This window comes from Leuresthes tenuis, unplaced genomic scaffold, assembly GCF_036924035.1.
Source record: "Leuresthes tenuis unplaced genomic scaffold, fLeuTen1.0.hap1 SCAF_2, whole genome shotgun sequence".
Classification (NCBI taxonomy): domain Eukaryota; kingdom Metazoa; phylum Chordata; class Actinopteri; order Atheriniformes; family Atherinopsidae; genus Leuresthes; species Leuresthes tenuis.
The window spans coordinates 41,900,281-41,961,228 of record NW_027325356.1 but is presented as its reverse complement, the minus strand read 5'-3'; the positions used below and the strand labels follow the sequence as shown (position 1 = coordinate 41,961,228).

Below are 60,948 nucleotides of genomic sequence, written 5' to 3'. Positions count from 1 at the left end.
TTTTAACAAAATGCTGTTATCGTATTACAAATAACTATTCACTGTTTCTGTGGCTTTTGATCATGATTTTAATGGCATTGTGTGAATGACAACTAAGAAAACAATGTCACTGGTGTTACACTGCTTAAAGGAATTTAAGTTTGAGACAATGTTCCCTCAGTGTTGGAAGTTCAGTTTAAAGATTTGTTGATGGAGATTTATCAGTACATGTAAGCTTAAGAACCAGAACAGGTTTTACAAAGTCAAAGGTTTCATAACACTGTCATTTTGAGCGGAAAAAACCCACAAAAAATATCCAAGCAAATAGAACATGAGCTTAAAACCTCCTCCCATTGTACATGTGAGTTCATAGTGGAAATAGAACACTAAGGCTTGTTAGGTTCAGTTCATGCTGCAATATGTGATGTGATAACAGATATTGGCTTTAATATTACTGTCACATATTTTCAGCTCCTCTGACTTTACTGGGCTGGACTCATTACATAGTCTTTGACCAGCACACGTTATCTGGTGGAGACAATCCAAAGTAGCCATTCTTGTCATCATTCTCATCAATTGCCAGTCCACTGACAGGCTCGTGTTGTTGGACACCTTCATCCTCTGTAGGGCTGCTCTCTTGACCATCTTCCTCGTTATTGTCACTTCTCTCATCTTGAGTCAGCTTTGACATGGTAAAGAAAGAGAAAAAAGAGATGAAATGCAAGGAAAGAGAGTTGGGTGCTCTGCAAATTCAACAAGCAGCTGATGCCAGTAGCCAAAGGCAAAGAGAACAAAATTGTCCGCCTGAAAACACATTTGGGACCTGATCCTTCAGGTCCAGCAAAGAGCTGGAGTTTGGGGTTGTTGTCAGTGTAAGATAATAAAGGCCGCTTTTTTTATTCTTTCATAGCAACCGTGATTCTTTGCTACTGATATGTATTGATATATTTTCATTTAATGATTTTGTTTCAATAAATGAGCATGTGTGTTGTAGTAATGGTGTTAATAGTTAAAGCTTGTAACAGACACAACTACTGTGCTCAGTCGGTTTCAACCTGAATTATAGTTCATCACACAAATGTTTGAACCGTTTCACACCTCATGGTCTTTGTCACAGTGCTGTGATTAGTTTCAAAAGCCTTACATGTGAAAACCAGGCATGCACCTATAAAACAAGTGTGCATAGTATTATATACAAGGAGAAAAATATCCTGGACTGAAATATGCTGGACTGCTGTTTATTTGTTCCTTACCAAAGTGCAGGGATTTTTTTAGCCTTTCCAGTTCATTTTACCAAGGTGCCTACTTTTTATAATTGAATAACACTAAAGGACCAGATGTGTTCTGTTTTGGTTAACCAATATGCCCAGTTTGCTTTACATTATCTTATATCAACATTTTAAAACTTTTCTGTTACTGGAATGTTAAGACATTTATGGCCTGTTATCTGAGGGGACGTTTGGTTTGTTTTTTAAGTGAGCTAACAAGCAATATTACTGGTTAGTGTCATGTTTTGCATTTATTATCATGTTTTATATTCCTATCTAGTCTTTACTTGTGCCACTTTATGCCACTTTACGTCTCTCCTGCCGTGCCATTAGCTTCCCTCCCTTCACTTGTGTTCATTCTCATCAGCTGCCCTCACTCACTAATCACCCTCTTCTTATTTAGTCTCCCAGTTGGTTCATGTTCTTTGTTAGATCGTTGCCGTCATTCATGTTGTCTCAGGTTTGTCCTTGTTAATGTCAGTGTTTTCTCATAGTCATAGTCAGGTTTTTGTTTGTTTCTAAACTTTTGTTTTGTTAAAGTGGGAGTTTGGGGTGGGTAAATGTTCACTTTCATGTGTTTTTCTTTTTTCTACATATATAGGGCAATTCATTCTGTCACAGTCCATATAACCCAATTTTCATATCTTTATGACACCTAGAGGTAAGGAAGAGGGTATCAACTTAGTCAGCTGGAATGTTCGCGGCCACTCAGTTAAAAGTGAAAAGGCTTTTGGACACCTCAAACTCTTGGGCTGCTGACATGTGATTCCTTCAAGAGACTCGTATTAGACCATCTGAACAGATTCGGGCTGATAAAATATATCAAGCCACATTTTTAAGCAGAGCTTGCGGTGTTGCTATCATTATCCGGAGAAACATACCTTTTAAACACATTTCAACATTATGTGATTCGAATGGGGCTGCTGGGATAGGCTCCAACCTCCCCGCAGACAGATTGAGCAGGTATAGAAGATGGATGGATGGGTGGTCCGAATAGTTGAAACATCATTGTAACGGGCCATTTATATTCTATTCATGTAACGCTGTTAAACATCTACGGGCCAAACAATGATGACCCAGCATTTTTCAGAAAAACCTTTAAGAAGTTGCCTGACCTTGCATACAGAAATGTAATAGTCGCAGAGAAACCCCAACGTAATACTTGATGTTCGTCTTGACAGGTCAGCCAGTAAAATATGTGACCCCTCTAATGCATCCACAGTCCAAAATAAACTTATCACTTCTAATTTAGTCGACATATGGCGGATCCAACATCCAACACATAGAGAATATCTTTTTTTTTTTTTTTTAATAAACTCATATCAAAATCATATTACCGTATTGATTATTATTTTTTTTATTAGATGCTAAATTTAAACCAAACGTTACAAAAACCAAATGACTCAACTTTAATAAACCCAGACAGTACTCCTCGTGGCGTTTCCGCCCATCTCTGTTGGCACATGAAAACTTTTGTAAACTTATATCTGTGAAAATCACAGAATATCTGGAGAATAATGACACATCTGATGTCTCAGGTTCAACCTTATGGGAAACGTTCAAAGCTGTTATGAGAGGCCATGTTATTGATTATGAGGCAGCCTTGAAAAAGTCAAATAAGACTTGTTTAGATGAAATTGACTTGGAGATCTCACAATTAGAATCATCATATAGAAGCAACTCTCAAAAGTTGCAAAACATCAGCCTTAAATATGAACATAATACGCTCTTATCAAGACAGGTTTGCGACCAGCTCCTATGACTTAGGAAACAATATTTTGAATTTGGGACAAATCTCAAACACTCTTGGCTCGCCAGCTAAGGGGGCAACAGGCCAGAATAAAATCTCACACTTGAGTTATCCTAACAGACCCTGAGCTGATAAACTCTCGTTTCAAAGAATATACCCACTAAAATACTGGCAAAAAGGTTAAATGAGTGTACAGAGTCCATTTTTCATACTGATCAGATGGGTTTCATCCCAAATCGATTGTCCTTTTTAAATGTTGGACGGGTTATGGACATTATGTATCATTCTTTCGATAGAACCTCTGAACAAGCTATCCTGTGTCTAGATGCAGAGAAGGCTTTCGATCAGGTGGAATATCTTTTGGGGGTTCTGGAGAAGTTTGGTCTGGGCTCGTCCTTTATTTCCTGGGTATGCATATTGTATGCCCAACCTACGGCATCTGTTCTCACTAACTTGGATAGGTCACCCTCCTGTTCTTTGAATAGGGGGGGACGCAGCAGGGATTTGGACAGAAACATTGGACAAACTCAAGGAGAACATATAAAAACGGAGAACACTGCCTTTATCCTTGATCAGACGAGTAAATGCTGTCAAGATGGTCTCGCTGCCGAGATTTTTGTATTTATTTCAGAACGTTCCTGTTTTAATTACTAAATCTTTCTTTAAGCTTCTCAATTCCATAATCATGCCATGTTTGGAGGTACAAAACACACAAAAAAGAGAGGATAAAACATATACTGTCCCCACCTCCACATTTTCAAAATCACAATGTAAGCAGGCTTGTGCTGATTATTTGTGTGAACTCGAGCTTATGTTAAAGGCTCACAAGTGTGCATGGAGGAGAAGTGAAGATACAGTCCTTTGAACTTCCATCAAGTGTGAGCATCTGATTTAAAATGTGTAGCTAAATGTCTTTTTTATTTTATTCAAGTTTTAATTAACCAGGAAAATGTAACACTTGAAATTGAAAAATGCTCTATGAGCACTCATTACCCAACAGTAATTGACATACAACATACATACAAAAGCATCTGTAGAGGGCAAACACTCATGTTGTGCATTAAAACATATCTTGTAAAATGTAATGACCAAAATGTAAAATAGTCCTGAAAACGTAACACCAATGGTCAGGACGGGACTCAAACTTGGATTCAAACCATGTAACTAATATTGTGTATGTCTCTCTGGTGTCACCAAAACAACTCTGACTCACTGAGATGTGGCCTGCACAAGGCCTCTGGAAGCTTGTTGTGATAACAGGCTTCAGTCATGATGACACATGGTTGTTAATGAGTAGACTTACTGTGCCAAACATAAATTTCCTGATCATGCGGAGAATAAGGTAGGCCCAGAATATGTGGAGACCTAGAAGAACCACCAGCATCACATTGAAGAAGTAAAAGCCAAAGAAGGCTGGGTAGTAGAGAACAGGATAAACCCAGGTACAGTGGATAAGCCTGAAATAAAGAAAAAAAACATGTTCAGGAGTCCAACCAGAGTCTGTTACATCACAGAGAAAAGCACAAATGTTGACACAAAACCAGGTTCAGAATGTAAGACCAACTTAATTTACATATCTAACTTTCAACATATTGCTAAGAACAAATGGCATCTCCTCTCAGTTAAAGACTCATTGATTCAGTCTATCTTCTGCCTGTTATCCTTTGATAAGGTTGCACCGTATTATGGTTGCACTGTGTAATAATAAGAGATAGTTACCATAACACGGTAGCAAAAACGTATCCACATAAGAACCTGCAGAGGGAGCAGCTTCTGTGGTTTCGGATAGTGACTCCAACCACTGTGCCGCTGAGGTATGCAGCATTAACAGCAGCACTTGTCACTGCTGTTGAAGCTAACAATGCTTGAACTTGCTTCAGCAGCTCACAGTTTAAGTTCCAAAGAAACTTGACTGACAGAGGAAAATTATTAAGGGGCAATTTGCTGAATAACTGTACAGACCTCTTCAGCAACATCCGTGGAGCATCAAAACTACATAATTAATATAGTGTTGTTTTGGTTCTGACTTACTGAGGTGTGGCCTGCACAAGACTTCTGAAAGTCTGTTGTGATAACCTGGACTGTGATGTATAAAAGGAAAATTTCCTAAAATGTGCATGAATGTCATTTTGAAAATCTGACCATTTTATCTATCTATCTATCTATCTATCTATCTATCTATCTATCTATCTATCTATCTATCTATCTATCTATCTATCTATCTATCTATCTATCTATCTATCTATCTATCTATCTATCTATCTATCTATCTATCTATCTATCTATCTACTGACTGACAGTTTCAGGGTTATAGGACATATATATATATGTAAATATATATACATATATATATATATAACAACAACTTAACAAGCATGTGGCACGACACAGAGGAGCCAGCTTGTCTGGCCAAGACTCAGCACTTCATCTACATGTCAAGGATAAGCAACACTCTTTTGTGGACAGTAATGTTTATATTTTGGAAAGGAAAGACAGATGGTTTGAGAGAGCAATGAAAGTAGCAATCTACAATAAATAGGAAAAACCAATATGAAAAAGAGGAAATGGCATCAGATATCAATCTAAGGGCTCTTAAAGATCAAATTGACATGAACCAGTAGCAACAAGGGTTCCCCTGGTGGCGTTCCTAATGTCCCCAGCATCTGAACATACAAAATAACACTTCAAACACACATCAAAGATAAACTTCCAACTACTGGCCAGGACACACAGTCAATACCTCCACAACAAGACATAATTCACCAGAACAGACGAGTGTGGAAGAGTAAATCAAACAGAGCTGATCAACAACTTTGTGGATTGGTGTGGGAACAAAACAAGATTATTGTGGAGTTTTGGAGGGTTAAGACTAGGCCAAACACTGTCTCCATCCTGGGAGAAGAAGTGGAGGTGGTGGAGGACTGCAGATACCTGTGGGTTTACCAGACTTAACTTGCAGTGCAACACTGAGGCTGTCTACAAAAATGGATAGAACAGACTGTACTTGAGGAAGCTTAGGTCCTTTGGTGCCTGCACCTTGATGTAGCATATCTTTTATAGGTCTGTGGTAGAGAGCAATATGCTTTGTAGCCATTTGTTGGGCAGCAGCATCAGAGCCAGTGACTCAAAGAAACTGAACAAACTGATAAAGAGGGCTGGCTCTGTGCTGAGGACTGCTCTGGAGCCCCTGGAACGCATTGTAAAAGAAGAATGCTGCACAAGAAAATTAACCTAAAGAACAGCACTGACCACCTTCTACTTAACAAGCAACAGAATGACTTCAGTCAGAGGCTTCCTCAGTTCCACTGCAACACAGAAAGTTTACAGGAGCAACACAATTTCTTTTTTTTGGGATAAACAAAGTCATCAACTCAATAAAATCAATTGAAACGCAAAACAGCAATAATACATTGTGTTCCAAGCAAGTGCCAGTGACTAACTAAAATATGTGTTAAAAAATATGTTTGTGCATTTACTGTTTTTCTAGTTTGGATAGACAGATAGACAGTCAAACCCAGAAGGACTTCAAATTGATTTTCTTGTTTAGGTAGACAACATAGCTATATGTTTACTGTGTGAATGAAGAAGACAAAAAAAGGGGGCAATAGATACATTTCTTTTAAACAATTCAAAACAATTTAAAGGAAAGAAAATTAAATATTATACATGTCCCTCATTATGATCACTTATGCATACCTAAAATACATGTTTTGGCTCAAACACATCTTCATTTATTAGCTTACCAAAATGGAAAGATGATCAGCCGTGTTACCATAAACACAATGGCGAACAAAACAAAAAGAGTCTTGCTGGTTTTTTCCCATCTGGCATAGTTGAATAATTTGGCAGACTAAAACAAAAAGAAATTTCAGTGTTAATAGACAGCACTCAAAGCTAGAGCAAGTTTAACATGATGATGGTCATTTTTTTTACCTTGTCCCACACCAAAATGCACAGCCTCAGATTATGTCACAGACCTACATGGGAACATCTAATTTGTTGTATTGAAGTCATAAGGACAACATTCCAAAAAACGAAAATCAGAATTTTAATGAATGCATATTTATTCCCACTTTTAGCTGTGGATGTTGCAAATACTTCCACAATACATCATTCGTTAAACAAGTCAACCTGTGTTCAGTCTAACAATATTTAAATTGGTTCTTTTTTGGGTCCAGCAGAATTTTAGTCATCAAAACCAGTTTTACCATCTTTGCCAGCTCTGCTGAAAGAGAACTTTGTCATGGAACTCTAACAATGGCACTGTCATTCAATGAGTCAAAGAAAGCATCAAGCCGCAAGTGTCTTTCTTTGTCTTTTAATCTTTGCAAAGTCAAACACACAGTCCTCGAATGCTTTCTTTGCAAAAATTAAAAGCACACTGAAACTGAGACTGTTGAAGAATACCTCTAACCACTGCTTTTAAAAAACACGGTCATGGGAAATGTCCCTTGTTGATGGGAGACTCATCTGACAGATCACTTTATGAAAGGTCTGCTTCCTGACATCCAGATAAGTGTCAGGTGCATCTGTGTGGGATCAGGACGAAGTGCGGCTTTATGCAGTTCATGCACAGAACACTCGAAAGGAACAGAACACTGCAGCCAGCAAGAAACGGGACAAAGACTTACACTTCCATGACTATGCTGCAACTTGCATCTCAGAAAGGGCAAGGACATGGAGGGGGACAGGGACCAAGGCATACTGGTGACACCTGTTACAAGTGTGGAAAACCCAGACATTGGTCCAGAAACTGTAACTCAACAGCAAGGAACAGTCCCTACCGTCACCAGCCAGATCACACACGAGCTGAATGTCCTCACTCAACCAGCCCCTTTTCAAACTTGCGGTGTCCCAATCAGCAGCTACAACATAAAGAAGGTGACACACACATACACACACGCAATGAAGACACGCTTAACTCTGCCTCTCTGCAATGAAAAAAGCTTGTTGTCTAATCTTGTTCCGACTTATGGCCAATACCTGAAGACTGACTAGCTTTTTTCACCTAGCTTTTCCCAACTTCACCCTCACTATTCAGGGAAAGCAGGTTTCTTGTTGATAGTGGAGCGACTAGTTCTCTTTTAAAACGCAGTGCTCGTAAGACTCCGCAAAGGCTCAGTGAAAAGTATGTATATGGTGTGGGTTCCTCAGGCCAGGCGGTTCAAGAATGTTTGGCACAACCATTACAATGTTCTGCCTGCCCCTACTCTTTCCCTCACGTTTACCTTTTCTGAACTTTGCCTGATAAATTTGTTTGGCAGAGATCTGATGATTGAGTGAGGCTTCTCACTCATTTCTTCTCTTGAGGGGATTAACATTTACATCTCACACTGCCTACACCTCTGATTTACATTGCGCTGCATGTGTCTGAGGAACTAGATCCTATGAACAACTCACTCCCATGCATGTGTACTGGTCGGATAATATTTGTTCTCTTTCTGCTGCGATGGCCTCGAATAGGGTCTTTCTTTTCTGCTCTTCCTCAGAAAAAAAACTTCCTCCAACTGAACTGTGACAAATCTGAAATAAAACTCATCGGCTCAAAATCGCTCACCACATCAACTCAGAACTTCTCTCTCACCATAGATAACACTACCCTGTCACCCTCCCCATCCATCCGTAACCTTGGTATTATCCTGGACAATAACCTCTCATTCGAACAGCACTTCAGTCCCCTCACCCAAACCGCCATCTTGAAAACATTTCCTGCCTCCGTCCTTTACTCTCCTTCTCTGCCACTGAGACCCTCATCCACGCTTTCATCACCTCAAGACTGGACTCCTGCAACAGCATCCTCTACGGCTCATCATCAAAAGTCCTCAATAAACTTCAGTACATCCAAAACTCTGCTGCCCACCTTCTCACCCACTCCTGCTTGAACATATACCCCTGTACTACAAAAGTTCCATTGGCTCCCTGTCCAGCACCGAATCAACTTCAAGCTCCTCCTCCTCACCCACAAAGCGTCATATGGCTGGTTTTCCGATGTGCTCTGTACTCAAGATGGAATTTGAACTGTCTGGATAAATATGTGTATGTGATTAAGACTGTATTAAAGGACCGATCTTAGCATCAGTGGGACCCTTGAAACCCCTGTGGTTGAAAGAGACTGTACCCTATTCAGCCGAATAGTGAAACTTGGTCTCTCTGAATCTAAAGTAAGAACAACAACCTACCAATTATGACTTTATTCTCGCCATATTTAATGACTTTAATCTTGTAATGAATTCAAAATTTTATTTTTTATTAAATGTGGCCCTAATACTCCGTCTGATGACTACATAATACCATGGAGCAAAATGGTGCTATGTTGGGCAAGAAACCAAAGAACTGCAGTGACTCACCCACTGGAGACTCCAAGGCAGTTTCAGGCCTGGGAATGTGCTGGAAAAAGGTTAGTGTACTTCTAAATGAGTCAAAAGCACATGGTTTTAAGGTTAACAAACTTAACAAATAAACTACATGTCATTGTGAAAGAAAGGATCTGTGCCTAGGATATTGACCTGTGTTATTCTAGTTGAATTGTTTATATTACCCCGCACCACTGCGGCTGTCAGTGATATCATCAACTCAGACTTTGCAAAGTTACAAACAGAACATTCCCATGCATTCATAGTAATCTTTGGAGATTTCAACCACGTCTCCCTCTCTGCTACACATCCAACTTTCAAACATGTCAACTGCTCCACCGAAGGCAATAAAATGCTAAAATGAAAGGACAGAAGAGGTGGTATGTCTTAAAGAAGCTTAGGTCCTTCACCGTCTAAACCAAGATGTTGCATATCTTCTACAAGGCAGCAACATCAGAGCCAGTGACTCAAAGAAACTGAATAAACTGACAAAGAAGGCTGGCTCTGTGTTGGGGACTGCTCTGGAGCCCCTGAAGCCAAAGATGGGGAGTCGAGTCGACTCGAGTCGCACTTAAGTCGCACAAAGAAAGACTCAAGACTTGACTTAAGACTTGCCCTCAAAAGACTTGACTTGGACTCAAGGTTTGGGACTCGTAAACAATCTTCATTTTATGAAATTATTTTTTCTGATCTTTAATTTATTCCGATGTATGACAAGGCTGATGGCAGGCTGAGTGCAACACAGCCTCACGCACACGTGCAGCCACTGATATCAAAGCTACTGTAACCATGGCAGCGTCAACCTCATCTGGAACTGTGCCATATGTTGTCACATTTGGTTGTAAAGCGTTCACACAGACAGCAAACAAGCGAACAGCCACTTGCAAAGTGTGTGGTATGAGGATAAATCGTAGCTCAGCTACGTCTAACTTCATCAGGCACCTGAAAACGCACAAGGAGAGCTCAGTCTCTCTGTAATGTGAAAGGGAAACTTAGCACGTATCGACAGCTAGTAAACAGTGCTGTAAACTATATGCAGGTTATAGATTCATTGTTCATTACAGCGCTGCTGATTTATCTGCAGCAGCCTGTGAAATTTGGGAAGGACTTTGGTTAAGTAACTGAGTTTTTAGTTGTTATCTCATGATATACCATGAGCTATAATTGCACTCTTTTGCTATACTTTAAATTCTTTGCCATATATGAATCATATGTTGTATTAGTTCCAATCATTTGATATGAAATGTGTGCGTATAGACAAAGGGAGATGCCTCAGGACAGAGTGTTCCAGAGGTCAACAGAGTTTAACTGAGTTCAACTACAACGCCTGATTCAAACCAGTTTACAGATGTATCTCTTTATATGATTTTCTACAAGGTCTCACACTCTGAATCTGCAGATGTGTCTCCATATCTAAACAGTGGACAGAGTCACACGCTCTGAACTTTCTATGCAACCTTTTGTTTTGTAAAGCTCTTCCACTTTTCTTATCTCTGAATAAAACCAGGCTGCTGCAGGGAGGGAGTCGGAGATTGCTGGAGGTTTCTTAGACACTTACAAACCTGTGGCTGAAGCAGCGACGGCTCTCCCCTTTTGCAAAAGCTGAACTTAATATTGGTCTCTTGTGTGGTTCTTTCTGTTTAAGGTGGGACTTTGTTAATAAGGAACAAAACCCTGTGCATCAGTAAGCTAGGTTAACAGTTACCAAATTAATTGCTGTCAGGAACCTCGAGGACTTAGGACACAGATGCAGGGTCTTTGGATTCCAAAAGGGTTTTATTTTATCAACACACACACAGGGCAATGCAGGGCGATCTCCCGGCAGCGCAAAAGAAATGACTATAAAACTCCTAAGCTCTCTCCTCGGTAACTATGGCAGAGGAGGAGTGCAGCTATGGAAGTTACAAAACATAAAACTCTCCACGCTGGGAGGAAAACAGAAAAGCTATGAATAGTTAACTAAACAAAGACACGCTCTTCCAAAACAGAGGCTCTATGAAAACTTAAAGCTCTCCTTTAACAGATGCGACTATGACAGGTTAGAACAAAAATCTCTCCTTGAAAATGGAGGAACACACAAGGCTACACAAGCTTTACACAATAAATAAACTATGGCTATGGACAATTTACAAATAAGACATCACTGCAGGAGAAACACTCGCTGCAGGCTCGTGGTTTCTTTGGCACATAGAAGACACAAAGGGCTGGTAATGATGCTCAAAAGGAGGCAACATACTGGCCACGAGACAAGGGAAACGCAGACTATTTGAACACATGAGGGATCAAGGGGAACAGGTGGAAACACTTGGGAATCAGGGAAGACAATGAGACACATGACACGGGAGGAAGGGCAAGAAACCTGAAACAAGAGGACAAGATCAGTGACTTTTCAAAATAAAACAGGAAATGACGAGACAAGACATGAAACGGAACGTAAATTGTGACAATTGCTAAACCAAGTGGATGTATCTTAATGATAATCTAATTGCTGTTTTAAAATAGCCTACTTTTACAATTTCAGGGACACCTGATAAAATTCCAGGTTGACTAGTTCTCATCCACATTTAGCTGCCCAAATGTATATTTAAAACGTGATATAGGTTACAGTTTCTTTTAGGGAACATCCATCACAAAAAGTAACTGCACTGCAGTATTACTGCTAGATGATATTAGCCTACTGTAATATTACTGCATGTAATATTTCGGGCATAGCTGACAAACTGTATGCAAAATGTTATATGGTCTAAAGAATATATTGTATTTTTGTAAAGGCACTCCCACATAAGTTTTGCTATTGAAAATGTCAGCTTTATCATCCATAAATCATAGTTAACCAATAAAATAATTTAAATGTGCATCTACAGGTCTGCAGAATACAGCAAAGCAAAGAAAGTGGAAAGAAAAGAAAGTTATGAAAAAGAAGGACAGAGCAGAATTGAGTCTTTCTTGGTTCAAGTGAGAGGCGTGCAAGTACACCACCAGGGCTATCCTCGACTGAAGATCATCACTGACTCAAAGGTCAGTGACCTTGTCATTGCATGCAATTTGCATTTGTCTTTGACTGAGAACTCCAACTTCAGGAACTTTTTGTTTGTGGTAGAGGAAAGATATAGTCCAATAAGTAGAAGCACAATTACAAGATGCCTGAGTGATCTAGCAGCCAAGAAACAGGCCTGTATCAAATCAAAACTAGAAAAACCAGACACTGTATCTGTGACAGTGGACATTTGGACTGACAGGACCATGCGTGGCTTTTTAGGGGAAACAGCCCACTTCATGGAGCTGGACAGAACAGGCCCAAGACTCTGGTCAGTTCTGTTAAGTTGTGAAAGATTCACAGCATCACACACTGACCAGAGAATTAGTGAAGAATTTGAAGAAATAGGTGACGACTTTAACATCAAGCACACATTAGATTATATCGTCTGTGACAATGCATCAAACATGAAGAAAGCCTCCACAGTTTGTCTCCCTCTGCTACAAGCAGTGAAGATGATGACGACGAAGTCCTGGAAAACTGCAATCTTTGGGAGGACCAAAGTGAAGAGTACCAGGATGACATGGAATCCATCCAGAGCAGTTGTAGACAACAATGATTGCAGTGCTTTGCTCATTCACCTCAGCTTGTTGTGCGAGATGGATTGAAAGAGACAAAAGTTCTGAACGGTGCCATGGCAAAGGTGACAAAATTCTGCAGTTTGCTATATTCCAATTGTGGAACAAAAGAAGTTTTGAGACAGAGTATGGAGCCAACCGTAGCATCCCCTGGGCTGTATCAACGTGATGGAACAGCACTCTTCGCCTTGTGGAGGCAGTCACTGACTTGGATCTCCAAAATCTAAATGCACTCCTGGAGGCCCATGGTCATAAAGGCCTGTGCCTGTCAGCCAGAGAATGGGGTCAGCTGAAAGAGCTTGAGGAAGTTTTGGCTCCATTTCATGGAGAAGGTGGTGACCCTCCGTGCAGCTCTCCCTTCTGTACTCTCACTGAAAAGCCTCCTCCTCCTCAGGATGCTGAATACAACACGTCACCTGTTGGGTTTATTGAAAGCACTGCAGAAGTCCCTCCAGAGCCGGTTTTAGAATCGGATGATTCCAGTGAACTGGCAGTGGATCTTTCATTTGGAGATATGATGACGTCTGCATTGCTAGATCCATCATTCTGCCTCTTTTGGCTGGAGCAAGACGTCCAGGGCCAGATGAAGTCAAGACTGAGGTGAAGGAGATGATTATAGGTATGTACATGACCAGAACACAATGCAAAACATTTGTTTATTAATTTTACCATCATCTCAGTTTATATTATTGTCATGATTAGAACTAAATGTGTCTTTATTTAACTTTTTCAGAACTAGTCTTGGCTGAGGCACACAAAGTCACTGTACCAGACAGCAGTAGTGGCGACGATGATCAGGAACAATCACCACCCGCTAAAACTCCACATCTCTTCTCTGGATACAGTAAAAAAGGCAATAAGAGCATTGACCATGGCTCATCTGTGAAGGCGGAGGTGATCCGTTATATTCAGGTGACAGGTGATGATGAGGAGGAGGAAGGATGTCTGGACTTCTGGGAAAGGCATCAAAAAGTCTTCCTGAGGCTCTATTGGGTGACTATGAGGGTGCTGGCTGTGCCTGCCACCAGCGCACCTGTGGTGAGGGTGTTTAGCCATGGAGGCATCATCATGCGTCCTCACCCAGCCAGGCTTGCTGCAAAGGCACTTTCAACATTAATGTTTTTGAAATGCAACTATTCTGTTGGCTAAACCTTTTTCCAGAATGATGTTTAAAGGTTTGGTGCCATAAATGGTTTGGTGTGGATGTGTTGGTCACCTTGTAGCAGGCTTTTAAGTTGTAATTATTCATTTATTTTATTTTGTAAAACGACAATAAGAAAATGGTCAGTTCACCGTTTTTGCATCATGATAGATGTTCAGTACAAATGTTATGCATGAGAAGTTCAGGCTTCTACAGGACGTCAGTGAAGGGTTTGTTTCAGTATCTTTGTAAGATGGCTAAAGACACGCTGTCATACTGACTGTGGAGAGTTATAGTGTGTTATTGCACGTTATCTGTCATCAAAACCGGGCTATCCATTGTGTAATATAATGTAGTAGATGCAACATAATGAGGACATTCCTCAAATCATACCAAAAGCACTCCAGCTCTATATATAGCTATAGATAGTTACACTATTGATCTGAGAGGGAAATGGTTTAGCAGTGTAGCTGGAAGTTACCAGCAGATGCTTGAAAACAAGTCACGAATGATGAAGAAGAAGAGAGGTAAGAACCCAAAATGCAGACTCGGATGAGGCAGGAAGTTGAAAGAAAACTGAACTTAATTTATTTAAAGACTGTAACAAAAAGTGTGAACAAGCTGGAACACCAAAACCCTAAACTGGTAAAACAAAAATCTAATTACTGACAAACAAACCTGACAGAGAATAAGAACATTAACATGAACTCGAATGGCTAACAAAACATGAGCAGATATGGCGAGGATCTGGCAAAGACTGAGAGAAACCAAGGAGAATACATCCTGAGGGAAAGTAATGAGGAATGGACTGCAGCTGTGACTAATAGACAAGGAACAGGTACGGAAATAGAGCTGAGAATCAGAACAGGAGGAAAAATATATTAACCTCATTAAACAGTTGTACCTGGAGACCTCCATCTTTATCAGAAACATGCCCATAATGTAACGTTAGCACAGCGAGAGTGAGGAGAGGACCGGTGTTGTGTTGGAAACACACCTTAAACACAGCTGCAGGTTGTCTGAGTTACAGAACGGAACCGTTCAGCTAGAAAGCTTCAGCTAACAAAGTAATGTGGGAACAATAATGTTCATCTTTCAGAAAGGAACAGCAGTAACTCCTTAGAAGTTGGTGTACGTCATCTTCATTAGCTAAGCTGTTAGCGTTAGCTGCTGCTAAAGGAAGAAAATAAACCCAAATTATTTACATTTTACCTCATCTGAAGTTCCAGGCTCAAACTCCTAAAGGTTTGATCCCAAATTTGTTTTTGGTAAAAGGGAAACACAATGGTAGACAAGGAAGACATCAAGCATAAGGACAGAATACTCAAAGCAATATGCATTATGAAATGGGAACTGGAAAGTCGCATGGTGGTGTGGAGCCTCACATAAGAGGGCTCCTGGTTAAAATCCTAGCAGGGGCCTTTCAGTATGGAATTTGCATGTTCCCCTCATCTATGCGTGGCTTCTTTCCGGTTACTACAGCCTCATGTACATTAGGTTATTTGGTGACTCCAATTTGACAGTAGGAGTGAATGTGAGTGGTTGATTGTCTCCGTGTGGCCCTGTCCAGGTGTACCCTATCTCTCACCCAGTGACTGCTGAGTTAGGCTTCAGCACCCCCACCCCCCACCTGTCTTTCTAAGTTGGACTAGAAAGACACATATTCATTATTATTTATCAGTAATTATTTATCAGTAATAATAACATGATTTAATTATTTTATTAAATAAAAAACTGAAGACAAATCCTCCAATAGTGGTGATTCCATTATTTTTCTATAATTCAATGACAGAGTGGGAAGATAGATATTTTCAAAATTCTGATTTAGAACATAATCAGGGATTCAGAGAGTCATCTATTCTAAACGTGTGAGTAAAGCATTTTAAACCAGCGTGCAGCTCTGACTGACCTCCAGTAAAACATCAGAAGCATCATGGATGAGCATAACCAGAGTTCCTATCCGGATAAAGTTGGCACACCAGGAAAATGATAAGAGGACCAGTGTTGCCAAGTGATGGATGATTTGCTCCTTAAAGTCCTGAGGGAGGGAAAAAATAAGTCCATATAATACAGTAATCATGGAAAACACTTATAGTGTGGCTTACATGTCTTCTCACAATGTTCACAGTTTAGATTTGTTCTTTTTCTTTATCTCGCAAAAATAAATCTGACAAATATAATTACAATATCAGAGAGAATAGGAGAGAATGCCAGAGACAGAAAATTGAGAACAAAAATATGCAGTACAGTCAGAGTAGGACACAACAACAACTTTAACCTTTTCGCTATATCACATTTGCATAATGCATTAATGCGCTCATAGCTACAGTTTCATTTCATTAGTTCAGGTCCTCTACTGTGGAGACTGTTCCTCATCAGTTAGAAATCCTATATATCGTACTAGTCCCTCCTTTAGGAGTTATGTTTTAGCGTAAGGAACCTCTGGTAGTATAAAATAGGAGGTTCTTTACAATAGAATCCTAGTGGAGAAAAACTATACTGATAGCATTTTAGCAGTATATTACAGCATTTTACAATGAGATTAAGGGAGAGCTATGGGAGGACAGCCTCTGATGGATTTATTTATATAAAATGGCTTTAAATTATAATTATAATTAAATTATATAGGCTTTATATGTCAAATAATTTAACTCTATAAGACGAGATACAGAGTTTAAGTTTTAGCCTCTTACAAGGACCCACCTTTCTCTTGACATCAAATGTGACACTGAAGAGAAGACAGCCATAGAAGCTCATCTCCAAGATATAATACCAGTACTGAGACTTCAGCATGGACTGAGGACAGAAATAAACACAAACAGAGGGAGTCGTTAAGAGATAAAGAAAATGAAACAAGAAGCTATTATCACCCCTGAATTGGATTAAGCATGAATAGAAAATGGATCGCTGGATGTGTGTGTGTAACAACCACTTTTCATCAGATTGTGTTTCCAACTTGGGCCAGTCGATGTTGGACTCATGAAGAAACTGTGCCTCATATAGGAATCATTTTCAACTCTGTGGCCCATCCTCAGAACTTCTGACAAGGGAAACTTGAGCATTTGAGAATTATTTGGCCTTTTTCTTTTTTGCTGTTCAGCACTAGCTAACGCTAAGCTTAGGTAACGATGCCGATATAAAAACTTCGTTGGCCTAGATTCTTTTTGGTTCTTGATTCTTCTTGTTACGCCATTACTTTGTTTATTGAATGCTTTATAGTTAAATAAGGTTCTGTGATGCTGACAACCTGTAGCTGTTTGGATGAGATTTACTGTACCATATTCTCAAACATGGTGACGATTATGGACAAACCGTGCACATCAAAAAGTAAAATGAGGGGCGGAGCCTTCAGTTATCAGGTCCCTCACTTGTGGAACAAACTATCAGTAGATGTCCGGGAAGCAGGGTTAGGGTTAGCTTAACTTTAAGATTACGCGTAAAACTTTCCTTTTTACTAAGGCTTACAGTTAGGGATGGTTCAAGTGATCCCCTTTTTTCCCTCATATGACATTATGTACATTTGGCATTATTGTTGTCATTAACTTGTGTTTCTCTGCCTCAGCAGGTATCCTTTGAATGGTGTTATGGCGTTTGTTGTTCCCTCTTTTCGTCCTCTCAAACCCCAGCTGGTCCAGGTAGATGGCCACCCTTCCTCTGTCTGGTTCTGCCAGAGGTTTCTTCTTACTATAAGGGAGCATTTTCTCTACACAGTTGCCTCATACATGTTTAGGATGGAAGATTGGACTGAAGAGATGTTTCGGTGCAATATGTTGGTTTCCTTTGCTAAGAAATTGTTTTTGAATTGGACTAATTTTGAATTTAATTAATTGTATTTGGTTGAATTATGATTACAATGAATTGGACTCTAATTGATTTAAATTGGACAGTATCATTGAAGTGCCTCGAGATTCAATTCAGTTAATTTCAGTTTATCTATATAGTGCCAAATCACAACAAATGTCATCTCAAGGCACTCTCAAAGAGATGACATTTGTTGTAATTTGGTGCTATATAAATAAACTGTATCAAATTGAATAAGTCCCAAAACAAAACACCACACAAGTTCAGATCAAGCAAATCATTCATCCAAATCGAGCCCTTCTAGTATCCAGCCGTCAGGAGTCAACATGAGCAGGACAACAGAGTCCCCAGTTGGTGTACCTTCCAACACTACTCAGAAACTCCAAGAATGTTAAGTACTCTGAACTATGCATAATTGAGCATAAAAGAGACTGATTATCCTAATGATGCAGGTAAACCACCCTCTCAAGTACGCCAAAAACAAAAACTGCTCAGTGTTTTAATGCCAATGTTTTAAGGCTTGAGAAGGGGAACAAGTAAACCCACTGCCACTCCACACCTCTTACATAGATTGACGGCCCAACCATCAGGTATATGCAGATAAGCCCCCCCAGCCCTGTTTCCAGATGAGGCCCCAATATCTCCTCTCTTTAAAGAAATGGAACATGATCTCCAATGCTAGACAAACCTCTCTCTTCCAGTCAATGGTCAAATAGCTACAGTCAAAATGATAATATTACCACATACCAACTATGTATTCTCTTAGCTCCAAATCACTCCCACAGAAAACTGGTTTAACTCTCTAATATCAGAATTTTACTGCAAAAAAACCCCCAAAACAACAAAAAATATATCCTAGGAAACAGTCACTTGGAGGCCAAGAAGCACCCAATTTTCAACACTACTTAACAATTAAATTACAATACTTTGTGAAATTGATTCAAAATGACAAATATACCTCAGTCTCAGACTTGCCCATCCTACCAAAGTCAATCACGAAAATGAGTTACTTTAAAACTATCACAATCAGTTCATCTCTGACAGCCTGGTGGAAAGTGATTCAAATGACAAACTCTTCATTAGCACCATGTAAATACACCCCAATCTGGTACAACCCTGATTTCAAACTGCACAGCATTCCCGTCTACCTTCCTACGTGGCACCTCAAGGGAATTGTTCAACTTTATCACTTGTTTCAAAATAACAAGTTTATATAATCCAGTACACTAATTTAACGTCTTTTTCTTGTTTTTACTGATCTTTTTATGCTATTTTTTCAACTAATCACATGTATGGTAGTCGAATCAACGTGCAATCTTATTTTTCTATTTTTTCATTATTTATGGACTGTTAAACCAGGTACTTGGAGATTTGTCAAGCTACGGCTTCATTGTTTACTCTCGTGATCAGCTTTTAGCGCTTAGCAATCAGCCAATACACTTCAACGAAAGACCAGCGATCCCCAAGGAATTACGATGGAGGAGACAGTGATGCAGAGCTGCACTGAAGTATCATGAGTGGAAGAGATGGTACAAACCTGCATACCGTCGATTATTATGGGGAATGTTAGATCTCTCCCAAATAAGGTTGATGAGCTTACGGCACTGACTAAAGTTTAGGTTAGTATGATGATGGGGGGGCTGGATCAGTGGTCATCAGGTGAGAAGCAGGGTACACCCTCACTCCTAAGGACGATTTTAGAGACAAAACATGCATGTTTTTGGACATTGGGAGGAATCTGGAATACATGGGGAGAACATGCAAACACAGAAAGGCCTCAGCTGGGAGTTGAACCTGGAACCCGCTTGCTGTGAGGCAACAGTGCTAACTTTTAGAAACTCTGGGAACCATAAGTTAACCTGAAGTCTGAGAGCACAGTGCTCTGTTGGGAAAATATCTAAGAACAAAAAAAGATTTATGATCAGGCTTGTTGTCAACCCTGCTATGAGCGAACATGTTGTAAGTACCCGATGATTCCAAGTAAAGTTACATCAGGGCTCTGGAAAAAATGGCTCTTCTCTTTAACATTCTGATGCTGTGACCATTAACACTGCTGGGCTTTCATCCTGTTTAAGGATATTTTCGACAAGAAATCCCAACAGAACTATATTTCAAAAGCTGTGCATTTGTTGGTGTAAAGATAAGTTGTGGTAAAAACATAAACAAACCTGGTTTGGATAACCTGTCCATACTTCTCTTGTGTCATAAAGCCATTCTTTCTGCAAAAACATTGATGAAATTGCATGTTTGTACAACTTACTTTAAACGTAATGCTGAATGAATAGTAAAACTACAGGCACAAGGTCATTGATTCGAAAGTGTATCATGTTATCTACTCACATCGTGAAGTGCTGTGATTCCTCCAATGAACGCAGACAGGTAGAAGACAAACCTCCAACTGTTACCATCATGAAGGACAAAAAAATTAGTTATAAATCTGTTGATTACAAGATTTTAACAGTATCATCACAAACATATACAAACGACTTGGGTTCCCCGGGAGGGGGGCGTCATGATCTATGGGTTTTGTTTTGGTTGGGTTTTTTTCTGTCTTTTGGTTTCTTAGTTTTCCGAGCCAGCATCCACGCCAGAGCCTCAACAGGCAACAACGCCAAAGACACCGTTGTGGCCATCGTCTGCACCCACGACCTCCACTGCCACCTCAGTCAATGCCTGCGTACAGGTTCACATCAGTCTGCAGGCGTCGCCTCGCCAGAACTTGAACTGGAACCCAGCACTACCCATCCTGTCTCCGGCGAGGCCCAGATGGACACTCCTCACCCCCCTTTCACAGGAGGTCTAGAGAGACCTGCTTCATCAGCTAAAATATATCTAATTCTCAATCTGATGTGATTTTTATCTGGTTTTTCATCAATTCTGTGCCAAGTAACAAAAACTTTTAGGACCACCAAGCTGCACAACTTTGTTACCTTGTTATCCACAGCATAGCTGAACTATGACTGAGGCCATCAATGACCAGCCCAGTGTGCTTGGTCACAACATGCAAAAAATCATGCACATCAGGCACAGGCAGTCTGCTTTGCCAGGTGGTGAGTAGTTGTGCTGATCATATATATAAAAAACAGAAAAATCTAAACATAGCTTAGCCTACTCTGAACACCCAGGCCTGTGTGGTCTTTTCTGTTTCCGATATGATGGCACTGTAGTATGTCTCTACTCTTCTGAAATACTTCCACATCCTGGATTTATGATGCTGGGTTACCCGAGGAGTGTATATCCAGTATCTCCTGTACCTTGGCCTTCTTTCTCTCTGTCTCGGTATGAGGGTCACGGATCAAATCCTCGGTATTTATGAATATTTTACCTCCCTGAGCATGGTTCTGTTTAATGCCTGATCTATGACTAATAAAACTGAGTTTTTTTTTAGGTACTAGAACAATTGTACAATTGTTCTTGAACAATTGTATACTCTCCTAGAATTTGGATTTCTTCTTTCTTTCTGAAACCTGCTAGGATACCTCTGACTAGTCACCCTTAATCAAACTTAGCCTGGGTGGTCATCAGCCAGCCTCAGAGGAGGAGGTCAGTGGTGTTTGGAAACTGGTTCTGATAGAGTTCAGTGAATGTTGGTCATTTTTTATCATTTGAACTACAGCTGATTGAAGTCGGGTATAAGAATTATTTTCATTGTGCTGTGGTATTATTCACCTGGCCCAAACAGTTCCTTCTTGAAATAGTTCAGTGACTTTTGTCCTCCACCATGAAGCTGTCCAAACTGGTTGTAGTTGAACATTCTACCATATACACTGACTCTTTGGCAGAAGTATATTATTGTCATGGATTCTTTTCATTTTACCAAGAATGTGCCTGGCCCCACACATACCAAAGGTCACACACTGTACCTAGTTTTTACTTTGGGTTTAAATAGTAATAGTAAGTATTTGTTCTGAGGACATTTCTGATCATTAATGTATTCTTTTTAACTTGTCTTTTTTCTCGTGCCTCTCTCCTGTTCACGGTGTGGTTTGCTCTTGCATCTTAAATCCCTTTACCGCAGATAAGTTTTTAACTTATTTTTATCCACATATAATTATGTTGCTCTTTCAACAAATCTTTTTAATAATTATCATCCTTACATTTTTAGATCAAATTTATGTTAAAACAAGACAAGCTTCTGTTTCAAAGTCTTCCATTTGGATAAATGACAATATTTGCTGTTTAAAGGGTTACCTATTTTTCAAACCTGGTTTCGAAGAGCAGAGGTAACCCTAAGATGTTATTTGACACCATTGGTGATATTGTTACTCCTACTCCACCTCCTGTCCCATTTTTTTTCAATCAAAGATTGTGAAAAATGTCTTTCTTTGTTTAAAAAGTCAGTAATGTGAGAAACCTTCAGCATCTTCATTGTCTGTTCCTACTCCAGCTCTGTCTGTTATTCTAGAAGTGCTAGAACTCACTGTTAAAAAAACAATGCTTGATCCTTCTCTTTCTTATCAGCTAGAAACCAATTGTCATTTATTACTAAGATTTTTGAAAAAGTTGTGGCTAAGCAGCTTATGGCTATTCTTAACCATTTTCAGTTTGGCTTTTGCAGAGCCCATTCTACAGAAAAAGCTCTTCTTAGAGTTTCCAGTGACATCTTGATGCAAAATCATGCAGGAAAATGTTCTGTCTCACTGATGTTGGACTAGACCTCTGCCTTTGATATTGTTGACCATCACATTATACCCGACAGGCTAAGATACTGGAAGAGTGTATTGGGGTCTACTTTAAAGTGGTTCACATTATATCTATCTGAATCTACCTAATTTTCTGTAGCTGCTTCTTAGTACAGGTCCTCTTCCACTTCTCTTGCCTATAGTGTGCCACAAGTTTCTGTTTTGGGCCCTTTATTGTTCCTTTGTTCCTGTTATATCTGCTCCCTCTTCAACACATTTTGAGCACTTTTAAGGACAAATATTATGCATATTACATATTTCTTTTAAGATAAAAGATATTTGTTGGCAACAGACTTTGTATAGGTGCTGAGACTCTATAAAAGGTTGGACGTTGGACAACTGTCTTCAACTTAATGAAGAGAAAATAGAAGTCCTTGATTGTGAAACTCGAGGTCTCCTTGCTTCTTTTGCTACATCTTCTATCAGAAACCTTGGGGTAAGTTTCACTTTGGCTGCTCATGTCAAATCTCTCCTTCGCTCTTGTTTTTTATTACTTAAGGAACATTGCAAAGATAAGTCCCATTGTGTCCTGCACTGAACTGGAAACTGTTATAAATGCATTTATTTAATCATGTCTGGATTATTGTAATTCTTTCATCACTTGTCTTGTCTGCAGGTTGTTCAGAACACTACTGCAAGACTTCTAATTAAGTCCTCACATGTCATGATAAATATATAAAACTTCAGAGTCCACTTTAAGATCCTGGTTTGGACTTTTAGAACTCTGCATGGACACATCAGAGAACTTTCCCATCTGTATGTCCCCAGCTGCATTTTATTGTAAAGCTTTGTGATATTTATCTTGAAAGGTGCTATATGAATAAACTTTTGCTCACTTACGGACTGACTTTAAGTTCATACTGAACAAACTTGTCTGTATGTATGTTACAGAGAGATACAGCAACAGCTTACAGCCTTAGCCATGATATTGCTGTAAATAAATGAAGGAACTTGCATTATAACTTCTGAAATTATGTGCGACACCCACAATCCTATGCTGGCCATGATTACTTATATAACAAAGGGGCTATATAGGATGAGGTGGGTGCTAAGATTAACTTCCAAACTCAATCATGTCTAAGTGGAACACAAGAACAAATCTGCACTGCATGACCTAGTTAGGCACATGGTTGGGTGCTCATTTCTCTTAAGTTAGAAGAAAATCAACTGGAGCACATCAGGCATGAAAGAGCTGCAAAAGGTGAGAAAGAAACAACTCCTCTAGGGGGGTCCAGGGGTATGCACCCCTGGAAGAAAATTTTGGACATTTTATATTTAAAAGTATCAATCTGAGGCCCTTTGAGAGAAAAATCAAGCAGAGTTACAGGACAGTATGAATGTACAATACTGACTTCACTGTGTTGATACTATGACCTTCTTCTTCTTCACCTTCTTCTTGTGCACTTCTGTTTGACAGTGTGCCTGCAGTGCATACCTGCTCTGTTAGCATAGTTATGGTCTTTCTGACAGAGAATGCACTGTGCAAAACCCCTACTTACTGATCTTCCTGAACACATCTGACAGATGGAAATGACAGCTCTTGTCCTTTCACTGTGACTTTGCCTTCTAATTTGAGCCAAGACTAGTTCCAGCTGCACTTGATACCTGCATCCAGTTGTTTGATCACCACAGCATCTTTCTCTCCCAACATATTCATTCTGGAAATACACTGTTAGTATGAGGGTTAACTTATAGCTTAATCGGTGGCTGTTCACACTTGGTTCAGACGTTATGTTATACAGATATCTGTTCACTTGAAAAATCAGACTTTTAAAAAACACATTTATGCTAAGTGTAGAAAAGAGTGTTTCAGAAGTTCAGAGAAATAAACTACAGGCCTACCCTAACCCACAGAGTAAAACTGTAAATTGTTATATCCATAACATTAGTCCTACATACATAGTTGGATTTCAGATTGAAAGGCAAATGTATTTATTGTTGCAATATAGTTCCGTATTTTCCGGAGTATGAGTCGCATTTGTCAAAAATGTGTCACGAAGAGGAAAAAAAAACATAAGTCACACCGGATTATAAATCGCATTTATTTAGAAATTTATTTTACAAAATCCAAAATTTGATTGTCAGTGAACTCACAGAAACTGTCAACCTCAGCTTGGAAGTCTGCCGGCAGTTTCTGACACACCGGTGTCCGTGCTCTGATAACACCAAGAAGGCCCGCCTGCAAAGTCATTTATATTCATCTCCTTGGCAAGTAGCAGGGCGCTGAGACGTAACTGCATCGTTGACAAGCCTCTCCCGGCAGTACGTTGTTCCAGCACCCACCTGTGGACTCGTTCCTCCAGCTTTCAGCCGGCGATTAGCTTTCTTTGTTTTCTCCACTGCAGTAAGATTAACCTCTGCTTTTCGCCAGTACTTCACAAGTTTCTCACTCCCTCCAAACTTTCTTTCTGCTGCTTGATCACCGTTTTTGGCTGCATATTTTACTACCTGCAGTTTGTAATCTGCAGAATAGGATTTTCTTTTTGGCGGCATTTTCTGTTTTTCAGTCTTTCTCAGCTGTCTATAAGTTAATGTTTCAGTTAATTTTTTCAGTGGTACAGGATCAGCATATAGTTGTCACAAGCCCAGAGCGTCCTCCCGCAGCTGTAGATAGCAATGTTTACTCCTTGGTTCATGTCAGTCAGTATGCATTAACATTTAAAAACGTGTTAAATTTGATATATTTTCATATATAAGTCGCATCTGACTATAAGTCGCAGCACTAGCCAAACTATGACACTATGACAGCCTCTCAAGCTCCCCTCAGCATCTGCCCAAGTCCAAACATTCAAATCAGCGAATGAATCGTAAATGTCGCTCTGTCGTAAATGTGCTCTGGTCAGCACAAACCAATCAGGTGGCAGTATACCGGGATTCAGTTTGACCAAGAGGCGCACACTAGCAAGCTGCATATTTGCAGCAGCACAGTCCTTGGCAATCTAAATCGCGATGACAGCCATTCGTCTGTCTCCGCAAGGATATCTACACGGTCTCAGAACACACGCTCTCTACCAAGAGACTGATGGGCTAAAGTCAGCCGCTGGTTACACTTCCCATTGACCTTGTTATATTCAAATTAACCTTCAATTAGTGCATAATTTAAGTCAAACAATAATATCAGCATAATTATGGGGTATAATGTATATATTTACTTATGATATCTTCAAAGTAATTAAATATACAATCTATTAGTCAAGCAAACTTGATTCAAATAACAGATGACTATTTTACGTGACTCCTACAACAGGTTTGGATCACTCGTAAATTCTGTTCGTACCTGAAAGAAAACTCAAAATACGAAAGAATTGGTGAATGTGGCAAGTTCACTTAAATCACGATTTAAGTGTCACAGTTTATGTTTTCATGGGACAGTTTTTGTTTTAATAGTCTTGTTTTCAGTTTCTCATGTTTTCAGGTTATGTTCTTTCCATGTTTTTCCCCTGCAACCTAGTTTCACTCATGTCACCTGCTTCATTGTTCACAACTGCACCTCATTCACTAATCACTCCCTCCACAGTATTTAGTCTCCTGGTTTCCTTTCACTCTTGGTAGAATCCTCACCAACTCTTCATGTTGCGATCACAGAAGCTAAGTCTGGTTTCCTGCCTCATAGCTATGTTAATCTAATCATAGCCATAGTTATAGTATTTATTTCATAGCCTTGTTTTTTTTCCATAGTCTTGTTTTGTTTTCACAGTCTTGTTAATTCACCGTTTAAATGTTTTTTAATCCGGCTCTGTTCTCTGTTCTTGCTCCCTGTTTTGGACATAAACCTTTTTTTGAACTCAAAAGAACTGCATCTGGGTCCTACCTTCCACCGATCCTGACATTAAGAACAAACCTGTTTGCACAAGTGGTTCTTGCATGAGGCCCATTGTTTGTGGGATGACCGCCTAAAGTTGGTTCTCCTTTTTGTATGTCTCCGTGCATCTCTCCCCAACAAGCTATCAAAGTACTGAGACTAAAGTCAACCTTGAAGTAGTCAACAACGAATCGTTTCTAACCAAAAAGATCATATATATCGTTTGTCCATACGCTTAAACACAACTCATCATTCTGTTCTGTAAAGTATCGCCCCTACAAGCAACAGAAGGGAAAGAGCCTCATGTAAGGTCTTTAACATCGGAGCTGATGCAATTGTATAGTCTATTGTTTAATTTTTGTTCGTTAGGGGTTGGACGGGTGGCTGGATGGAGCAGCTCTAACTTCTGAAAGTGACATGACAACAACACTTCGGTACAGTTAGAAAACGATCATAGTTTGCATGCAATGACGTTGTTATAAAGGATGCAAGTGGAGCTCAACTATTGCATACCAGGCTGCAGTTCATGATTCTTCTCATGTATTCTTTTCTCAGTCGATTGATTCAGGAATTCAAATAATAGTCTTTGAACTACAAGAAACCCGATCAGTGTTTGTTTCCAAACGGATATAGTCACACAAAGTACATTAATCCCATTCCATCATAAACACAGACAGACACACACACAAAGCAATGACCTGGCCTCTCTGAACTTCTTCAGGATCCCTGGATGGTCCTGTCTGCGTCTTCTTCTAAACCAGCGTTCAACTTGTCTCACTGACAAATTGCTTTTTTTCGACAGCCCATCAGTGTCACCCTGTAATTGAACACAAACACAAGTAGAGGGAATAAATGTGTTGTTACTCAGTTACATGATAGTACCAGCAGAGTAGAATTGCCCACTGCTGTTTAAAGAGGGAGTTGTGACACACTTTAATCTGGCCAACATACAGTCTCATGGTTCATGTTGCAGTCAGTAGTTCCAACTCCCCCAACGCCGTTAATATTGTCTACTTCAGTGGAAATTTCAGTAAATAATATCCAATAATTTGTATTAATTATAACATTGACTTCACTTATTTATATCTTATCATAGCATGCTGACATTTATGAGTTGTGTTAAATTTGGAAGGTAGATTGCTAATATGACACGGAATACAGTTATAGTATGTATTTATGCATGAATATTTCATTATCAACATATGAGTATTCAGTGTAAGGATCTGATCAGTTTAACCATGCCTTTGTTGATTTATAGCACCATTAAAAACTCCTCCAGAGGGAGACCCCTCTTCGTCGGATACCTCAGATAACGAGGAGGACAGAGGCTCTGCATTGGTGCCCCCACTAGCAGGGGCTGGAAGGCAGATCAAGGTGCTGGCGATGTAACTCCCAGATGAGCCACGCATTCATGATGTGACAAGCCGGGATCCATGACCTCTCCTCAGGACCATATCCATCCCAGTCGACGAGGTACTGGAGACCTCTCCCGCAGCGAGAGTGCACAGCAGGTGGCAAAACATGAAAGCAGGGACCCTGTCAATGATCAGGGGAGGTGGTGGTGGCTGAGAAATGGCTATCAATGGGCTCTCTTGAACCGGCTTGACCTTTGAGACGTGGAAGGTTTGGTGGATCCGCATGGTGTGGGGCAGCTTGAGTCTAACCGCTGCAGGGTTGACAACCTTCTCAATAACAAATGGCATGATGAACTTGGGGCCCAACTTCTCGGACTCCACCCTCTGTGGAAGGTCCTGGGTCAAGAGCCACACCGTCTTCATACCCACAATCCTATGCTGATTGCAGATCAGATTGTACTGTAACGGTTGTATTTAGGACCCAAAAGCAGGAAATCAGGAACAGTTAGCAATGAGCTTTATTTTCACACCAGCAAAACAAGAGCTTGAGCAGATGAGGAAACTCAGCAAACAGTTCAATCTTTGGGCTAATAGCCAGTCTCTGGGTCTCAGGCTAGAGGAAGGGATTAAGCCGAACCCGGCTGCGGGGCAGAGGGGGGGGAATGTTAGTTCTTGGACCCACACAGTTCAGTTCTTTGGAAGCCCGGAGTAAAGGGAAGGACGGGAGACATGGTAGACAAGGCGAGGTGTCCAGAACCAGAAGAGCCAGCTGATGGTGCAGAGGCGCCGACGAGGAGCGAGCAGCAGAGGAGATGGGGCCAGATGGAGGAGTCGAAGCCAGAGACGCTGAGGCAGAGCACGTCTTCAGGACAGAAGACAAGTTCACCGGGAGGCAGACGAGGAGGGCAGGTCGGAGGCAGGCGAGGAGGGCAGGTCGGAGGCAGGCAGGGTCAGCAACAAGAGCTCAGACAGGTAATGAACACTGGAAAGTCTCACTTGGATGTAGTAGAACAATCTGGCAAGGGTGAGAGTGCTAGAGAGGCTGATGTGCAGGGCTGATTGGGAATGAGCTGCAGCTGAGCTTGCAGGTGAGTGTAGTTGGGCTGATTAGGGAGGAGTGGCCGGCAGGTAGAGTAGAGCAGAGGCAGGGAGAGTAGAGCAGAGGCAGGGAGAGTAGAAAATTACTGAGGCAGAGGAATAGGAGGGGAGACAGGAAGGATAGGAGGGGAGACAGACTGAAACCGTGACACCAATGGCTTTCTTTAAGAAGAAATTTAAAGGTAGCTGCAGTGTGTCTGAGCCGTAACAAGCCAAGTCAAGGTTTATTTTTATGGTGCATTTAAAAACAGCCAAATTGACCAGAGAGCTGTACAAGATTAACAAAATATGAATATTATTAGCAGCTTCTAAGCCCGCAAATAAATATGAATCAAATTACACAGTAAAACATTGAATAATATGAGTTAAGTAGAAATAAAAAATGTGTTTCCATGATAACAGTTGAGATGCCACTCAACTAGATTAACAATCTGTGAGAAGGAGTGGGTTTTATGAAGTTTAGCTGCTCTGAGAAAAAGGTAGATTAATCCATCTGTAACAGCTTCCATATTTAACTTAAACTGGAAAATCAAATTATACAAAATTCCATCAACTACAAAAATATGTAAAATACTGATTTTATACAGAGAAATACACACTCTGCCAGACATAACATTTCAGGCCTACATTTTAATTTCATGCTAGGACTTTATGTGTCGTGGCAGATGCTTGACCTTACAGAGCTGCTCAGTATTGATGAGGGAGCAGAACAAGCTTCTCATGAAGAGACAGCGGACAAACAATTGATTCCGAGTGACACTGAAGCAATGTGCACAGTTCTGGGGACTCACACCACAAAGGACTTTTTGAACCTTTTTCCAATAGTGATTGGATGTTGAACCGCAGAACATTTGGAACTGAATTTAATGCTTTTTGAGCTGCAATCTGGAGATCACTGTAAGCAGAACAAAGGCCTCAGAGGGAGAGCCAGAGACCATAAACATCACACAAAGAATGAATGTTTACATTTATGCATTTGCGGGCGCTTTTATCCTAATGACTTACAAAAGAGGATATAACAATACAGCTAAAATCATAGCTGACAATAAGCTACATAGAAGGAAAACAACTAGTAAGACTATCAGAGGTGACAGTGCAGAAATAGAGTGCAAGTATAGAGGGAAGTACAGAAAGATAAGGTGCAGTAGAGGGGGTAGGGAAGAACAAGGTAGGTGCTAAGGTAGGAGATGCTCTCTGAAGAGCTGAGTCTTCAAGAGCTTCTTGAAGATAGACAGGGACGCCCCTGTTCTGGTAGCACTCGGTAGGTCATTCCACCATCGTGGGACGACACATGAACAGAGTTTGGATTGTCTTAGGCGTGGTGTAGGAGCTGCTAGACGACAATCCTGGGACCAACGGAGGGACCCAGTTGGGACAGAAGCCTTTGCAAGAGCATTCAAGTAGATGGGAGCCGTTCCATTAAGCTCTTTGTAGCTAACATCAGGGACTTGAATTTGATGCAGGCAGCTAAGGGCAGCCAGAGGAGCTCAATGAACAGAGGGGGGGCGTGTTCTTTTAGGCTGATCCAAGACCAGACGCGCCGCCGTGTTCTGGACCATCTGCAGAGGTTTCACAGCACAGGCTGGAGACCAGTTAGGAGACCAGTTAGGAGAGCATTGCAGTAGTCAAGGTGGGAGATGACCATGGCCTGCACCAGGAGCTGGGGGGCATGTTGGGTTAGGGATGGTCTGATCTTTCTTATGTTTAGTAATGCGGAGCGGCATCAATGAGCAACAGAGGTAACGTGATCTTTAAAGGTCAGTTGGTCATCAATCATGGCACAGCAAGAGATATGAAGGAAGTGAAAATAAGTGAATTTGGGGGGCGATGCGTTCAGATTCTGAACTCTGAACTCAGTGGCCAACACCACTCAGGGAGGCATCCATATTTCATTTATCGCAGCGAAGAAAAACAGTTGGCACTATGGCGAATTTGAGAGCCTAGCATGTAAGTTGCTCTGTTGTTGGCTACAGTGACCAGCACAAGACCCTGCATAAGACCCGAGTCTCAGAGGACCTACGACAGGAGTGGATAAAGTTTATTTTTGACGGCGAAGTTCCGGCCACGGTCGGCATAAACCTGTGTCAAACATTTTGATACGGACTGCTTCCACATTTTGGGTCAGTACAATGCAGGACTGGCAGCAAAACCTTTCCTAAAAGAGGGCTCGATACCGACCATCCGTGGGGAAAGGATAGACGATGTATGTGTGCTTAGTGTTTCTTTTGTCCGATTACCACAAGCTAATGTTAACCGCTAGTTCATGCAGGTACAAACAATGCTGTAATAAATTATTTATACAGCAGCTTGTGTTATATTAGAGCATATACATTCTCAGGGTCTGACTCTGGCTCAAACATATATGGCGGTGTGTGGGCAGCCATGATCAGTGCTCGTGATCATCTGTTGTCTTAGCAACCTGACGCCGAACCGAGGGGCGGAGTGAGCATTAGCATGAACCGCCTCAGAGCAGAGTGCGACAGAGAGGGCTGCTGTTTTTGATCCGTGAGGAATTTGACCAAATGATTTCACAGACAAGTCATTAAGGTGCCTGTGATCTGTGTGAACTGGTGGAAAAGGAGTATAATTGTTCTCCTTTAAAATAAAAATCTGGTGTTCTCCCCAGGGTATATATTTTGATCAACTTTTAAAATGAAGATGAAGAATGAAGGTTTAAAAAAAATATTAATAATAATTAATAATAATAACAATAATGTTTTAATCCAGCTCTCCTTCTAAATTACATAAATTTAATATATAGGAATAGGAAAAATAAACGAACAAATAAATAAAAAATGTACTCATCTAATGACTAATCAATTATTATTATTAGCAACAAGGACAGTAATGATGATAATTATAATAATAAAACAGATAACTGCAACAACCATTTCATCATTATAACAAAGTAGTACTGTTAGTGAAGATATTGAATATAATTATAATGATAATAACAGAACGTTATTAGTATTATTAAAATGCTTAATTAAAATGGTTATTTGTTCATATTTGGTAGGTTTGTGGGAAGGTGCAGTTTAGAAGACTATTTTTTGGGCCAAAAGTTAGAAAAATAAGGAGCAGATTTCTATGTTTGATTAGAAGGTTGTCAACTTCTGTGAGATTACCGAGTAAACAGAGTGATGGTGATTGAGGGATTCTGCAGCTCAGAATAGAAGAAAGTTTCTCAGTTACTGTTGTTCAGAAAGAGTGAACGGGTGAACAGGTCCATGTGGCATGAAAGTAATCATCATTCCTACCCAAGGTGCATTGTGTGCATGTGTCTGTGTCTGCTAATCTCATTTTAAACAGTTTCCTTTGGGGTACCCACATAAATTAACTCTATTGTTTTGCATAGTTGCAAGATGGTCTTTAAGCATCTTTTGATGACGAAGGATGAAAGCAGCAAGAGTCTTCTTTAGGTAAAATTTGGCTTGGTGAGTAAATTAAATTATCAAACGGAAGTAATGCAGAACCAGCACAGCCTACCTAAGTGACCTGCACCTGCAAATGGTGTGTTTGCACTGGTCTATAGTTCAGCTTCCAAACTATGTTCCTGTTTTCATGCCACTGTTTCAAGTAATGACTGAATACAGAAGTTACTGCTGCATGCACTGCTGGTTCAATGAATAATTGAATCTAATCACTGCTGAATTTTGAATCAAAATAAATAATGATTAAAAAGCCACAGACAAACAGGGAGACAATACATAAAATTATGTTGTTTTAGAATAATGCACCAGCACAACCTGTCTCCTAATAATGCCTCATTTGTTGTTGATCCAGCTGAAATTTGTTTGTGACTCCCAAGTTATACATGTATGTATCCTAAAAGTAAAGAAAGAAAATGTAAAATAGGTTTGTGTGGCATTCAGGCTTTATTTAGTGAACTCGAGTGTAGATTAATTTGGAGCTTAATCTTTGGGAGGCTCCATTAACATTTCTGTGTGGGAATGTTGACTCAAGGACACAAATGTGGGATTTCTACACTCGTAAAAGACAGGCATTACTTTTATTTACAATAAACATAGACCTTTAGAGATTATTTGAGGGTCTCTCCCCCCACATGACCTTTTCACTTGATGCCTTTGCCATGATGTAGCTGGAGGACATTAACGCCCTGGTACCAACTAGCAAAGCTATCAGTGAATAAACTAAGAAACCCTTTTATGTGAAGGTAGAGTGAGGGTCCTCAGACAGGCTTCACACAAACAGTGAAGCTGTGAACATCTGAGTCTCTCAGTAAGCTGCTTCTGTCTGTTGTAGAGTCTCATGTGAAAAGAAACCCAGAAGATCTGACACTGTGTCCCTCAGGCTTAAGTGGTAAGAAACAGTTAAAAGCAGTGTCCATCAGTGTGAAAAGGTAGAAACACATTTCTGCAAAAGTAAAATGGCGATTTAATACAAAGGTCAACTGATTAATTGTTCAAATGGGTTGCTTTGTAATATGTAACAGAGGATGTCCTCACATACCCCTTTTCCACCAAATCAGGTCCAGAGCTGGTTGGAGCCAGTGCTGGTGCTGGTTCATAACTCGATCAACTTGCGAACCAGCTGAGAACCAGTTTGCTTTTCCCTAGTTCGGGGTGCTGAGGGGAGCCACGCCATTACGTCACGTTGAGTTGGGCTCTGAGCTTTCTGCCATCTTCAGGTAAGCCAGCTTTCATCAGTGACGCTGTGCCAGGCAGTGCGCCCACTTGCAAAGCAGACAGCCGCACTGCGGCTGCACGGGTGTGTGTTTTTCTACATTCAAATATTAATTTTCACCTCTGAATGTCTGTTTGTAAAACCTATTCAAATATATATTCGAATTTAGAATATTCTTTGACAGTCCGATTTTGCATACACCTTGGTGCAAACATCGAAGCAACAACAACACGGAGACGAATAAGAAGAAGAAGCAACAAGAACAATAATAATGGATGACTTTGCGTTTGTACAGCTGCTGCTTCTGGCTTTACGGTGCTTCACTGGGATCAGAAAACGACAGATCCGATATGTTTGCGTTGATCGACAGCCTTTGAGTGGATGGCGATTACGTTCTAGGCCCAGCAAAGAGCTGTTTTTTTCTAGCGCGGAGCCAAAACCCGGTTCCAAACTGAGCACTGGCCCCGAACCAGCCATGGAACTGGTTTGGTGGAAAAGGGCCAACAGTGATGGAAATGTTTGTCTGTGTGTGAGCTTGTTAAGCTTCAGCTGGGCACATAGACAGGTAGAAGCAGGAGGGAAGAGCCCAATTTTAGCTGTGCACACCCTCGAAAATCTGACCTTCTGAGCAAAAACTATAAGAGCCATCAAAATCATTTTAACACTGCGAGTGCCAGGAGGGATAGAGGAACACACTGATGTACTTTTCATTTAAATCGAGTGACAGACGTGGGAATGAGAGCGTTGAAAACATGGGACATTTCTGCTCTCCTCCAAAAATTTGCCCAAAAATGAACATCGCAGTCAAAGAGAGCTTTGCGGAGTTTCTCTCACTTGGAGGTTCATAGATCAAATTCTGTAAGTCTCAGCTCTTTGGTAGTCATATTTGGCTGAAAAAGGACAAATTTACCTACGTTTTGAGGTATAATTTGTATCTGTAAATTACACTGTTTGAAAGTAAGAGGAATTGGTTTGAAAAGTTTTTGAATATCTGAAAAAGATGACAGATTATCAATGTGTCACATGGCCCTTTGATTTCTCCACTCTACCGGCTCCCCATAGACCTCCATTCAAAGACCAAGAAGGAGCAAAAATGTTCATGTCTTTTAAACTGTGATATTTAAAAATTGGCTGAATATTCAAAAAAGCTGACACAATCGGTAATAACTGAATGTCTTGTGACCCGTTTAAAGTTTGAATGGTGTCTCTTGCTGAAAGTATGCTGAAGTAGTTAGGTTCAGAAGAGGAGGAAGTTTTTTAAGGATTCAAAGCAATTTCCATTCATTTCAATGACGGGAAAATTGGAATAAAAGCTTAATATATTAAAAAGTATAAAAGTTAGAAATACCAAAAGTCATAGCAGGAATCTCCCAAAAGAGCTGAATGTTTTGAGATATAAATTGTTGAATTTGCTCAAAGCATGCAGGAGTAGTTAAGCGCTGAAAAATGTACCGAATAACAATAATAAAGGGAAATGCTGAATCAGCATTCTCACAATGAAATAATTAAGTAATCACACATTTATATGAATTAACTTAATTGTTAACCGATGTTCCCTGTTGTTGTTTTTTGTGCTCCATTGTGTTAAACACAGGAGGATAACATTCCTTTGGTTTTATCATTTTATTTAGTTTATATAGCTATAAGTTTACAGATCTGAATGAAAGGTATGCAAGATTCTCACTAGTGATCCATGTTATTATTTAGAGTATGTTGTTTATTTCAAACATTTGAATTTATATAAGTTTGTTTCATGTCTTTATTTCATATCATAATAAGGTGTGGTGTATTCAGAACCCTCTGAACAAATGTGTGTTACGACAAAAGAATTAAGAAATTGAAATGAATTCTTTGTATAATCAAACTCTAGAATTAAAACTTCTACTTTACACACCCAGGCAAAAGTCATCATGTTTTCAGGCATATTATTGGCTTAAGCCTAAACGCGTGGCGTGCCCTGCCTTCCCGAATCAAACCTCAGGAAAACCGTTAGAAGCTAGAGAGAAAAAAGAAAGAAAGAAAAAGAAGTTGCAAGATGAATGAAGTAATAGAAAAATAAAAATGTTTTTGTCGTTCGTCTTGGCATCAGTCTTTTTATCACTCATCTTCCCTGTCTTTTGTTTTTGTTACACATTTTAACCTCTGCTGCTTCATAAGTCACTACACAACGTAATATTCCTCCCTGCAAAGAGACGGCACAAGCTTGTCAACTTTTTGTTAACTTTAAACATATTTTAGGAATTGAAGTTCACCTCACCAGAGTTGGCTTATTTGACCAAACAAAACATCTCCAACTCAAACACTCAGGTAAACACACCTACATTTTTGTCATTTTTGATGTCACATCTTGATGAGACGCCCAGAAGAAAGAGACCCACAACTTGCCAAACCCATCCACAAACAGCTGACTATCGAGCCCAGAGACAGCGGAACTGAGAGAGACCACTTGGCTACTGCTGGCCGTTGACCTGGCATGTTCAGCACTGCCTGACAGGGCTAGTGCCAACCAAAAGCAAGGTCTACCATCCTCTTCTATCCTTCAGTGGTACGGTGTCTCAAGAGATGCAGTGTTAAAAATGATAAATGACTTATAGTGACTAGATAAATAGTGACTAGAGTGAAGACCCAATTTTGGCAATGCTGGTACATTTCTCCATTGTCTTGCACATTACCCAACCCACACACTTATCCTGTTTGTACTATAAGTTTAATATTTTTGGTTAAATCTTATAATAAATAGTTAACACATAGTAAACAAGTTGTTGTGGAATGTTTATTCTTCTGCCAAAGAATCGATGTTTCTTTAATTTAATAGTAAGTACCCTACATGTCTATCTTTAAAACATAAAATCCTTACATATGGAATCCACAAAACTGTACACAATTGTTGTTTCCAGAAAAGTAAAGAGGGAACTGATAATTGAATGGATTACCAATCAATCGTACCCTACCAAGCAGACCGATAAAGACATTTTCATTTCTCAAGATGTGCCACAGCTACAGTGCAGACCCTGGGTCACCCTAAACTTCAATTTCATGGAGCATACCTTTAAAGATAGAAGGAGGAATTTGGCTAGGTGAGGAATAATAATAATAGTTATTATTATTATTATTATTGTTGTTATTATTATGTATCATAAATAGCCACATCCCTCTTAGCACTAACCAAAAGCTAAAAAGGAAGCTATTTTTCTTCTTTTGTTTTCTAATTAATCTAAAAACACTAGATAAATAATGTTGACATTTAAACTATCACAGTACTCACAGGACTTTCGTAAGACTTTACCTGAACAGGATTTCTACTCTGAGTTGTATAGAAGACTTCCAGGACTGGGTTGTCCTCTGCTTTCAGATGAACTCGCTGCTTGATTCCAGCAGAGACTGCAAGTTGCGTTGCTATCCACCTGGAATATCAGAACAGGAAATGTAGCATATGATGGATGCTATTTACAGGGTACACATAAACTACATAAAATACAAAATCTCAAATTAACATAAAATATGAGAAAAGTATTGTTTACTTATTTTTTCCACTTCTGTTACTATTCTTACAACAGTTTCTTTCTACAGGAGTGATACATTTTTTCTAAATAATTGCAATCAATCTCATGACAAAATTTGAAATGCCACTTAGAACTGAAAATATCACAAAATATAAATCATTCACAGAATATGTTATCAGAGTTTTCTGAAATGCTGTCAACTGTGTGAACTGCCATTATTTATTGATGAGGATGTTCATATTCATATAAACTCCATTTCCAGAAAGGTTGGGAAGTTTTTTCAAACAAATTGAAAACCTAACTCTATGATTGGTTCATTTGTTTGCAACTTTATCTAACAGAAACAAATAGTAAAGAAAATGATTTACTCAATGTATTGACAAAAATAAATAATCCTAGAATTTGATATCAATACTTTTTAGGGATATTAAAACCTGTAACTGATTTTCCCTCAGTACAAACAAAAAAAAGTTCTTTATGAGTACTGGTCTACTGTAAATACAGTAAATGCTCTTGCTCTAATCCCCTCTGAACTGTCACAAAAAGTATAAAGATCACACCAGAGAAACTGGAAGACTAGGTTGGGCCCTCAGGAATGGTCCTTATGTCATACAGAATATACATAGAAAAAGCAGAATATGTTGTCAGTACTGGTGATGATCACTGTTAAAGAATTGATATGACATGAACTCCCTCAGGGGTTGGTCAGTTGGTGGAGGCCACAGTTCAAACTAAACAATGGCAAATAGCTTGCAGTCTTTATGGTGCTACCTGCGAGAATCAGCTCCTGCTGTAACTTAAACTGGAGACATTTTCAAAAATAAGCAAAATATGGTTTTATCTACAGTCCTTTGATTCATATCCCATCTTGACTTATTCTAGAAAGGTTATTTAAGAAGAAAAGTTATTTATATTCAAGCTAAATTTGAAGCAATCAGCTTTATCCAACATTTTATTATGAATTTAAATTAATATGTGATTAATTTTTGGGTTTCTTCAAGCATGTATTTATTTATTTATTTTATTTTACTATATTTCTATTTTATGCCCTTGTTGAATTGAATATTATATCTGAATAAAGAAGCCTTGCTTTACCTTCGGTCCCACAAATCTAAGGTTTTATTGAGAGGTAATTGTCACGGTTTATGTTCTGTTCCATGTCTTGTCTCGTTATTTCCTGTTTTATTTTGAAAGCACTGACCTTCTCCTCTCGTTTCAGGTATCTTGCCCTTCCTCCCGTGTCAAGCGTCTGATTGTCTTCTCTGATTCCTAAAGTGTTTCCTCCTGTTCCCCTTGGTCCCTCATGGGTTCAGATAGTCTGCGTTTCCCTTGTCTTGTGCCAGTATGTTGCCTCCATTTGAGCCTCATTACCAGCCTTACTTTGAACCACAGTTCCTCGAGCCTGCAGTGAGCGATCCTCTTGCAGTGCTATCTTGTGTTGTAATTTATTCTTATCCATAGCCTTAGTTTATTTATTAACACGGTAAGTTTCATAGCCTTGTTTTTTCCTCCGTTTGCTAGGAGTGATTTTTCATTGTTACCTTTCAAAGTCGCCTCCGTTAAAGGAGAGCTTTAAGTTATCGTTAAAGTTCATAGAGCCTCTTTTTTGTAAAGAGTGCATCTTTTGTTTTATTCCGCCTCGTTAGGAGAGCGTGTCTTTGTTTTGTTAAAGTGTTCATAGCTTTTGTTTTCCTCCCAGTTTAGAGAGTTTTAAGTTTGTACCTTTCATAGCTGCGCTCCTCCTCCGCTTAGTTACTGAGGAGAGCGCTCAGGTTTTTCATAGCCTTTTCTTTGCCCTGCCTTGCTGTGCTCTGTGTGCTTTGTTAAATAATAAAAACCCTCTTGGAACTCATTCGACCCTGCGTCTGTGTCCTGAGTCCCCTGGTAACTGACAGTAATCTTTTGTGGATTGTAGAAAACTATTTTCTTAGGTATTATTTCTGTCAAGGTAAATAAAACATAAGCCTTGTTTTCTATTTAGTTAAACCTGAGCATAAGGAATATTGTTGTAATGAAACGCACAGGGAACAGTGTGAACTCAGAGATATAAGAAGCTGATTGTAATGAAAGCAAAAAGGTGCCTAACTGTTAGTAACAAGAAAACTTTGTCTAATTAGTACAAGGATGCGAGGGCCAGTAACTGGATGGACTACCTTGACTACAAGATCCACAGAGGAACCATTGAAGTGGAAGCTGTGGGATTCTGTCTGGAACCAGCTTGAATTCATCGTATGCTCTGATCAAGTCAGTTGACTGTTTTGTTTTAAAAGTCTGGAAGTTGATCTGATCTGCAACAAGATTTGTTTCTATCCTAGCACTTTCATATCAGTCCTAAGGAATCTCCCTTCAAGCAGCATTGCTTAGTAAACTAAATCCTGCCCCTGGGAATCAAACATAAAAGTGGACTGGCTAATATCTGGACAAGGCTGAGATAATGCAGCATCCTAGAATGAAAACTGAAATATTAATGTGTGTGTGCTCATTCGGTTCTACCTTTCAAAAAGGTATCTGATGAGTAAAAAGCCAAAGGCGTAGGGGACTGTGACGTAAAGATCTGAGGCTTTGGCATAGATCCGACCCTCCTTGTCTTCCAGGTCAGCCCACGAAAGCTCTGCAGGCAGCCAGATTTTGTCCCACCAGAACCACTCGTACAGTGTGTCAAACATCTCTCCTCACTCACGGATCTGCCAGGTTATGAAAAGAAAAAAGGGGATAGAGTTATGGACATGCAGTGCTTTTCTGTACATACAGCTACTATGTAGAGGAAGGGACGATGGTATTTCAAAAAGGTGATGAAGTTCTAATGTAAATAAAAAATGACCTTTGTAAATAAAACACTGTGTCACAGTTGAAGTTCTAGCTTACATGACGGTTTAATTCCAGAGAGAACCTACGAGCAGACCGTAGTCACAGATGTTTCAGGCGTAGTGTACATAAAAGTCTATTTTCAAAACAAATACTGACCAACGGCTCCCTCCCTTATTGTCAGATCCCTCACTTTTTAACAGCCCCCCCTCCCCCCCTCCCTCCCTCTCACCCAAATACACACCCAGAGAGTGAGAGAAACAAACATTTCAAAGGCCAGCCATGAAAGATTGGGTTACATTTGAGAATGTGTGAGGTTTAGGATTAGGAGAATAAACAACACACTTCTGGAATTCCAGGTCAGGCTGAGGTTCACCAACAGTCTGTGGTCCATCAACAAGCTGCAGGTCAACAACGCCACTGTCAGTGTTTCCCTTACAGCCAGGCAGATGCAGACATACTCTGATCTGATCTACACTTCTAACATTTACTTGGATAACTTCCAGTCCTGCACACAGACCAATGTCACTTGTTCATACCATACTCCAGTTACCGGTTTGTTTGTTTGTTTGGATTCCAATTAACTGCTGTATTAGATTTTACATATTGATTTTACGTGGGATGCATGTAAAATTATGCAAAATGAATATCAGAAAGGTGATAGCTAACAGAAAGGGACCTATAAGTAACAAATATTCCTTATATACCACAGAAAACAGTTGAATTCCATGGTTAAAGTCTTTGTCATTGTTTCACTATTGAATATACTGATATAATATAGATATATAATATCTAATATATACTGAATAACTTTCATCTGCTGTGTTCGTGGGCAATAAGAGGTAAATATGACCCATAAGGACCTACACACAGACAGCAGCTAAAGCCTGGCAGAGCAAAGGAGGAAATTATGTACATCCATGATGTACATTGTAGTCGTCTGCAAATCCTGATAAGCTTTAACAAGTAATTTTTTCTTATTTATCGTTTTAATTTGTCTAAACGTATTCCTTTTTTGTGAACCTTTTAAGAGTTTTTCATATTTCTGCATACAAATTACCTTGTTATCTTTCAGTTGTGGAAAAGCTGCTTGGCAGAGAAACAGACTTTAGTTAAAAATGGTGAAAATAATAGTAACAGAACATGAAACTCAGAGCACAAACCAAGACAATGGCTCTGTGTGAAAACCTGAGACACTGAGCAGGGCGTCTGGCAAGGAATAAAGAAAATAAGGGAGTATATACACATGAAAGAGTAACGATTAACTGACTTGTTGGAATATTCTACTAACAGGGCACAGGTGTGGAGTCAAAATAAAGGAGAAAACTAAAGAAAGAAAGTGGGAAAACTAGCAAGCAGTACAAACACAGCCTACTTACAAAAAAAAGAATAAGAAAATGAAAAGAAGAGCAACAAACCAAGCCAACTTTACTTATAAAGCACTTTAAAAACAGCAACCACTGACCAAAGTGATGAACATAGGAATAACAATAAGTAGAATATATATCACAAAACACAAATAAAACACAAATAAAAGCATCAATCAAAACAATAAAATCAACACCTCACACTGGGTCAAAAGCCAGACTTTAGAGCAGATATAAAAATGGCCAAAGAAGAATCCTTTCTAATGTGTAACGCCAACAAATTCCACAATTTGGAGGCCACAACGGCAAAAGCCCTGTCCCCGAGCCTCTGTTGTGCCTTCAGCACAGGAGCAGCTGGTCAGCTGATCTGAGCCACCGGGTAGGGGAGTGCAAGTGCAGCAGCTCTGAGAGGTAGAGCAGGTAGAGACCATTTAAAGATTTAAAAGCAAATAAAGAAATTGTAATATGAACTCTAAGATGGACAGGCAGCCAGTGCAGTAAGGATAAAACAGGAGTAATGTGCTCTCTCTTTCGTGTTGCTGTTGAAAGACATGCAGCAGCATTCTGGACCAGCTGAAGACGAGACAGAGAGACCTGGCTGACACCAACATACAGAGAATTCCAGTGATCCAGTCTACTTGTAAAAAAAACATGCATCACTGTTTTAAAGTGGTCCTTTGACAAAAAGGTTTGAACCTTTGCCAACTGTCAGCTGGAAGAAGCTGGATTTCACCATTGTACTGATCTGACCATCCAATCTAAAATCCCTGTCCGTCTTAAAACTCATTTTTGTGACAGTAGGCTTTTCACACTGTCCCAGAGGTCCCATATCCACAGGATAATACCCACTGGTGACACTAAAGCCAAAGGTGATCACTTCAACAAATCCCAAACAACAAGACATTAAGGTATCAACAGATTTCAAAAGCGAAAAGTTACTGTATTATTACTGAAACACTTCAAGTTCTGCTAACACAAGTATCATCCTAATTCATAAGCATGTTTTCATTTGTAATTTTGCACCTATAGTTGAATGTCAAGCCTTCTTAAATTGTCAGCGACTGCCCTTCCCTTCACATAATGATTCAATTAATCAAAACTGATAGCAGGTTTGTCATAAATGAGGCCCTAAAAAGAGACTATTCAAGAGGCCCTATGGTTATTGTTACCATGGGGGCAGAGCAGGGCCTTGAAAATACTTGAACCACATATTGTTGAGAATCAGAATGTCTCTGTCTAGACTATCTAAATCAATGAGCTTAAACTGGAAGTGTAGATATGCTTTCAGAGCAAGTAGGGTGTCGTCAGAGGACGTAAAACAGTCGCTCATGGTGATGTCTTGGTGCCAAGGGCAACTGTGGGCAAGTTGTTAGTTTTGGGAAATATTAAGGCAGTATGGGCTCAGTGTTTTGGAGCTCCCATCATGGAGAACATTTTGAGGTACAGTGCTAATGGTTGGATGTTAAACCACCAAGCAGATGGAGCTGAGTTTAATTCATATCGAGCTGCACTCTGGAGAGCATTACAAGCTTAGTATCCTGCAAGAGTGGACCCCAAATCATTGAAGGGGGAACCACTGTCAGAAACAGAGAGTCCCACTGTGTTTGTTGCACAGCAATTGCAAAAATGGAAACAAGACACAGAGGAAGAAATTGAAAAAATTCCAGTTTTGAAGACATTGCTCAGAGACTTCATTTTTAGAGGCTCTGCCCACCCCAGTTCAGGGGAGGCTGGAGGATGTGGTAGGATTGAAATCAATAGCACATTGGGAGTTCCGGAACTACATGGTGCATGCAGTTGAAAAATACAGACAAGATCAACTAAAACTGAAGGAGCAAGATAAAAATATTCAAAGGAAACTTGCACAGTTGCAGCTAGGACAACTGCAAGGGAGACAAAAAGAAAAAAAATCAAGCCATGATGCCAGTGGGGGCCACTGAACAGGTACTTCTACTCTCAGCTACAATGAGTTCCACTACCGGTGCTGTGACACAAACACCATGTTCACTGCAAACACCACTGCCAACACAAACACCAGTTGTTAATGACTACCCACCACACAACGTTCAGAGAGGCAGGTCCATTATCAACCCTGCAGAGGGTTTAGAAGAGGCTCACCTGGACCGTGTTGGGCTTGTGGCGAACTTGGACATTTTGCTGACAATTGCCGGTGTTAGAAAAATTATGGAGTTATACCATGAGAAAAGCTGAAAGGATAAAGGTTTATGTGAAGGGGAGAGGCTTCTTCCTACCTTTTGGTTCTCATAACATTGTGTAGCTAGTGAAACTGTTTTTGACTGTCTGACCTCAATGTCTCCTAACATTACTGTCTGGACCCATTTTCCCATAACATTGTATGACTAGTAATGCTAGTTTCCCATAACATTGTGTGGCCAGTAAACATAAATAATATATATAGCAATAGTATCATTTTGTGAGGGCAAACAACTCTGAGCCAGCTTCTTGATAGATTGTGCGGACTTGTCTCCTTGCAAGAAATAAATGTGTTGTGTTAATTGTATTCAGTGACTCTGAGCCTAATTTTGAGAGAATTTTTCTGACACCCGTAAGCACGAGGAAACACGAATACTCAGCATAATAGTGGCCAGTGCCTGCGGGGTGGAACAGGAGGCCCGGCAGATCCATGCGTGAGCCTAGTAAAAGTATCCTCTGAAACCATTGACAATCCACTCTGTGAAACCAGCAAGTTGCATCAGCACAGTCATTGCGGTTACTTGCGATAGAATTAAGATAACTCAATCCGATTGCCCACTTAACGTGCCTGGAGACGACAGAGGATAGGATCGAGCGTTCTGCGCATGCTCAAGATTTTTTCCTGCGATCGTCACCTAGAAGTTGAAGGAGACGATATTATTGTTGTTGTCGCCGCCGCCAGAAAGAAAGAAACAACACGATGGAGAATCGTGGAAAGTTTGTGCCATAACCATGCTCATCACAAATGTAGAGGGACGCAGCTTCATCTTGCTCTTCGTTCGCCATCTTTCTCGAATTACCCTTGCTCAGATAAGGAGCATAACCCAACTATAGCTATAATCGAGTTAATCTCATCATGTAAACCCACTGACTGTTTAGCCCAGAATATATTAAGAGAATACTATTAATGTGCCTTTACAGAGATGAATTTGAAATCTGTAATCGTTTAGGGACCTTACGCAAAAAGTACAAACTTTGTGGGGTTCATTGGATCTTAGGGAACTTGCTGCCAGTTTGTAAGTCATCACTAAACTCAAATTACCTTGCCTTGCTATGTAACAGTGACGATGTTAAAACATTTGGCTATAAAAAAATATTGGAGCCTTTACTGCATGATCTTGTCACATTAGAGTAACAGGGAGTTTTCATTGCTTTTTCATTGTTTATTGAGACTGATACCACTGATTGTTGGAAAACTGTTTCCAGACGACAAACCAGTTTGGCAGCTAATCTTAGATTTGAAGGATATTGTTGATCTGGTTGTTTGTCCTGTACACAACAATGAGTCAATTGCATACTTGGAAACTAAAATATCAGAGCACAGAAACAGGTATTGCACACTTTTCCCAGAAAGAAAACTGCTACCAAAGCACCACTACCTGGAACATTACCCAGCCCTAATCCGTCTCTTTGGTCCACTTGTTTCTTTCTGGACTCTTAGGTTTGAATCCAAGCACAGTTATTTTAAAAACGTTGTGAGGCATACAAACTGTTTTAAAAACATAACACTTTCTTTGGCCACAAAATATCAGCTCATGGTTGGCCATAGCTTGTTTTCATCATGTATCGAAAACTTTCTTGAGGTTGCACGAGTCTCAACCGTTCCTCTTGATGCCATTAAAGAGGAGGTAGCAGTTAGCCTCTGTCAGAAGTACCCTGATCTTACTGTTGTTAATCTAGCACAGAATGTTTCTGCTGATGGCATCAACTTCAGAAATGGCATGATAATAGTGCATGGGTTTGTTGGTGGACTGCCAGAGTTGCTGAAATTGTGCAGATGTAAATGGTAAATGGTAAATGGACTTGTACTTGTATAGCGCTTTGTGTGTTTCGAAAGATGGACTAACCTTCATAGTAAAGAAATTACATTCATGGTACAGAGAACATTACAGATCCTTCGAGTTGGATCCTTCTCCAAGTGATGTTTCTGTGATCGAGTTGAGTCAACTTGTAGATCACTACCCCCTTTGTCATTACAAAGTTGGTAGTCTACGGATGGTTACTTTGAAAAGATACATACATTCTTCAGGTGACCATTGGAGCAATATGCAGTTGTTTGGACGAACTCAAACTTTCACAATATGTTTATATACCATTTTATTCTTCAATACATCCCCTGGTTCTTTTGATTTTCTTTAGTATTGTATATTGCTTGGCATAAAGACATTAAATCTAGGTGGCAGAAGGATACCTCTGTCTAATTAAAATATATATATCCTACAGTTTAAAACGTGTCTTATTTACACTGTATTTCACATCAGTTTTATTTTAGAAATACAAGAACAATCGTTAAATGACTTAGGAACTATAGTCTGACTTACTTCAAAGGTTAGTTTTGATTTTGACTAATGTAGGTGATATCCAACCACAAACTTCAAGTCTTGACACTTATATATGCAGTATGCAAACCTAAACCAACCCAACAAGTGGACTTGCAGAGGAGAAAATGGTATCAAACATCATATCTTCACCATTCACTTGTTTTCTTGGCAGTATAAGTATATCTGTCTTGCAAGGCCTTAAGTGGTGGAAATACATTAACCTGATTGGACTGTTTAGGTTTTTGGTATTTGGTTCATTTAGTTGTGCAGTAGTGGAGACTGAACAGCTTTCAGGGTTTCTTGACTGCTGAGTAAAAAAACAACCATGCGCTCGCTCAGGGTACGGTTTGCACTTGATGGCCACAGAAAAGACAGGAAAAATTCAAGCGCAAAAACAAAGGGGTCACCACGACCCCTCTGGAACAGCAGGAGGGTTAAAGATGTCACAAGACCAATTAGTCAGAGTCAGAACCAGACATGGAGAAGCTGCATTCAGCTTCTATGCTCCACATGTCTGGAACAAACTCCCAGAAAGCCTCAGATCAGCTGAAACACTCAGTATTTAAGTCCAGGTTGAAGAAACATCTATTTTCAGCTGCATTTTAATAAGCTTGAGTTTCAAAACGGAATCATGTTTTAACTATTGATTTTATCTTTCATATATATAATTTTTTCTGATTTTATCTATTGTTCTTATTTCCTTCTTTTGTTTAAATTTTAAATCATGCTTTTTATTTCTTCTGTTTTAATGTCTCTGTGAAGCACTTTGAATCACCTTGTTGTTGAATTGTGCTATACAAATAAACTTGCCTTGCCTTGCCTTGCCTTGCCTAGTAGTGTTGCTTTGCCCTATTTCATACTAATATTTTCTCTCTTTCAGAGTAACAGTCAGATGCGATTCTACACGCGATGTCTACTCCAGCAAAGCTTCGGATTGTCCGGATTGTGGAGAAGACAACTGTATGAAATTGACTTTGCCTTCTGGCATACCAGACTCTGTGGACTGTTTTAAAACTGAGATTCAAAAGCTGTGTAGAATTGAAGAAGAGTTCAGACTTCAGTATATGGACCATGATTTTGACCAGTTTATGAACCTGACTTCAACAGCAGATATCCAAGACAAAGGAACAGTAAAAGTGATCATACCCAGTGAGCAGTCTACACAGGCATCCAGCTGTACTCCATATGCACCTTTTCAGGGCGTGGATGACTCTTCTCCAGACACCGATATACTTTCATCTGCTGAGTCAACCACCTCAACTTCAACCTCCTCCTCATCTCTAAGAACTCAAGGTTGGCCACACAGGTTCCCTATTCCTCTGTTCTCCTATGAAGGGGAGATGCAGCTGTCAGAGGCAAAACAGGAATTCTTTGCTGAAGGCAAATTGTTTAACCCAAGTGTCAAAGTTAGATCAGTCCTTTTACAGGCCTTGGCCTCTGAAATTATGAACTACACAACAGGCTGCCCTACTGGTGCACAGTTAGATGATGTTGCAGAAGCTTTGATCATAAAACATCCATGCTTAAAGGAACAGGGCTCTGTTACTGGATTCTACGGCTGGAAAATCAGCCTAAAGTACAAAATGGGCAACTGTCGTTCCATGCAGAGGGGTTTGGGATGTCCAGAAATTAGCATCAACTCCTTGAAAACCAGAAAGTCTGGTAACTCATCCAGTCCTAACCAAGTGAAGAAACCCAGAAGAGCAGAAGTCAATTTTTGTCCCCATTACCCAGCTGGAGAAGACAAAGAGAGTCTTGAGAAGGAGCGTGTTGCACTGCTGTCTGAGGTGAAGAAAAGGAACAACCATCAGGTGAATAAAGAGAAAATGGAGAAGACCTTTGTTCATCTGCGGTATGAGATGATTCAAGAGATGCCCTTCATCGCAGAATTCAAAAGTAGATGGCCTGCTCTTTTTATGGAAATTGAAGTCTTGAATTTGAAGGTAACTTTTCTTTGTTTCATTGTTAAAACCCAAGCAGATTTGGATCAGATGGTCATTGGCATACATGTGATTAGACAGCCAGGTGAAGATGTTGATCAGTCTGCAGAAGATGTTGGCATCAAGGTGTGCAGGAGCTCAGTGAAATCAAGAGGTTATCCAACTGACCTCAAGTACACTTTTGAATTCATCCAAAAGATCCTGATGGAACTTGAAACTTTGGAACTTGAACTTGAAGCTTTCGAACAAAATCCAGGTATTCAAAAACAAACTGCTGGAATAATGCATTAAACTTTTATGGTGTTTTGACCTGGGGCCTAACTAGTGTTCTGAAATGTTTTTGTGATCCTGTTTTACTTGAAGTAGTTTTGGTTGTCTGTTAACCATTTATCTCTTACTGTTACTGTTTTACCTTAAACGTTACAAGTTTCCCATTGAAATCTAAAACAGTAGTGTCAAACTTCTGACATGAGACCATATGACTCTGTTAAGAGTTTACAATGGACAGCAGATATAACATTGTTTTGAGTTTTCTTATAATTTTTCTCATGTCAGATTGTTGTTACAGCACTTTAAGTTGTGTCAAGCTGTCATAGTGTAGCTACTTAGCCCTAATGGGTAAAAGATTCTGGTAACTTCATAGTTTTCTGATAGATGTTTATGTAGTCTCCTGCAAAGATACTTTTTCATATTGTGGACGTTCTGCTGCTATCTTAACAAGTTTAAGCTTGTGTGGACCTAAGAGCTCTTAAAAGTTTACTGAAAGTTAAAAAATGCTGTAGCACTGTAGAATTTTACACTCTTTATAAATATGAAGATTTCTATGCTTCATTGAGTGTTTGTGTAAAAATTATTAGTACCTAATAAAGTGCTGTTTTGAGAAGTTGCTTTTTCCCTCTGTTAACATTCATTTTCAATTTAACATGACTTTAATTTGACAAAAACAATTAGGACTAACTTAACTACATTAAGTTGCTCTTACTCAATAATCCTGTATTGCTTTAATGTGTATCCAACTGAACTATATCACATACATTTAACATAAGTTTCATACATAAAATGAAAGTAACCACATTACGTTTAAGTCACTCAACTAACTTTTGTACAGTGTACTTAAATCTTTTGAGTAAATCATACAAATACTTGTTAAATACCATGTACTTAAAAAAGTTATGTGGAACCACTTGACACAACATTTTTAAGTAAGTCCAGTGTATATTTTTTTTTAGTGTGTTCCAACAAACAGACTGGGATCTATTTAAACACCAGGACCTGGAAACATATACAGGGACAGTACTGGACTATATTAAGTTATGTATGGCCCTGTGTCTGTGGACAAACCAGAAACCCTGGACGACCAGCGAGGTTAGCTCCCTCCTCAAGACCCGCGACACTGTCTTCAGGTCAGGTGACAGAGTTCTCTACAGTGCTAACCTGAAAAAAGGTGTCAAAAATCCCAAAGCGTACTACAACAAGAGGATAGAGTCACACCTCATCAGCAACAGGCCACAGGAGGTGTGGCAGGGACAACAGAGCATCATCAACTACAGAGGCTGGGATGTGACACCAGGAGAAATGAGTGAGTCGCTGGCAGAGGAGCTCAACAGTTTCTTTGCTCACTTTGAAACACCGCAGCGACACTCCTCAGCTCTAGCCCTGCCCCCACCCCCATCAGGATCCACCACCACACTCCCACTCACTGTAGAGGAGCACGATGTGAGGCGTGTGCTCCTGGCAGTGAACCCCAGGAAGAGTGCCTGTCGTAGTTGCCAACTTAGTAAAAACATATTTCCAGAACATTCCAGTGCCTCAATACAGCAGGTTTCACAACAGGTTGGCAGAGGCTAGAAATTATTAGAGCTTCAAGTGGTTGTGGGTTGTAGGTGGAGAGAGACGTCAGGGTGGCATGTGTCTTACACCAAGTAGGGCCTACATGGATGATACGACGTTGGTGACTACAACAGTGCCATGTATGAAGAGAATACTTAGAGACTTGATAAAAATCTAAAGTGGGCTGGTATGAAAAATCTACAAAGTCTAGAAGAATCTCAATAAGTAGAGGGAAATTAAGTAATAGAAAGTTTGTAATAGATGAAGAAAAACTTCCAATAATTGGGGAAAAGGCCGTAAAGAGTTTAGGTGGGTGGTACCAGGCAGACATGAATGAAATACTCCAGCTTCCACTATCTAGTCTAGTAGAGGGGTTTAAAGTTAGGACAGATCACCTGTTAGCTGGGAGTTAAGATGTGGTAGTTAGTAATGTACTTCCAAACCCAACCAAGGGGAGGAAATGGAATCCAAGAAGGGCAGCTCAGGAGGCAGAAGCAACTCTTAGACATACAGAGATTGTAGGTAATGTTCAAATAGGCCGGGGAGGCTTGGCCCAGGCAAACCAGTGTGGAGTAGAGCAGATCCCAAGGAGAAGAGAAAGCAAGTTGTTGTGCAGGTTCATAGACAGGAGGAAATGTTAAGGGGTACAAAGGTAGTGGCTCAGACTAAGCAGGGACAGTGGTTGAACTGGGAAGGTGTAGAGAAGAAAAAACTTAGTTGGAAAGAGCTGTGGAGTATCGAGGAAAGGAGTATTAGATTTTTGATTGGGGCAACATATGATATATTGTCAACTCCCCAGAACCTAAAACTCTGGGTAAGTGGAGACCCGTTATGTTCATTATGTTCAGGTAGTGCAACTCTCAGGCATATTTTGTCAGGCTATAAGGTTAGTCTGTCACAAGGCCGGTATACGTGGCGACATAACTAAGTATTAAGAACTTTAGCAGCAGGTATTGAAGATAAACGAAGGCAGGTAAATTTAGGAGGGTCTAAGGTGAAGAGAGTGGAAATTCCATTTGTTAAAGAGGGGGAGAAAGTTAATAAGACAATAAGGAGGCAAGGCAGCTTAGAGGATGTTTGTGATTGGGAGATGCGGGTAGATTTAGGAGGAAAGCTTGTTGTTCCCCAGGAAATAGCCTCTACAAATGTAAGGCCTGATATATATATATATCTTGTGGTCTAGGAGTAGAACGAGAGTCTATTTCATAGAGCTGACTGTTCCTTGGGAGGACTTAGTAGTAGAAGCATATGGAAGGAAAAAGCTTAGTTATGTGGAGTTGGGGGCAGAAGCAGAGCAGCGAGGATGGAAAGTTAGGATCTGTCCAGTGGAAGTAAGATGTAGAAGATTTGTTGCAAAGTCTGCTGTCTCATTATTGAGGAAGTTGGGTGTAAGTGGACAGTGTGAGGAAAATAGTGAAGGAAATGTCAGATGAGGCAGTAAGGTCCAGTCAGTGGATTTGGATTAGAAGAAGCACTAATAGCTGGGGGCCCAGCAGGGGGAGCAGTTAGTGCAAACTGACTCTTGGAAGAAGCAGGGAAGAAATCCAGGATATATTTAAGGCAAGGCAAGTTTATTTGTATAGCACCATTCAACAACAAGGTGATTTAAAGTGCTGTTTTTACAGAGACATTAAAACAGAAGAAATAAAAAGCATGATTTAAAATTTAAACAAAAGAAAGAAATAAGAACAATAGATAAAATCAGAAAAAAATTATAAATATGAAAGATAAAATCAGTAGTTAAAATATGATTCCGTTTTGAAACTCAAGCTTATTCAAATGCAGCTGAAAATAGGTGTGTCTTCAACCTGGACTTAAATACTGAGTGTTTCAGCTGATCTGAGGCTTTCTGAGAGTTTTTTTCCAGACATGTAGAGCATAGAAGCTGAATGCAGCTTCTCCATGTCTGGTTCTGACTATGGGAACTGATAAAAAACCAGACCCAGATGACCTGAGGGGTCTGGAAGGTTCATACTGGGTCAGGAGGTCACTGATGTATTTTGGTCCTTGACCATTCAGAGCTTTATAGACCAGCATCAGAACTTTAAAGTCTATCCTCTGATGGACAGGCAGCCAGTGTAAAGACTTCAGAGCTGGACTGATGTGCTCCTCTTTTTTGGTCTTAGTGAGGACTCGAGCAGCTGAGTTCTGGATGAGCTGCAGTTGTCTAACTGACTTTTTAGGTAGACCTGTAAAGATGCTGTTACAATAATCAAGCCTACTAAAGATGAATGCATGGACTAGTTCTTCCAGGTCCTGCTGAGACATCAGATCTTTTAACCTTGATATATTCTTAAGGTGATAGTAGGCTGACTTTGTTATTGCCTTAATGTGTTTGTCCAAATTTAGGTCTGAGTCCATCACTACACTCAGATTTCTGGCCTCGTTGGTAGTTTTTAGGTAGTTTTTTAGGTATAGATTGAAGCTCTGTGGTGACTTTCAATCGTTTATCTTTGGCTCCAAAGACAATTAACTCAGTTTTGCTTTTGTTTAGCTGGAGGAAGTTGTGGCACATCCAGTCATTAATCTCCTCAATGCATTTACCAAGGGCCTGTATAGGGCCTCGGTCTCCTGGTGACATTGTAATATATATCTGCGTGTCATCTGCATAGCTATGGTAGTTTATTTGGTTGTTTTTTATAATCTGTGCCAGTGGGAGCATGTAGATGTTAAACAGAAGAGGTCCCAGGATGGAACCTTGGGGAACTCCGCATGTGATTCTTGTCTGCTCAGATGTAAAGTTACCTATTGACACAAAGTACTTCCTGTTCTCTAAGCATTTTTAACCAGTTTACTACAGTTCTAGAAAGACCCGCCCAGTTCTCCAGTCGTTTGAGTAAAACATTGTGGTCAACTGTATCAAAAGCAGCACTGAGACCCAGTAAAACTAAGACTGACATTTTTCCACCATCTGTATTCAGGCATATGTCATTAAACACTTTGGTCAGAGCAGTCTCAGTGCTGTGGTGCTGTCCAAAACCTGACTGGAAGGTATCATAGCAGTTATTTTGTGTTAAAAAGTAATTAAGCTGTTGAAAAACCGCTTTTTCAATGATCTTACTTATAAATGGGAGATTTGAGATGGGCCTGTAGTTGTTCATTTGCGTCTTGTCAAGATTGTCCTTTTTCAGCAGAGGTTTAATTACAGCTGTTTTTAGTGGCTCTGGAAACACACCTGACGTTAAGGACAAGTTCAGGATCAGTAACAGGTCTGACTCCAAAGTCTTTGAGACCCCTTTGAAAAAACCTGTTGGCAGGATGTCTAAACAGCAAGAGGACTTCAGGTGACGTAAGATGTCCTCCAGGTCTTTACTGTTAATGGGTTGAAACAGTGTAATGGTGCTTAAACCGGTTTTCGGTGGACACGGTACATCTGCTGAACCTGCTGCTGATGGTGGAATGAAGTTCAGTTGCACTGAACAGGAGGGTTTGTTAGCCTGTCAACTGTAGCAAATAAGGCCCGAGCATTATGACTGTTTTTGGTGATGATGTCAGAGAAGTAGGACTTCCTTGCATTCCTCAGTTGTAATAATAAGAGTGAAGTTTCTCTTTATAGATGTCATAATGAACCTGGAGATTTGTTTTTCTCCATCTGCGCTCAGCTTTCCGACACTCTTGTTTCCCATTTTTCACCAGTGTGGAATTTCGCCATGGAGACTTCTTCCTTCCAGAGATAACCTTCACCTTAATGGGAGCAATAGTATCCATAACATTTAACATTTTAGTATTAAAGCTACTGCCGACCTCACTGACTGAACCCCCGGACAGGGCAGGTGTTAAAGAGAAGACCTGGTTAAAGGTCTCACTACTGTTTTCAGTTATACACCGTTTTGAGATCACTGCTGTTGAGACATTTGTGTGCACTGAACTCGTTCTCTCAAAGAAAACACAGGAATGGTCAGACAGGCCCACATCAGACACAGTAATCTTTGAAATGCTCAGACCCTTAGAGATCAGTAAGTCTAGAGTGTGCCCCCTACTGTGCGTGGGCTCTGTTATATGCTGAGTCAGCCCAAAGTTGTCCAGAGTGTTACTCAGGTCTTTAGTCCCTCTGTCCATATGGATGTTAAAATCACCAACAATAATTATACAGTCAAAATCAACACAGATTATAGACAGCAGTTCACTGAGGTCATCAGAAAAATCTGCACAGTATTTAGGGGGCCTGTAAACATTCAGAAACAGGACTCTGGGTGAGGCCTTCAGCTGTATAGCCATATATTCAAAGGACTGAAAACTTCCAGGAGATAACTGCTTACATTGAAATGATTCATTGAATAAGACTGCGACCCCCCCTCCTCTCCTGCTCACTCTGGCCTCGCTGATAAAACTGTAACCAGGAGGGGTCGACTCAATAAGAACAGCAGCGCTGTTATTTTGTTCCAACCAAATTTCAGTTAAAAACATAAAATCCAGGGTGTGCTCAGTGATAAAATCATTAATTAAGAATGTTTTCCCAGCTAAAAACCTAACATTTAATAAAGCCAACTTAAGTGTTTTAGAGGTATTATTTGCCCCCTCGTGTTTGGGAGCAGTCTGTGGCACACAAGGTATGTTTACTTTATTTAAAGATCTTTTAGAGTGCAACTCTCTGTGTTTTGACTGGGCCACATTTCTCCTTCTGTCACCTTTTTAAATTTTAAAACCTTCTAATAAACAGGGTCCCAGCTTGTCCTGGGAAAAGTCACGACCGTCAAAATCCACACAGCCTGGACCCTCCACATTTAAGTGGAGGGTGTGGCTCATGTGAGCCTTCTGAAACCAGGCGGCCATTTCGGGTGAGTTGGCCTGTATGGCCTTGTTTTTGCTTGCCTTGTTTAGGTGAGTTTGTTCGTGTGTCTTGTCCTGCCTCCACCTCTGGCACCCTCTTTACTTTCATTACCTCCTACCCCACCCTGCTATGTGCAGTTGGTGAGAAGCTGGGGAAGCTGATAATAATGCTGCTTGTGGGAAAAAAAAGGTGGTAGTTGTGGTATGAGGAGCAGTGACTCTAAGACGCCAGTGATCACTGTCTGGCCTCCTGGAAGCGTTGTGGGCACAACGAGATGAAACACTGATGAAAGGAGGTTCCCACCTGATGACCAAAAAAAAAAAGTGACTTTTTAGCTAGGCTAGCCGTTAGCCAGTCCTTTCTCTCAAACCAAGTTACACAAAAGCTATCATTTTGGCGCTTTTCTTTCTGTGTAATTTGGATATCCTTTGGATGATGTGCCCCTACTTTTTTCACCTGAGGACATTGAAGAAAACGGATTCAAAAGTAAATAATCCACTTCGTTAACGTTGATGCCTGCCATTGTCAAAGTTTCGCCCTACACACACACACACACAAGCACGCGTGCACAACTCCCATGAAGTAGAGTCATCTGTGATTGGCCCAAATCTGCTGGCTTTGGGCTGTACAGATTTAGCCCAAATGAGCCACAAATGGAGGGGGCGTTACTTGCAACCTGTCACTCAAATGTTGAAGAAAAGTCAAGTGTAACTGAGTTGCTTCGCTTTGGCTGTAGATAATTAGCCCATTTTCACCGATTTCATGGGTTTCAGTTCAGATTTTGCTCCGCCTCTGATCAAAAATTAAAAGACAGTTTGTTTAAAGTTTTTATTGAATTATATATATATTATATTCTCATTTTTATTGAATAATGTAAGTAGGGCTGAGCCCTGTTAGCCCAATTATACCAGCCGTTCCTGTTTCTGTATTTATTTTAGTCTATGCCTCTCCTGCTCCCACAATCCTTTTTCTGCAAAGTCAGAAAGCTGTTCTCCAATTTTATATGGACTAACAGGCGTTCAAGGCAGTTCTATCATAAGGGAGGTACAACAGGGAGAGCCCCTGTTGTACCTCCCTTATGATAGATACTGGGCAGCACAACTGCACACAGGAATGTTTTATTTTTCGGTTCCTGATCCTTCGGTATGGCTAACTACTGAGCGTACCACAACAACAGGTATACCTCTTCAGTTGTATCTGTACGCTGCTCATGTTAAGAAACTCAAGAAGGAGACAAAAAACCCATTTGTTAAAAATACTCTCTCTGTTTGGCATGAGGTTCATACTTATACATGTGATGCATCCATATTTTCTCAGTTTTCTACGATCTGGGTTAATAATAACTTCAGAATCAGAATCAGAAATACCTTATTAATCCCAGAGGGGAAATTCATTTTGGTAAAATAAGTGACCTATATATGGGGAGGAATTTATTAACCTTTGACCAATTGGTCCATAAATACAAAATCCCACAAACCCACTTTTTCAAATACCTGCAGATGAGGAGCTTCATAAAATCACAGACTTGCTCTTTAGATAGGCCTCCCATGTCAGTTATGGAGGAGGTCATTGTAAGTATTAACTATTAACACAGTATTAAGATTGGTACAGTATAAGTGGCTACTCAGGACCTATGTAACACCGGTAAATCTTCATCAGTACCACCCTAACATCCCTGACAGCTGCTCCAAGTGTAATGATGGTGTAGGCGCTCTCCTACAATGCATGTGGGAATGCCAAAAAATCCAGTCATTTTGGAAAAATGTGATCAATATAATTTCACGCATGGCTAATATAATGGTTCCGCTGGAAGCTCAACTTTGTTTGTTAGACATCTATCCTGATCATTTGACACCAGGCCACAAACTTACAGCCATGATTGATTCATCTCTGCTTCAGGCTAGAAGAGTAATTGCAATGAGATAGAAGAATATGACAGCCCAACACCTATGACATAGCTACAAGAAACGGCATGCTTGGCACTGGAGAAACTAACCTATGTGGCCAAAGGGAAACTAAATAAATTCAGGGAAATATGGGACACATTTATGAGATTTCTGGAATGTGATCAGACAGTAATTGAACGAAGTAGGTTGACAAAGTGACAGCATGTATGAAACTGGCACACCTCTTCATAATGGTTTAATTTATTTTATTATTATTATTATTATGAACATATATATTTTTTTCTTAATCATTAAGGTTTTAATTTTTAACCTCTGTATGTGTGTGTTGTTTAGGGTGGGGGGAGGGATGTTCGTTGTTCACATTTCTGTATATTTACTTTGCAAAATCAATAAATATATTGTTTTTAAAAAAAAAGAATGGGATGTCACTTAAGTTCATATGCGTGTAAAGGCAGATGAGCAAACACTTTTGGCAATATAGTGTGTTATTCTTAATATTTAAAAAAATACAACAAAAAACAGATGTGCAGTAAAAAAATACTGTACTTGACTATTTCCTAAGTTCTTTATATTGTGCCTCTGGTTCAGTTCCAGTAAATTGTAAAACTGAGATAGGAGAGTGGTTTCAAACCTTTTAAACAACACTTGCGACTAATCTTATCAATAACATTTTGATTACAAGTAAGCAGACCACACAACATGGATCCTACGGGATCTTTTCGTCAATCTTTGCAAGAACAGAGGCTTCATTCATCTGAAGTGAACCATGACAAAGCTTGAACAACCACATAGAAAACTTCACTTCACAGGATGTACTTTGATCAAATAATTCCCATTCGAGCTACAGCCAACATTCCACTTCTACATTCAGCACCACAGATTATTTTACACCAGAACAGCAAGCAAAAACTGTGGAAGCGTCAATGACATTCAAACTAAGAATAAGCAGAGGGGTGGCCAGTCACACATCAAGGTCACAGTAAAACAAAGACTTACCTTTCCACTGTCAGTGCTCCTAATTCAGCAGGTACAGCTGGTTGCTTCCACACTGGCTCACAGCTTGTGTTTGCTGTGAGTAATGAAGATAAGGTGGTACAATACTCTCCCCTTTGACAAGCAACTACTCTCTTTGTTTGACATTCTTCATAGTCACACCCATCACAGCCACAATTACCTGGGAAGGGTTTTTATTTCTCCCCTCCAGGAAGCAAAGGCCGGCTCGCAGACTGCCTCAATACAAACAAGCTTTTTTTCTGCCCTGAAGGGATCTAATAACCATGTTTGGAGAGTGTTCCTGATAAAATACAAAACCACAGTACAACTGACAAGAAACAACTGGGAAATGATTCTGTATGTAAAAAAGGAAAGAAATTATGTAAAATATACCAAATATTAATGCATTTGTTTTTAGACTGACAAAAATAAGACAGGTGTGCTGGCTCTAAATGGGTTAACTATCACCTGCATTTCTCTGAGTAACAAAACAAATTATGTACTAGTACTCGGTTTCAAGATAGATTAACAGAGCCCAATGATAACACTCCAGATTATTAAAATATGAGACATATAGAAAGGTACCTGGAAGGTTCCCATTAGAATGAAACAGAGCCATACAAGCACTTTCAAATGAGGAGGCCAACATAAAGTGCATTAGCAAGGTGTTTTTCTATCTCATGCCTTTGTTTTGCACCTCTTGCATGAGGGTCTGAGGATGTGGAAGTTGTCAAACCTGTCTCACAATCTCACCATTCATCCATTTAGCTCACAGCTAGAAACAGAAACAGATATTCCCAGTCTGCAGCAGATTAAATAACACTGATCCCTTCTTCCCCAGTTTGCGATACTGTGGCAATGATGGTGTTTGTTTCCAGTGAAGAGCTTTTCAGTCTATCTTACCAGTAGTGATTATAATGTATCAATTTAGCACTATTCAACAATAAATGTCACAAAGTGCTTCATAAAGATGAAAATAAAAAGCTTCTTAGTGTAAACATAAAATGCAAAGCAAGCAAACAAGATAAATAAGAAACAATTAAACAATGTCCAGGTTAAACTAATGGGTCCTAGGCTGCTTTTTAAAGGTACTCACATTGCTCACACATCATAAGTCCAATAGGAGAGATTTCCAAAGTTTGGGGCAACAGTCTCAAAAGCACAGTCTTCCTTTTGCTGTTGTAAGGCTTCAGTAGGTCTTACACATAAATGGGACTTGCCAATGCAGAGTTGTGAGCACTAGAACCAGGATTTTGAACTGGTGTAAAGAAATGAAGACTGATGTTATGTAGTTAGACAGTTCTACAATAGTGCTGCACTAGTGGCAGCCTGCTGCAGCAGCTCTGGGCATAATGTCTTTCTTTGCATCTTCTTGAGTTTTTTTTCTGTAAAAACATGGATTTTAAAAAAAAACATTTTCTCTGGTTACAAGTGGATACTGAAATGGGTTTCCTTCAGAGGAGAGCTGCTGCTCCTCTGCGTTGAAAGGAGTCAGCTGAGGTGATTCAGGCATCTGGTTAGGATGCCTCCTGGTCGCCTTCTGGGCCCCCTGGGGCAGACCCAGGACACGCTGGAGAGATTATATGTCCCTTCTGGCCCTTGGATGTCTTGAGATCCCCCAGGAGAAGCTGGAGAGTGTTGCTGAGGAGAGGGATGTCTCTCTGGGTTTCTCTCCTGGACATGTTGCCTCCGACGAAAATGGACGAATAGATGGATTTTCTCCAGTAATTCTCTGGTAAATTTTTGCTGTTATGATGCATAACTGTAGCAACAGAAAAGCTTATCGCATGTTGGAGCTGTTGACTGAGTTTTCCAAAGCCCAAGTAATGCCCGGAATAAGATCCAAAATATGACTGGCTGATGAGGAGATGTTGTGGAAGCAGAGGAAGAACAAAATGGAAAGAAAGAATGAGAAAGTTTAAACCATTTCCTCACTTGATCACTGGGGAAAGTGTGAGATCACTGGCAGATAAAATAGACATGCTTTGAGGGCTAAAGAGGATTCAGGAAGGCAAAATTATTTCTCTGAGTTACGGCTGCAGAAAAAAAAACTACTCAGCTTTAAGACTACATGGACAAACCATGAGAGCCATGGCACTAATGTTTACAGTAGGGACCAGCTGTTGGCGCTCTGTGGCTGTTGCAGCCCCATGAGAGACCCGAAGATCCCCGCGAGCTGAAGAGGAGAAGACGGGGAAGCCGTGCCAGAGCTGTTCGTCGCGCCAGGAGGAGATACAGACCTGTCCTCCCGTCCATCTTCATGGGGAACGTAAGATCTCTTCCCAATAAGATGGAAGAATTAGCAGCGCTGACCCGGCACCAGGGGGAATATCGGGCCTGCAGCATCATGGTGTTCACGGAAACATGGCTGCCTGCGCTGACACGGCCGCGGAGCTGGACGGCTTCAAGCTGCTGCACACAGACAGGACAAAGGAAAGCAGTAGGAGGAAAGGAGGAGGGCCGGCGGTGTTTGTGAATGATAGAAGGTGTAACTCTGAGCCCATCACTATTAAAGAACAACTCTGCTGCCGGGACATTGAACTGCTAGTTGTTAGCATGAGGCCATATTACCTGCCCCGGGAATTCTCACATGTTATCGCGATAGCTGTGTATATTCCCTCATCTGCTAACGCTGATGCAGCCTGTGATGTCCTCCTTACTGTCACAAGCAGGCTGCAGACAGAACATCCACAGGCCCTCCTTCTTATCTCTGGGGACTTTAACCTCCACTCTGCCCACATTCACCCAATATGTCATATGCTGCACCAGAGTCAATAAGAAACTGGATCTGTGTTATGCCAACACCAAGGAGGCATACACCACATCCCCCTACCTCCCCTGGGAAGATCTGACCACAACCTGGGTCATCTCCTACCTGTGTACAAACCCCTCGTGCACAGAGAGCCAGCTGTGTCCCGCACAGCGAAGAGATGGTCCGACAAGGCTGAAGAGGCTCTGAAGGACTGTTTTGACACAACTATGTGGGAGGAAGTTTGTGATTCTCACGAGGAGGACATTGATAGTCTGACAAACTGTATAACCGACTACATTAACTTCTGTGTGGAAAACACCGCACCCACTAAGACAGTATGGTGTTTTTCCAACAACAAACCACGGATTAGCCCTGACATAAAAGCTCTACAGAAGGAGGAGAGGGCCTTTAAGTCAGGAAATAAGGATGAGCTGAAAGCTGTGCGGAGACTGCTGAGAAGGAAGATCAGAAGATCAAGGCAAGGAAAGCCACAGGTCCAGGCGGCATCAGTTCCAGGCTCCTCAAGTCCTGCGCAGATCAGCTGTGTGGGATTGTTAAACACATGTTCAACCTGAGCCTGAAGCTGGGGAGTGCCACAGCTGTGGAAATCATCCTGCGTGGTACCTGTGCCGAAGACCCCACACCCCAAGGACTTCAGCAGCGACAGGCCGGTGGCACTAACATACTACCTGAAGAAGACCCTGGAGCGGCTGGGGCTGGTCCATCTCCGTCCCTAGTGAGCCCATCTTCGGATCCACTGCAGTTTGCCTACCAGCCTGGCATTGGAGTGGACGACACTGATATCTTCCTCCAACATCGTGCTTTCTCTCACCTGGAGAAACCAGGAAGTACTGTGAGGATCATGGTCTTTCATTTCTCCAGTGCTTTAAACATCTGCAGCTCATCCAGAACGCTGCTGCTGGAGTTTTAACCAGGACTCAGAGATCTGAACACATCACACCAGCTTTACACTGGCTTCCAGTCAGTCACAGAATAGATTTTAAAAGCCTGCTGATGGTTTACAAATCCCAGAACGGTTTAGGCCCAGAATACATCT

The 60,948-nt window shown here is 40.3% G+C and overlaps 1 protein-coding gene across 1 annotated transcript; it reads right to left on the bottom strand.

Moving 5' to 3' along the window:
- Positions 1-293: 293 nt before the first annotated feature.
- On the bottom strand, positions 294-57,230 carry cers3a (ceramide synthase 3a). The gene is made up of 11 exons (XM_072381121.1): positions 57,143-57,230; positions 39,485-39,675; positions 36,775-36,892; positions 27,090-27,208; positions 20,248-20,305; positions 20,076-20,126; positions 16,810-16,902; positions 16,016-16,144; positions 6,741-6,847; positions 4,301-4,454; positions 294-661 (listed from the first exon to the last, which is right to left on the bottom strand). Exons 2-11 carry the CDS (start codon positions 39,655-39,657, stop codon positions 479-481), a joined length of 1,185 nt encoding a protein of 394 aa, XP_072237222.1. The 5' UTR covers positions 39,658-39,675; positions 57,143-57,230; the 3' UTR covers positions 294-478.
- Between the last annotated feature and the right edge of the window lie 3,718 nt (positions 57,231-60,948).

Bases quoted from the DNA above. Each gene is read 5' to 3' on its own strand.
- cers3a (XM_072381121.1), bottom strand. From the start codon at position 39,657: ATGTTTGACACACTGTACGAGTGGTTCTGGTGGGACAAAATCTGGCTG. The intron at 20,306-27,089 runs GTCATTGCTTTG...TGATGGTAACAG, and splicing joins AAGAAGTTCAGAGAGGCCAG to TTGGAGGTTTGTCTTCTACC. The intron at 4,455-6,740 runs GTAAGCTAATAA...TCTTTATTTCAG, and splicing joins CTGATCATCTTTCCATTTTG to GCTTATCCACTGTACCTGGG.